The sequence below is a fragment of the Microcaecilia unicolor genome, chromosome 3, assembly GCF_901765095.1.
Source record: "Microcaecilia unicolor chromosome 3, aMicUni1.1, whole genome shotgun sequence".
Lineage (NCBI taxonomy): Eukaryota > Metazoa > Chordata > Amphibia > Gymnophiona > Siphonopidae > Microcaecilia > Microcaecilia unicolor.
The window spans coordinates 162920040-162992128 of record NC_044033.1 but is presented as its reverse complement, the minus strand read 5'-3'; positions in this window follow the sequence as shown (position 1 = coordinate 162992128).

Here is a 72089-nt window from a genome sequence, read left to right as displayed (position 1 = left end):
TTTGTACTTCTTCCATTTTCTTACTATGGCACCAACAGTTGTCTCCTTCTCGCCCAGCGTCTTACTGATGGTTTTGTAGCACATTCCAGCCTTGTGCAGGTGTATGATCTTGTCCCTGACATCCTTAGACAGCTCCTTGCTCTTGGCCATTTTGTAGAGGTTAGAGTCTGACTGATTCACTGAGTCTGTGGACAGGTGTCTTTCATACAGGTGACCATTGCCGACAGCTGTCTGTCATGCAGGTAACGAGTTGATTTGGAGCATCTACCTGGTCTGCAGGGGCCAGATCTCTTACTGGTTGGTGGGGGATCAAATACTTATTTCCCTCTGCAGAATGCAAATAAATTCATATACTTTCCACAATGTGATTTTCCGGATTTAATTTGTGATGTGCTATCTCTCACTGTTACCAATAACCTACCCTTCAATTATGGGCTGCTCATGTCTTTGTCAGTGGGCAAACTTACAAAATCAGCAAGGGATCAAATACTTATTTCCACCACTGTATGTCCAGAAACCCCCCTCCCCTGCCATCCACCCATGTCCGGTGCCCCCCCTGTCCTCCCTGCCTGCCCCTGCCATCCACCTATGTCCAGAAACCCCCTCCCCTGCCATCCACCCATGTCCAGCGACCCTCCTGTCCCCCCTGCCATCCATGTCCAGCAACCCCCCCTGTCCCCTATGCCCTCCCCTGCCATCCACCCATGTCCAGCGACCCACCTGTGCCCCCTGCCCTCCCCTGCCATCCACCTATGTCCAGAAACCCCCTCCCCTGCCATCCACCCATGTCCAGCAACCCTCCTGTCCCCCCTGCCATCCATGTCCAGCAACCCCCCTGTCCCCTATGCCCTCCCCTGCCATCCACCCATGTCCAGCGACCCACCTGTGCCCCCTGCCCTCCCCTGCCATCCACCTATGTCCAGAACCCCCCTCCCCTGCCATCCACCCATGTCCAGTGACCCTCCTGTCCCCCCTGCCATCCATGTCCAGCAACCCCCCCGTCCCCTATGCCCTCCCCTGCCATCCACCCATGTCCAGCGACCCTCCTGTGCCCCCTGCCCTCCCCTGCCATCCACCTATGTCCAGAACCCCCCTCCCCTGCCATCCACCCATGTCCGGTGCCCCTCCTGTCCTCCCTGCCTGCCCCTGCCATCCACCTATGTCCAGAAACCCCCTCCCCTGCCATCCACCCATGTCCAGCGACCCTCCTGTCCCCCCTGCCATCCATGTCCAGCAACCCCCCCTGTCCCCTATGCCCTCCCCTGCCATCCACCCATGTCCAGTGACCCACCTGTGCCCCCTGCCCTCCCCTGCCATCCACCTATGTCCAGAACCCCACTCCCCTGCCATCCACCCATGTCCGGTGCCCCTCCTGTCCTCCCTGCCTGCCCCTGCCATCCACCTATGTCCAGAAACCCCCTCCCCTGCCATCCACCCATGTCCAGCGACCCTCCTGTCCCCCCTGCCATCCATGTCCAGCAACCCCCCTGTCCCCTATGCCCTCCCCTGCCATCCACCCATGTCCAGCGACCCACCTGTGCCCCCTGCCCTCCCCTGCCATCCACCTATGTCCAGAAACCCCCTCCCCTGCCATCCACCCATGTCCAGCAACCCTCCTGTCCCCCCTGCCATCCATGTCCAGCAACCCCCCTGTCCCCTATGCCCTCCCCTGCCATCCACCCATGTCCAGCGACCCACCTGTGCCCCCTGCCCTCCCCTGCCATCCACCTATGTCCAGGACCCCCTCCCCTGCCATCCACCCATGTCCAGTGACCCTCCTGTCCCCCCTGCCATCCATGTCCAGCAACCCCCCCTGTCCCCTATGCCCTCCCCTGCCATCCACCCATGTCCAGCAACCCTCCTGTGCCCCCTGCCCTCCCCTGCCATCCACCTATGTCCAGAAGCCCCCCTCCATCCACCCCATGTCCAGCGACCCTCCTGTCCCCCTTTCCAACTGCCATTCACCTATGTCCAGTAACCCCTGCCCTCCACCCATGTCCCGCGACGCGAGTCTCCTCATTCCCCTGCTGCTCCCCCTCCCTCCAGCCACCTGAGACCCCTCCCGTCTGAGCCCCCCCTCCCTGACCCGCCCCGCCCCGCCAAACGACCCTCTTCTGCCGCCCGCACCTCACCTGACCCGACCCAGCATTTTAAAAAAACTTCCAAGTGGCGGTGCCGGTGCCTCGTGTCTGAGAGAAGAAAACTCGCTCGTCGTTGGCCGGCCTTCCCTCAAGTCCCGCCCTTGCGGAAGTTACATGAGAGGGCGGGACTTGAGGGAAGGCCGGCCAACGACAAAGCGAGTTTTCTTCTCTCAGACGCGAGGCACCGGCACCGCCGCTTGGAAGTTTTTTTTAAATGCTGGGTCGGGTCAGGTGAGGTGCGGGCGGCAGAAGAGGGTCGTTTGGCGAGTCGGGAAGGGGGGGCTCAGACGGGAGGGGTCTCAGGTGGCTGGAGGGAGGGGGAGCAGCAGGGGAACGAGGAGACTTGCGTCGCGGGACATGGGTGGAGGGCAGGCGAGCGTGGTCGGAGAGGCGAGGCAGAGGCGAGGCAGAGGCGAGGCGTGCCGCGCGGGGCCCCCTTAGGCGCGGGGCCCTATGCGGCCGCCTTGGTCGCCTCTGCCTAAGACCGGCCCTGGTAAGAACAGATCAAACATGAGCAATAGACAATTACAGCAGTAAAAATATTCAAAAACAATACAAAGTATGTCAACACAATACATAATAGAACATTATAATTGATAGTGAAGGGTAAAGCAAAGATGGAACATATAGATAGGTAAGAAAGTAGGAAGAGTTAGAAAGTAAGGTGATTGATTTAAAGAAAGTTGCACTTGAGGTCAGAGAAATGGTTAAATATTATCTCAGCTAGGGTAAGAGTGGATAAATATGTCCTACTGCAGTATATGAAGCCCGAGTCACTCCTTGTGTGTGTGAGTGAGACTAAAGAGTTAGTTACTTCTTCCATTAAAGACCTGGTTGAAGAGCCAAGCTTTTCACCTGCTTGGATTCTTTTGAGAAATGTTGGGGTAGTTTGCAAACCTATTTGAACTTTGTTCAGAAGTGAATTAGTGCTTTGTCTATACACAGTCTGGCCGATATTCAAAGCGTTAACCGGCCGGGAATGGCCACCGACCAATTAACTCACTTATCGGTGGCTATCCGGTCATTTTCAGCAGCACTTAACTGGTTATCTTCACTGAAAATGATCTGTTAGCATCGATGTGCAAGCTGGCTATGTTGGAGGCATTTCGTGGATAGAGTTTGGTTAGATCCCGATATTCAGAGCTAATCCGCCAGTGTTAGCGCATAAATAAGACCGCATAAATAGCAATCCTATCTTTATGTTCTAACAAATGACTGGTTAGCTCTGAATAATGAGTTAACTGGGCATGCTCTAGCCAGCTTAAAAACACATTGATATATTTAATGCTGGCAACCAGATATGGTCTAGCACTGAATATCCAGGTTCAATATCAGTGGCGGAGTGTGTCTTATGTTACTACTACTACTATAAATCACTTTTATAGCGCTACCAGTCGTATGCAGCGCTTTACAATTGAACATGAAGAAGAAAGACAGTCCCTGCTCAAAAGAGCTTACAATCTAAATCAGGACAAACAGACAGGATCAAAAAGGATAAGGGAAGGACAGACAGAAGGACACATAAGGATAAGATAAAAGTTACACGTCAGGAGTCGAAAGCAGCATCAAACAGATAGGCCTTTAGCCCGGATTTGAAGGCTGCGAGAAATGGAGCTAGACATAATGGCTCAGGAAGCCTATTCCAGGCATAAGGTGCGGCAAGATAGAAGGAGCAGAGTCTGGAGTTAGCGATGGAGGAGAAGGGTGCAATTAGGAAAGATTTGCTCAGTGAACAGAGTTTTAGGGAAGGAGTGTAGGGAGAGATGAGGGTGGAGAGGTAGTGTTATGTTCATTCAAGCATATGGACCATTGGTTTAATACATTATTGTATATTTTAAAGCTGTAGATAGATATAGTTTTGTATTAGTTTTATAATATGTATTTTTTGTCTTGTATTGTGATTTTTAAAAACTTTGTATATAATTTTGGTTCCCTGCTTAGAATGATTCAGATACACCAGGCTAGAAATAACATTTTATTATTATTATTATTATTATTATTATTATTATGTTGAGTAAACATAGGAAGGCATGGAGTGTATTATGGTTTTCTAATATTATTATTCACATGAGATGATATACATAGAGCTTTCTTTTTCCTATTTATATATGGTTTTAAGTTGATGTAAGATTTTCTACATTATAAAAAGTTTCAAGTTAAAAAACTTGGCTTCAGCTGATATCACAGCTTAAATGGTTTGATGATTACATCCCAGAAATACTGCTCATATGTGACCATGCATCCTCTATGGTCTTCAGTAAGCCCTCGGGTGCTCCCCCTCGAGGCAACTACCTCAACTATGGGGAAGGTGGAAACTTTTCTATACCTCTATATGTTCATTACAGTACCTCTCTCCTTTCCATTGTATCCCTTCCTCTACCTCTCCTCCCCTTCCCAGTGAATTGGATAATGGGAGCCAACAAGCTGAGTCTAGTAAGTTTATCGAGCAATGATATCTTTATTTTCAGTTATAAATTCACAAACAAAAAGCTCAGGATTTCTTTTCTCAAGGTCTTCTCCATGTTCCAATGGAGGTATGAGCCTGTGCCCTCCTTTGCTTTTACTCTCTCTTTCATTTAACATACTGTTTGGCTGAAGCCCAAACCTATCCCTCTCTCTTTGCCAGCTACTTGTTATTGGACTTAGTGAAATGCCATGTTTTTTTTAATCAGCTGTTCCATCTGTTTTCCAAAAAGTGATTTCCAAATTTACATCTTCATGGGACTCTTTTCTGTGTTCACAACCCATGGGAAGACTTGTGGGATCAGCCTGCTCATGATCACTTTCACATTTCTGTATTTATTTTAATAACTTACTTGCATGTACATGTGCTAGGGTTGTTGTTTTTTGTTTTGTTTTGTTTTTAAACCACTGAAGGAACTGATTTGTCAAAATGTTGGCAGTATGAATTAGCAAAGTTGGTCACCATGGTCATCGGTATTGCATAGGCAAAAGGGATGAACAAGAGGCACAGAATAACGTTTTTAAATAACAGATATTTAGTGAAAGGAAATAGAGATAATGGCTTCTAAAAGTAGAAAAGAGACATTTCCTTACAAGTCCAATCTTTTAACTGTTACACAAGTTTTAATCCCTGGTATAACCAAAAATTGAAATCTGACTTGCTTTAATCCTTATAACAATAAGGAAGTTGATATTCAAAGGGTTTAGGCTCCTAGATTGGCCTCTGAAAATTTACTAGCGCAGAATGCCTAAATCTAGGAACCTAAATAGTGGATGGCAACAGGGGTGGATTAAGTAGGGTGGGGGAAAGCAAGCTATGAGCTTTGCAGTGATTTTCAGCACTAGGCACCTAAGTCCTACAATTTTGGAGTATAACTGTTAGGATCCAATGTTCTTGCCTAGTTAAATTGCTCTGCCCAGCCCAGTAGCTTATATTCAGGGACCCCTAACTGGAGAAGACTGCTGAATATCAGTGCAGACCACCATGAAACTCTCTGCTTAGTGCTGGATCGGTCTGTGGGAGGAGTGGAGGAGGAGCTGGGACATACCTGGTTAGAAGAGATTTTAAGTCTGCTAATCGGGTAAGTTCCCAGATAAAGTTAGCATAGTAAAAAAAAACTGTCCCAGGCAGTTATCCAGTCACCAGTCTGAATACTGACCAGCACCCGGATAACTTCTGGCAGCCATCTCTGACCTGGTGCCTGGATCAGGCCCAGCATTGTATAGCCAGGTCAGATTGATCACATGGCACTCAGTGCCTTTAAATTCGCTGACCGCTGTGAGCTGAATATCGGAGGGCTAGTGTTTAAATTTCAGTAGCAGAATAAATTATGTTTATGTTTACTTAAGGCTTGATATACTACCTTTACTTCAATCAAGACCAAAGCAGTTAACAAATATCAAAGTAAAATCTGGGGGAAAAGGAACACCATAATTAATGGGAAAGAGTACATTTGTTCATTTACTATAGGATCAGAGATAGAGGGTATGGTGAAAGAAGAAAGAAAAAGGTATATGCCTTCCAGACTGATCACAGAACACACTCTCAGAACAGATTGGCCTTATACATCATCTGAAAGTAGTAGGTTTTCAGTTTCACCTTAAATTTAGTAATGGAAAGTTCATTTCTAATATTACTAAGAGAGCAGAAAGGAAAAAAAGTCTACATTCTTAAAGCCAACACATATTTACACAAAAGAAAAGAGGTAAAACCAACAAGCAAAATTCAAAAGATATAATTTGAATGTTTAGACTACTACTACTTAACATTTCTAGAGCGCTACTAGCTGTACAAATTAACAAATAAGGACAGTCCCTGCTCAGAAAGTCCTCAGTTTCCTCTCCTTATAACTGTAACCCATGGCTGACCGCCATCAGCACAGCGTCCTGGGGCACCAACTAGCTCTTAGGGTCGGGCTGCTCGGGCACCCCTGACCCGGACCACAAACACAAACCTTCCACTTCACACACACACACAATCAATTCTGCCTTCCTCTTCAAATGAAGTTAGACGCAGGCCAGGGCTGGATAGGAATCTGGAATTCCGTGGGATGTTAAGCTGAGGGTTTCACTGACCACTCCTTCAACAGTCCGAGAGCAATGTAACTCACTCTTTCTCCAAAGGAATACTCTCAGGCTCATTTTCGAAAGAGAAGGACACCCATCTTTCGACACAAATCGGAAGATGGACGTCCTTCTCCCAGGGTCGTCCAAATCGGTGTAATCGAAAGCCAATTTTGGACGTCTCCAACTGCTTTCCGTCGCAGGAATGGCCAAAGTTCAAGAGGGCATATCGGAGGCATATCGGAGTCATAGCAAAGGCGGGACTTGGGCTGTAGAGTTTCTAAACAGGTGAGTGGTCACTTAAGAATATCTCTAAAAATGCCTTGGTGTAAGCTGTGACTGCATTGCAGAGAGAAATAATAGTCAAGCATACATACTAACATAGTTAATGTCAGCAGATAAAGATAAACCTGCACAGACCACCAAGTCTGTCCAACAAGGAGGCCAGTGTTGAATCTGGCACTCTGTACAGGTTTCACCTCTTCATGATTTAACACTGGTATACCTAATCTCTGTCTCTCCCTGCCAATTTTGGGGCACAGACCATGGATGTCTTCCCAGCACTGGTCCTACTTCCCAATACTGGAGCTGCCATCGAAGCCCACTCCAACCTTGATCCTGATCTGTTTTTGCCATTTAAGGGACCCAGACCATAGAAGTTATAAGAGATGTAAGAGGTGTCCCCCAGGTCAGATGTCAGCCTGTGGCTTTGACTGGTTCTGAGCTCCTTTCCTTAGTCCCGGATTCACTTCTTAGGGGAAGGAGGGTTTGTAGCACAATAATACAACACACAAGTGTGGCATGGCAAAATGTATTTTATCTAGAAGTCAGATTACAGCGCTTAGGGTAGAAAGATAATACAACAGTGCTTAGGTGTGTCTCAGGGTCTGTGTGATGCCTTTCAGTGAATGAGAGTCCATGTGGAGGTGGAATGGATACAGATGGGAGGGGGGTATGGATGTATGTGTGTGAATGTATGTTTTTCTCTTTGTCCCTCTCTGGGGTTTAAATACTGAATTCTTTTCACACACACCGGGCTATGATTTGGTTTGCTTTGATCCTATGTCTCCTGATTCACCAAGGAAGTGTGAATTCCTGTGAACTAGCACAGTGGTATATTTTCATTGTTTTCCTGTGCAGATTCTAGTCTGTTTTATTGCTTAGAAGCACAGATGTTTGGAGAAATCCTGTCTTTCACTGACATTCCCAAAGGATCAGACTATGAGGGGAGGAGGGAATGTCACAGCTGCTGTCCCAGAGGTCTTAGGATGATACCAAGTAGGCCCTGAAGCCTCTCAGCCAGATGCACAAAGTGCAAATGAGCTGCTCGTTGCTTTTGCGACCCAGCTCATTTGCATGCGATATGAGGGAAGCCAGTCAGCAAGCTCAGCATGCGCAGAACAGTCAATCGCTATGATTGCAGTAAATGTAGCCCTCTTTTTTTTTTTTTGCAAGCACAAAAGCGCATTTTTTGGTGGGGGGAGTGGACAGACCTGTGTTGGGGCTCCCTGCCTCCCCGCTGCTGGGAATATGCTGCTGCTCTCAGCTCTGGGCTCTGAGGAATCAACATCAGGGCTTGGTTCCACCCCCAGCTGTTCCTGCTGATTCCTTCTATTGGCCGGCTGACATTCTGCAACGCCCAACCCCCTGAAGATGGACTCTCATTAGCTGGCTGCTGTCCCAATTCCTCCATACAGACCTTCCCTGATGACATCACTCTAGAGCTGTGAGCTGATTGGATCTGAACTTCCTGGTGTCCCCCTCCAGCAGTGAGTGGGCGGGACATCCCAGGCTGACACTGTCCAATTGGTTTAGCCCCTCTCTGTTGTGCTTCTAGCATGGGGGATGCTGTTTCCCGGCAGAGGTTGTTTGACCCTTGCATTTTTGGTAAGTACTATTACTTTTATGCTGCTCCCCCCCCCCCCCCCTCCATTTCTTGCCAGTAAAATGTCATTCGAGAAAAGAATCATGGCACGGCTTTCATACACGGATTTCATACATGCAAAGAAGCTGCATGTAAGCCGGTGTACTTTTTTTTTTGTGCTCCATCTTCCCTGCCTTGTTTCTCCCCTTCTCCTACTTGCGATAATGAAGAACCATCAGGTCCAGACCTCCCGTTAAAATTTCCACGGTAAAGGTATGGACTACTTTTGTGCATGGGGTCGGAAATGGTAGTGGATTGCATTGCATGCACATTATAATAGTAATTAGCTCATTATAATAGCTTTGCATTATGTTTTTGTTAGCTGCTACCGTGACTGGAAAATGGCTCTGCAAACCCTTTTGTGCATGTCCCGGTTTACTACTTGCGTGCTAAACTGGCTAGAACTAGTTTAAAAACCACGTTGCTGGCTCATTAAGTTTAGTGCATCTGGCCCTCTGTTAGGCTAACTCTTAGGGGCTTGCACAGCATAAGGTAATGCTGATAGAAGTATTCCCAGCATTGGTCATACTTCCCAACCTCTGAAACTGCCATCAAAGCTCACTGATGAGGTCATTTAAGTTTTGCTTTAATTGAATTCCATCCTTTTTCTATACAGTGTTTCTCTGGGTTTATCCCATGCATTCTTGAATTCCATCAACATTTTTGTCTTCACAGTCTCCTGCAGGAGGGCATTCCAGGCATCCACCACCCATTCTGTGAATTATTTCCTGACATTGTTCCTAAGTCTCTCACCCTGCAACCTCAACTCATGACTTCTAGATCTGCCACTTCCCCAGCTCTGAAAAAGATTAGTTTGCATATTAATATCTTTTAAATATTTAAAAGTTTGTATCATATACCCTCTATCCCTCCTTTACTCTAGGGTACAGATAATTGACACGCTTGCTTAAGAGTATCGAATGATTTCTATTGGCCAATATGACAAACTTGATGAACAGATTTTAATCCCAATTTATCCCAGGTTCTAGCTTTACAAATCCTGCTGTGTCATCTTTCTCTATGAGAGAGGAAATGGGGACAAGCCAAGAGCAATGAGATCCATTTCTGACCACTCTCCATGAATACTAACTCTGTCTACATTTTCATTATATGCTGCACAGAAGGGATAACAATTTGTACAGAACAATATGAAACCCACAATCCCATGGTAAGTCACTCATTGAGATAGTTGACATATAGAACTGTTCTATTTGGATATACAGTTTCCCTGGGCAACTAGGTTGCCAGTCCCAGATATGTCTAGGTTGCCAGTGTAAAAACGGTGCTGCGTGATCATATCTACTACCATTCAATACTAGTTTAGCAGACACATTCTGCAATACTTGCAATCTATGCGATTGCTTTGCAGAAATCTCTAATAAACAAACATTACAATAATCAGGAGTTGTGAGAATAACTGCCTAGATGATCACTTGAAAACAACATCTTTCCAAAAAAAATGTCTTAGCCTACGTAATAATTTCAACTTATACATAACCCTTTGAACCAAATGGGTAACGTGTTTCCATAGTCAAGTTAGTATCAAACCACACACCCAGAAGGTTGATTTCTGACTTAATAAGTATATCAGTGTTTTGAAGCCATTCAACCACTTCAGGCACAGGCAGCTCCTTGTGACTCTGGGCAAGTCACTTAACCCTCCATTGCCCCATGTAAGCCGCATTGAGCCTGCCATGAGTGGGAAAGTGTGGGGTACAAATGTAACAAAAAACAAAAAATAAAAAAGAATTATTCTTCTGATGCACAATATCTTGTACTTTAATTGCTTTATTAAAAAGGTATCTTTAAAACATTTGTTTTATCTGGATTAATCTTTTAAAAATCCAGTCACATTTTCCAGAAAAACATCATTCATCTCAATCTTCACTGTATTAATATCTGTCAGTGCTGTAAAGATCAAAATCACATCATCTGCATATGAGAGATATTCAATATTTTGCCTCAATAATAGACCCAATTCAATCATGTACACATTAAAAAGAATAGGGGACAAAGGAGATTCCTGAGGTACACCCTTGGTCATATGTCAAGGGTCAGAAAATTCATTCTGCCAACAAACCTTCAGATGTCTCTTTTTCAAGAAACCTTGGAACCATTTTAATACACTCCCACCTACTCCTCAACCTTTTTCATTTATTCAATAATTCATGATTTACCAGGTCAAATGCACTTCAACCCGCCTATCAAGAAAACCCTGAAGAGTGGACATTAAAGCCAAAATTACTGTCTCTGTACTATATAGTGGGCAAAAGCCTGACTGGCATGGATCTAGTAAGTCAAAATGGTCCAGATATTCCTGAAGTTGAGATGTAATAATAGTTTCAATCACTTTACTCAGCGTAGGAATATTTGCTACTGGGCAGTTATTGCAATCCTTGGGGTCCAAATCAACCCCTTTCAGAAAGGGTTTAAGAGTAATAACTACCATCTCATCTAAATAATTAAAGTCTGCAAGCACAGAATTAAATCCATATGCCAGTAATACAGTACATCAGAGAGTTCAACAGATCAGCTGCACAAGGATCCGCAATATAGTATCATTTTATCATTCCTACCTTAGTAATTCCTTTATCTCTTATTTGTCCTGCTTGTCTGTCCTAATTAGATTGTAAACTCTGTCGAGCAGGGACTGTCTCTTCATGTTCAAGTGTACAGTGCTGCGTACGTCTAGTAGTGCTTTAGAAATTATAAGTAGTATTAGTAGTAGTATCCTTTAGCAAATCCCTCCAAGCCTCCCCCCCCCCCCCCCCCTGGTTCTACAAACTGTTAGTAAAAGGTCAGAACTCCTTTATTCTGGTAGAGCAACTGAATGTTCCAGCAGAACCTTAGAGGTCTCTACAGTTAATTAATGAAGGAATTATTCAACATCAGAGCAAGAATTCCTGACCTTCAAGACGTCAATTTTCAAAGCATTGGAGTGTTATACTCTGACAAGCTGAAGGTGCTGTTTGTGTTCCTGGGACACACGCTATTCAGCCATTGCACAGTTCCGTATGTTTTATTTTGACACTCCAGAATTGGTTGTTTACCCTTGGCGCAGCCATGTCAGGGCGAAACATGGACGCAACAGGTTTTTTGTTTCATGCCTGTCAGTGGTTTATGTTGTAGTCTATACAATAAGCCAAGGGTTCCCAGACCTGTCCTGGGGAAATCTCAGCCAGTCAGGTTTTCAGGATGTCCAGGATATGTATGAGATAGATTTGAATACCAAGTAGGCAATGCATGCAAATCAATCTCATGTATATTCATTGTGGATATCCTGAAAACCTGACCAGCTGAGGTTCCCACAGGACAGGTTTGGGAGTCACTGCAATAAACTGTTGAGTTTATCAATTTTTTTATTTTTCTGTGATCTGCTCCATTTTTGCTGCTGTTGTCTGCAGATCCCTGCCTCTCCGGTTGTGTGTAAGATTGGAAACAGGCCTGTAATTATTTGGAACTGCAGCACCCAAAGAGGACTTTTTAAGAATTCTGGATAAGGCAGTCAGTGGAGGATTCATCCAGGTAGCGGCAATATTCAGTCTGCTTTCAGATAAGTCAGGATAGCCTTCTATCTGACCCTAGTTATGTAAGGTAAATTATCCAAATAGCAGACTTATCCCCCTGTTTACAAGGCCATGCTAGCAGCTGTCATGCATCATTGCCAACACAGCCCATTCAAAGTGAATGGGCTGTGTCGGCATTACCGCACTGCCAGCCACTAGCATGGCTTTGTAAACAGGGGGATTAATATTTCCACTATCTGGACAAGTTCTAAGACCACCCTGCCCTGGCACTGTCCACATAGTGCCGAAGCAGTCTATAAGGATATTCAGAGGCACTATCTATAGAGCAGATGCTATTATTTGAATATGTGCTTCTGAATATTGACCCTTATGTGTTTTTTTAGCTTTATCTTTACTGGATATTACATTTGTCCAACTCATAGACATAGATGCTTATTTTAGAAGTTCTATTCGTGTTTTGGATGTCTGAAAACTGGCATTTAGACAACTATATTGCATGCATGTCCAAATACCGATTTTATAAAACCAGAATATGGATGTATTGCACTGCAGTACATCCATATGGCAAGGGATAGTGATGTGATCATGTTTTGGGTGAGACTAGGGAGGGGCCAAAAGATAGACATCCAATTCCAATTGCAGAAGAGAAAGGGTCGTCAATATTCAAAAAGATGAATGTCAGTATTTAGATCTGGTACTTGGTACATCGAGGTTACAGAAAGGTGCTCTGATTGAGCAGTTCTTTACTGAATGGAGATAAAGGAAGGCACGGGAGGCATTTTTCTGTGCATGCAGTGTTCCCAATTAAAAATTTAAAAAAGAAACAAAACTAAAGGCTGCAGTAGTTGAAGCAGGAACCTTTGGATCCCTGCTCTGGCTCTCAGCTGGTTGCTTTAACCATTATGCTACCCCTCCCCATGGACATTTATGTGGTAGTAGAGGAACATCCATATTATAAAAAGGCCACACAGACGTCTGTGTCCCTTATTTTGCCCTGGTCATCCATGGACATTCATTTGTGACACACTGACTGGGACATCTAAATTCTCATTTGGACGTCCTTTCTGCCTCACATAATTATCAAGTACAACTCATACATATTTTGAACCATGAGAAAAAATATTTCTCCTGCAGGCTGTATGGCAGTTTGTTCAGATTCAGCTTCATACTAAAGCCAGTGTCCTAGTTGCTGAGTGCTGGGAGGTATGGATAAGTTTTGGCTGCCTCCTGTTTCAGCTTGTGACGAGATTTTTCTACATTTTCAGCTCTGAACAGTACATCCTTGATTGCTTCTGGACTGTTTTTACCATGCTTTCTCTGCTCTTTCAGTTATTTTTCTTTGATTCATAACAGTTTGATAGTCCATCTATGCCTGGTGCGCTGTTTCATTTGTTGAGTCTGATCTGAAGTATCATATACTTTCAATGCTTCTTCACAGAGGTGAGATTATATTTAGACTTCAGCTGGGGGCTTTTTTATGTCTGCTGAGTTGGGCCTGGAATTTCAGCATAAATTGTTTCAGAAATCAGATTGCATTTTGCAAAGGTAACAATTTGCCATTGTTCTGAAGTGTTTGTGATCTCACAGCAAAGCTAGAACTAGTCTCTGGTACATTAACTAGCTCTGTAGCTGAGGGTGGCAGGAGTTGGCCTGCTTAGGTCCTTAATCTTCATATAGCTTCTGTTCTGAAGTTCAGGCTTCTAATAGTTGATATCTATGTCCTGTTTTTAACTGGGAGCACAGAACTGTGACAGTTCTAGGCAATAATAGGTACTCGGGAACAGTGAGCAGGTGAGGTCCACAGACATGTTCACTGTAGGATGTGACACCCTGTGTCCAGGAGAAAATAGGGCAGGATCCACTGCCTGCAATAGCTATCTTCCCTTCAGGTTGTGCCTTCCGGTGCTGGTGGCCATCAAGTCTTACCAAACCAAATCCAGAGCTCAAGGTATACCACCAGATACCCACTTTCCAGCCCCAGACCCATTCTCCCCCCTGCCCCAGGCATGGCCTCAATTCCAGCTCCAGACTCCTTCTCCCATCTGAGCCCCCTCGACCCATTCCCCACCTGTCTACCCTCAGCTCCCTTGACAGCCCCCTTCTCTCTGTCACCTGGCCCCCCTGCAATGCATTTTAAAAACATCTGAATTGGTAGCGCAGCATCAGGTACAGTGCCTCGCGTCCGCCTGTGAAAGAAGCAGATCACCTCGGGCCTTCACTGTGTCCCACCCTCCTCTGATGTAACTTCCTATTTCCGTAAGGGCGGGACTCAGTGAGGGAAGGCCCGAGATGATTTGCTTCTTTCACAGGCATACGCGGGGTGCTGCACACTGATGCTGCGCTGTCGATTCAGATGTTTTCAGAGAGAAGGGGGCTGTCAAGGGAGCTGAGGGTAGGCAGGTGGAGACTGGGGACTGCAGCGCCAGCAGCATGAATAAAGAACAGTACGGGGTGGGAGCGGAGCACCCCCTTTTCTGCTTACACCCGGGGTGGACCACCCCCACCGCCCCACCCTTGGTACACTACTGCCCAGAGCCATAGTCCAAACAGAAAGCAAGAGCCCATTTATAGTCCAGAGTATAGAGGGTCATCTTTCACTTATATTTATGAGATTTATCACTGAAGGTAATTAGTTATAGTTCTCATTAATGTGAAAGGACATTTCTATCTTTGAGAGGTATTTAGCGTTCATCATAACCTTATGATGAGGTTGTGTATAATGCTCATAGATGATTAAGGCTTGAAAGTTCACCAAGTCTTCATACTGCAGTGACTGCCACTATGTAAGGTACTTTTCACGTTAGGTTTTCTAGTAATGAGCACCCCAGAAGCTCAAATAGCACCTTCACAAGAGATAAAAGAACCACATTCGGGTCCATGGAAATGGTGGTTTCTGGATTGATTTCACATGAAAAAGACCTCTCATGCATTTAGATACAATGAGACAACAGGAAGTCAGAGACAGCATGGAGATTTGGAAGACACCAAAAAAGAGCCCTGCAAGCACACGAGCATCTTAAGGAAAGTTTTCTTGCTGACACCACCAATTCAAAGCATTTTAGTAGCACTCCCAAGGCATTACTCAACTTCAATGCCATCAGAGCCAGGGACTTACATAGTAACATAGTAGATAACGGCAGATAAAGACCTGTACGGTCCATCCAGTCTGCCCAACAAGAAAAATTCATTACATAAGGTATGATGCGATACTTCATATGTATATCTGATCTTGATTTGTCCTTGTCATTTTCCGGGCATAGACTGTAGAAGTCTGCCTGACACTGGCCTTGTTCTTCAGCTTCTGAAACTGAATTTGTCCAGCCACGATCAGGACATAGACCATAGAAGTCTGCCCAGCACTGGCTTTGCTTCCCAATTACTAGTGTTGCCACCTAATCACCACTAAGCTTCTTTGGATCCATTCCTTCTAAACAGGATTCCTTTGTGTTTATCCCATGCATTTTTCAATTCCGTTACCATTTTCATCTCCAAAACCTCTCACGGGAGGGCATTCAAGATATCTACCATCCTCTCGGTGAAAAAATACTTCCTGACATTATTCCTGAGTCAGCCCCCATTCAACCTCAATTCATGTCCCCTAGTTCTACTGCCTTCTTGTCTCTGAAAAAGGTTTGTTTGTAGATGAATAACTTTCAAATATTTGAATGTCTATCATATCGCCCCTATTTCTGCTTTCCTCCAGGGCATACATGCTCAGGTCATCAAGTCTTTCCTCATACATCTTGCTACGCAAACTGCATACTATTTGTGTTACTTTTCTCTGAACTGCTTCCAGTCTTTTTATATCCTTAGCAAGATATGGCCTGCAAAACTAAACACAATACTCCAAATGGGACCTCACTAACGACTTGTCATAGAGGCATCAGCACCTTCTTTCTTCTGCTAGTTGTACCCCTCTCTGTGCAGCCTAGCATTCTTCTGGCCATGGCCATCACCTTGTTGCATTGTTTCTTCATCTTGAGATACTCAGACACCAACACCCCAAGGTCCCTCTCCTGAGCTGAGCTTATCACTCTCTCTCCTTCTATCTGGTATTCCACTTTTGGACTTCTGAATCCCAAATACGTCACTTTGCAGTTCTGTGCATTAACTTTTAACTGCCAGACCCTTGACCATTCTTGTAATGTTTGGATAATCTCTTCTCATGGTTTTTACTCCATTCGGGGTATCCATTCTATTGGCTATCTTTGTGTCATCCACAAAAAGGCAAACTTTTCCTTCTAACCCTTCTGCGATATCTCTCACAAATATATTAAACAGAAATGGCCCTAGTATTGACCCCTGAGGCACTCCACTGCTCACCTTCCTTTCCTTCGAACAGATTCCATTTTCTACCACCCTATCCAGCTTATAATTGAAAAAGAAAAACGCCTATATTGCGACCCAAATCGGGAGATAGACGTTTGTCTCACAAAAACGAATAAAGCGGTATAATCGAAAGCCGAATTTGGACGTTTTCAACTGCACTCCGTCGCGGATGCGGACAAAGTTGATGGGGGCGTGTCAAAGGCATGGTGAAGGCGTAACTGGGTCGTGGTTATCGGCCGATCAGAGATAGGCGCCTTTCGCCGATAATGGAAAAAAAATATGCGTTTTTAGCGAGAATTTAGGGCACTTTTCCTGGACCCTGTTTTTCCACGAATAGGGCCCCAAAAAGTGCCCTAAATGACCAGATGACCACTGGAGGGAGTCGGGGATGACCTCCCCTGACTCCCCCAGTGGTCACAAACCCCCTCCCACCACAAAAATATGCCGTTTCACAACTTTTTATGTTCACCCTCAAATGTCATACTCACCTCCCTGGCAGCAGTATGCAGGTCACTGGAGCAGTTATTAGGGGGTGCAGTGGACGTCAGGCAGGTAGACCCAGGCCCATCCCCCCCCCCCCACCTGTTACACTTGTGCTGGTAAATGGGAGCCCTCCACACCGCCCCCCAAACCCACTGTACCCACATGTAGGTGCCCCCCTTCACCCCTTAGAGCTATAGTAATGGTGTAGACTTGTGGGCAGTGGGTTTTGAGGGGGATTTGGGGGGCTCAACACCCAAGGGAAGGGTGCTATGCACCTGGGAGCTCTTTTACCTTTTTTTTTTTGTAAAAGTGCCCCCTAGGGTGCCCGGTTGGTGTCATGGCATGTGAGGGGGACCAGTGCACTACGACTCCTGGCCCTTCCCACGAACAAATGCCTTGGATTTATTCGTTTTTGAGCTGGGCGCTTTCATTTTCCATTATCACTGAAAAACAAAAACGCCCAGCTCACAAATTGTCGAATAAAACATGGACGTCTATTTTTTTTTTTTAAATATGGTTCGGTCCACCCCTTCACGGACCCGTTCTCGGAGATAAACGCCCATGGAGATAGACGTTTCCGTTCGATTATGCCCCTCCATGTCATGTCAGTCAACCAGTTTCCAATCCAGTTCACCACTTTGGGTCCTACGTTCAGCCCTGTCAGCTTATTCAAGTCTTCTGTGAGGGACTGTATTAAAGGCTTTGCTGAAATCCAAGTAGATTACATCTAGCGCATGTCTTTTATCCAGTTTTTTGGTCACCCAGTCAAAGAAGTCAATCAGATTCACTTGGCAGAATTTTCCTTTGGTAAAGACATGTTCCTTGGATCCTGTAACCTGTTGGCTTCTAGAAAGTTAACTATCTTTTCCTTCAGTAGTGACTTCATTATTTTTCCTACCACTGACATGAGGCTTACCGGCCTGTAGTTTCCCACTTCTTCCCTGTGTATGCTTTTGTGAAAAGGGACCACATCAGCTCAACTCCAATCCTGAGGAACCTCTTCTGTGTGTAAAGATCTATTAAATAAATCCTTAAGAGGTCCCCGCTAGGACTTCTCTGAGCTCCCTGAATATATTGGGACATATCCCATCCAGCCCCATAGCTTTCTTCACTTTCACATTTTCAGGCCACCCATATTATCGAAAAAGATGGCCGGCCATCTTTTGTTTCGATAATACGGTCGGGGCCAGCCAAATCTCAACATTTAGGTCAAATGTTGAGATCACCGGGTTTAGAGATGGCTGGCCTCGGATTTCAGCCATAATGGAAACCGGGCCCGGCCATCTCAGATCCGGCCAAATCCAAGGCATTTGGTCATGGGAGGAGCCAGCATTTGTAGTGCACTGGCCCCCCTGACATGTCAGGACACCAACTGGGCACCCTAGGGGGCACTGCAGTGGACTTCAAAAATTGTTCCCAGGTGCATAGCTCCCTTACCTTGTGTGATGAGCCCCCCAAATCCCCCCAAAACCCACTACCCACAACTGTACAACACTACCATAGCCCTTAGGGATGAAGGGGGGCACCTACATGTGGGTACAGTGGGTTTTGGGGGGGTTGGAGGGCTCAACATTTACCACCACAAGTGTAACAGGTGGGGACGGGAATGGGCCTGGGTCCACCTGCCTGAAGTGAACTGCACCCACTAAATACTGCTCCAGGGACCTGCATACTGCTATCAGGGAGCTGGGTATGACATTTGAGGCTGACATACAGGCTGGCCAAAAAATGTTTTTAAAATATTTTTTTTGGGTGGGAGGGGGTTGGTGACCACTGGGGGAGTAAGGGGAGGTGATCCCCGATTCCCTCCGGTGGTCATTTGGTCAGTTGGGGCACCTTTTTGAAGCTTGGTCCAGAAAAAACAAGGGACCAAGTGAAGCTGGCCAGATGGTCGTCGGGGCCGGCTTTCTTTTTTCAATTATCAGGCAAAGCCAGCCATCTCGTAACCACGCCCCCATCCTGCCTTTGCTACTGTACCGACACGAACCCTTTAACTTCAGCCGGCTCCGCGACGGAAAGCAGTTGGCTCTGGCGAAAATCGGCGTTCAATTATACCGATTTGGCCAGGTTCAGGAGATGGCTAGCCATCTCCCAATTTGTGTCGGAAGATGGCCGGCGATCTCCTTCAAAAATAAGCTGGTTAGTACCCATCCATGTTAACTTTGGGCTCCCCAAAATATCAGGTCTGGCAACAGCAGTGGAGTGATTAATCAGTGATCAAGTGGAGAAGTAGCCTAATGGTTAGTGCAGTAGCCTGAGAACCAGGAGAACATGGTTCACTTTCTGTTGCGTCTCCTTGTGACTCTGAATATCCAGGTCAAAATCCTCCCTTGGCAGCTAGTGTTTAAAAAAGCACTACCCACCATGAGCTGAATATTGCTCAGTAAATGTCTCTGCTTAGTTCTATGTATTTGGAATCTGATTTGAATTATAGATTGCAGGACTATATTCCCTGCCTGTGCATCGAGATCCAGTCAACAATTGTTGCTTGTTAGTTTCCCTAATTTCAATAGTAAAAAAAATTGAAAAACCACAATCAATCTGGCAGATATTTAGCACTATTTAACCAACTGGGAACGGCTCTTGGCCGGTTAAATAGCACAAGTGGCTAAGAGCTAATGTTCAGCATTTTGCTGCTAAGTTTAGCGGCCAAATCAGACCACCTAAATAGCAGTCGTATCTTTGGCCGCTATAAACTTAACTGGCCAGTGCTGAATATTAACTTGACCAGTTACATTTAAGCCGGCCAAGAAAACCCAGATATTCAATATTGGTCTCCGGAAACAGCTCAGCATTGAATATACAGGCTCAGTGCCAATCGCTGCACATAGCCAGCTTAGCATTTGTGGGCTGAATATTGCCTGGAATGAATTTACATGCTTTTTCCGTAGCTAGAATTCCTTACCTGAAGACATTAGGTTGGAGAAAGATTATTTATGCTTTAAGTGTTACTACTACTACTACTACTCTTTAGCATTTCTAGTGTTACAAACTTCTTTTAATATTTTGTGAGTTGTTCACTCTGTAAATTGTATTTAAGCCTTTTTGTGAAGTTTCTGTTCTATTTTGTTATTGTTTTTATAATTGTCATCATTTTGTTACATTATTGTCTAATATTATGAATGTTTCAATTCTAATCCATTCAGAATTGCATAAAATGTAAGGACTATAAATGTTTAATAAATAAAATTAAAATGAAAAATGCAAGATTTTAGAAATGCAAAATAATGTGTGGAGTAGTACTTCTTCCACTGGGCAGGAATCGTGTATTCATGGGATGGAGTCCATGTACCTTTTTTTTTTTTTTTTTTTTTTTGCTAAATATTGAACTTGACTACATTGAAATTCACAAATACCTAAAAGAGTAAATAATCCTAAGGAATAATAAATACAAGGTTTAAAATATTTCAGCAACATTGGCTGAATCAAGATATACAATGAATGTATAGAATACTAAAATAAATGTCCCAATGTAATTTGTATGGGGCTGAATATAATAATTACAAACAGTATTACTGTAAAGGTTTTATAATATAAAGGCCAATATATTGACTTGATATCTAGGGGTTTTTTTTAATCCAAATGGATATTATCTAATGCATATAATCATTTCAGTGTCACATTCTTTCTCATTTCTCATTATCTGTGTGCAAAGTCTGCTGTGCAGTAGATGCATTATCTTGATTAAGGGACACTAAATTGTATTAAAAAGTGAGCTATAACTATCTTAAAGTGGGCGATGGCCCCACTGTGTGTACTCACTGGATTCCATATTGCACGCTGTGGCAATGCTATTAGAAGGCAAACTGGACAATTATAGCCAGGTCTGGGCTTCTCAAGCCTGTCCTGAGGATGCCAAAGCCAATCAGGTTTTTACCCACAATGAATATGCATGAGATCAATTCGCATACATTGAAGATGTGGTCCTTGTAAATTGATCTCATGCATATTTATTGGGGGTATCCTGAAAACCTGATTGGCTATGGGGTCCCCAGGACATGTTTGAGAAGCCTTAAGTAGGTGATTTTATTGAGAGATGCAGGAAAGAATATTCCTTCCCAAATTCTGACCTCTCGCCACTGAAAAGGAGTCATTGTAGCAGCAGAGAGAACTCATTCCATCATTATCAAATGCACAGGTACAGATAGCAAGCACAAAGCTTGGGAAGTGCCAGAGATCAGCAGTACAAGGTCCATAGGTTCAAAAGCCCACTGAGTGCTTAAGATAACCGGCTAATTTTAGCTTATCTTCATGCAACTATTCAACTGAGCCAAACCAGTTAAGTTTCAGCTACATATTAGCCAAAATCTAGATAGACAAAAATCTAGCCAGCTACATTTACTGCAGTTGGGGTTTCTCCGAGGACAAGCAAGTCATTGTATTCTCACAGCTGTGTTATGTCATCTAACTGAGCCCAGTGCAGATGCTCACTAACGAGATTAGGTTAGAACTTTCTAGCAGTGTCCCACCACGCATACACTGATGCCTTCCCGCCTGACACTTGCGCATGGGTTCCTCAGTCTTCATGTTTCCATGGAACAGGGAGGACCCGTCTTTGTGTTATCCTAACAGTGCATACATCTTTCTCTTTTGCAGTGCCTTCCTGTGCAGGTATTTTTCCTCCTTATTTGAATTGTTTTTCATGTTTTTTATTATATTTTAATTCCCTTTAATTTTAGTAGTTTTTTTGGCTCTTCAGTTTCTTCTTTTTTCGCGAGTTGCTAGGTTCATTTAGGCCGAAGAACCAACCCCAGTTTGAACGCTGCCCCTTTTTCTGTTCACAATTAAGGAGTTTATTTTGGCTGCAATTCTTTTCTCGATGTCCCAGAAGACCCCCAGTGGCTTCAAAAGGTGCACCCAATGTAATCGGGTGATTTTTGTTATGGACTCACACTCTTGCTGCATCAGGTGCCTTGGGCCTGACCATAAGCCTAACTCTTGTTCTCTCTGTTTAAAAATGCAGTTGAGGACACAGAGGATGCGGCAGGTCTAATAGGAGAGACTTTTTGGCTCCTCGAAGGCCGGTACATCATCATCGGCACCAGAAGCATTAACTTTGATGGCTGCAAATGCTTCGACATCCACTGGGAGTGCAGTGGCACCAAGAAGGTCTCCACCTCTCTCGACATTGGGCACTGAGAGTAGGCCCCGGGACCAGTCAGCATCGGACCTGATACCGAGGGTATGTACAGGTTCAACATTGTCCTCGTCAGCACCAAAGGACCACGATGCTGAGCATTAGAAGAAGACAAAAAAGTATAAGCATCGGTCCGCATCAGTGCACAGTGCCGAGAGCCCTGGAGCACTGGCATTGCTGGTACCTAAGAAGTGCAGACACCAGGAAAAGTGTTCACCCTCTTTGAAAGAGGTACCAGTGCGCAAGACTATGAGCAGCCAGGTCCCCACTACTGGTTCAGCACCAACACCTTCTCAGGCTGCCTCTCTCCCAGCACCCTGCCTTTGCTGATGTACAGGTTCAACATTGTCCTCGTCAGCACCAAAGGACCACGATGCTGAGCATTAGAAGAAGACAAAAAAAGTGTAAGCATCGGTCCGCATCAGTGCACAGTGCCGAGAGCCCTGGAGCACTGGCATTGCTGGTACCTAAGAAGTGCAGACACCAGGAAAAGTGTTCACCCTCTTTGAAAGAGGTACCAGTGCGCAAGACTATGAGCAGCCAGGTCCCCACTACTCGTTCAGCACCAACACCTTCTCAGGCTGCCTCTCTCCCAGCACCCTGCCTTTGCTGATGTACAGGTTCAACATTGTCCTCGTCAGCACCAAAGGACCACGATGCTGAGCATTAGAAGAAGACAAAAAAAGTGTAAGCATCGGTCCGCATCAGTGCACAGTGCCGAGAGCCCTGGAGCACTGGCATTGCTGGTACCTAAGAAGTGCAGACACCAGGAAAAGTGTTCACCCTCTTTGAAAGAGGTACCAGTGCGCAAGACTATGAGCAGCCAGGTCCCCACTACTGGTTCAGCACCAACACCTTCTCAGGCTGCCTCTCTCCCAGCACCCTGCCTTTGCTGATGTCTTCCTTCACTTAGCGGTTTCAAGCCATGATCATGGAAGAGCTGAGGCAGATGCTGCAGCTGCAAACTGCTCAGGTATCGAGGGCACATGTCTGTGGATCAGCCCCAGATTCATCCTGAGGCTCCATCCATGCCTGTACGGAAATCCTCAAAGCTGGCATCGACACATACCTCTTGACATTGGGGGAGGTCTGTACCTCAGCATTCTTTGAGGCATGGACAGGGTTCCACAGAGCCGAGGCAGGCACAGACTCACTCAGCCCAGTCCGAATGGGATCGTTCATAGGACTCAGAAGAAGACTCTCATTACTTGTTGGAGGAGGAGTCTTATGGGGTACCTTCTGATCTCTCTCCACCTCAAAAGAGACATAAATCTCCTCCTGAGGGTTCTCTCTTTCACTATTTTTGTCACAAAGATGGCTTCTGCCATCCCATTTAAGTTAGAGATGGAAGAAGAGCTCTGAGCAGAGATGTTAACTGTCCTGGACTGTGAGTCTCCTCCTAAGGAAGAGATCACAGTACCATTGCACCCTATCCTTAAGGATGCACTGACAAAGAACTGGGAATCTCCCCTCTCAGTACAGGTCGCATCTGAGAAGGTGGATACACAGTATAGTATCTAGAAGGTTCCCAGATTCAAGTGGGCTCAACTGCCTCATCACTGTCTGGTGGTCAAATCTGTCTTCTAATGAGCTAGGAGCTCCAGGACTCATGCCTCAGTACCCCCAGGTAGAAAGACTCAGACACTAGACTCATTTGGGAGGAAATGTTTTCAGGGCTTGATGCTTATTGCCTGCATCCAGTCCTATCAGTTCTACATGAGTCTTTACTTGCAGTCTTTGGTCCGCAGTACACTCAGTCTTGCGGATTCTTTACCAAAGGAGCAGGCCACAGATATTTTAAAGTTGGCTAGTAAGCAGCTGGAGTGCATTTTGCCTCGGATCCTGTAATCAATTGGATTCTAAAAACTTCACTATTTTCTGTTTTAAAAGCATTTCAATTAATTTACTCACCTCAGAAGTCAGACTTACTGGTCTGTAGTTCCCAACCTCTTCCTTACTTTCGCTTTTGTGGAGAGGGAATACATTGCAAACATTGTTCTTCTCCAGTCCTCCAGAACCACTCCAGACTAAATAAGCATTGAAAAGGTCATCAGGTAGAGCTGCTGGAACTTCCCTAAGTTCCTTCAGTACCATCGGATATATACTATCCGGCCCCACTGCTTTGTCCACCTTTAGTTTAGCCAGCTTCTCAGAAACACAGTCCTTTGAAAATCGTTCAGGGACTGCCACACCTCTATTCTTATTTGTGTTTGTCTTCTGTGATTCTGCTCCCAGCCCTTCAGCTGTGAACACAGAACAGAAATATTTGTTAAGAAATTCTGCCTTATCTTTATCAGCTTCTACATATTCCTCTCCTTCACCTTTGAGTCTCACAATGCCACTTTTGCACTTCCCACTTGGCCAGGGGTGCATATGATTCTTTTGATATAGCGTCCAGACTCTCTACCATGAGTGTGGGGATACGCAGACACACATGACTGAGTGTCTCTGACCTGGAACCAGCAGTTCAGGAGAGGTTGGCGGATGTTCCATGCTAAGGTGACAATCTGTTTGGAGATAAGGTGCAAGAGGTCCCTGACCTCAATAAGAAACATACTGATACCACCCAAACCTTGTCTCAGCACCCTCCAGCTGCAACTCTTCCTCATGGAGCTTTTCAAGTGGGCCTAGGCAGCGTTCCTACTACTGTCAAAGGCGTAGGGTTTTGCCATCTTCCCACTCTGCCCAGCATTCTTGGCTTCATCAGTCCATCCACAGAAGCCCCAGCCAGTTCCCCAGTTGAAGCAAGGGACGAGCTTTTGACTAGCTCTAGTAGAGCACAGACACACTCAAAGTAACTTCCCCAGATGGCTTACCAGTAGGGGTGAGGCTGAATTTTTACCATCAAAGGTGGCCCCTTGCAACCTCTGACCTGTGGGCTCTTCAAATAGTCCATCTCGATTACGCCCTGCATTAGCATCAAAGACCACCAAATTGCCCACCAAGAGTATCATTCATCAGATCTCAGCACAAGCAGGTGCTTCCCAACAGGGGAAGAAAGGAAGGGATTCTATTCCAGGTACTTCCTTTGCCCAAAAAGATGAGGGGATTTCGTCCCATCCTAGATCTAAGGGTCCTGAACAAATTCCTGGACCAGGAAAAGTTCAGGGTGATTTCCCTGGGCACACTTCTCTCCATGATTCAGGAAATCAATTGGACTTAAGGATGCCTAAACCCACATCATGATACTTCCCAGTTAAAGGAAGTATTTCAGATTCCATATAGTAGTGGGAAACACCACTACCAGTACCGAATTCTGCCATTGGCCTCACATCAGTTCCCAGGTTAATCACCAAGTGTCTAGTGGTAGTTGCAGATTATTTGCACAGACTGGGAGTATACAGTGGTGGAAATAAGTATTTGATCCCTTGCTGATTTTGTAAGTTTGCCCACTGACAAAGACATGAGCAGCCCATAATTGAAGGGTAGGTTATTGGTAACAGTGAGAGATAGCACATCACAAATTAAATCCGGAAAATCACATTGTGGAAAGTATATGAATTTATTTGCATTCTGCAGAGGGAAATAAGTATTTGATCCCCCACCAACCAGTAAGAGATCTGGCCCCTACAGACCAGGTAGATGCTCCAAATCAACTCGTTACCTGCATGACAGACAGCTGTCGGCAATGGTCACCTGTATGAAAGACACCTGTCCACAGACTCAGTGAATCAGTCAGACTCTAACCTCTACAAAATGGCCAAGAGCAAGGAGCTGTCTAAGGATGTCAGGGACAAGATCATACACCTGCACAAGGCTGGAATGGGCTACAAAACCATCAGTAAGACGCTGGGCGAGAAGGAGACAACTGTTGGTGCCATAGTAAGAAAATGGAAGAAGTACAAAATGACTGTCAATCGACAAAGATCTGGGGCTCCACGCAAAATCTCACCTCGTGGGGTATCCTTGATCATGAGGAAGGTTAGAAATCAGCCTACAACTACAAGGGGGGAACTTGTCAATGATCTCAAGGCAGCTGGGACCACTGTCACCACGAAAACCATTGGTAACACATTACGACATAACGGATTGCAATCCTGCAGTGCCCGCAAGGTCCCCCTGCTCCGGAAGGCACATGTGACGGCCCGTCTGAAGTTTGCCAGTGAACACCTGGATGATGCCGAGAGTGATTGGGAGAAGGTGCTGTGGTCAGATGAGACAAAAATTGAGCTCTTTGGCATGAACTCAACTCGCCGTGTTTGGAGGAAGAGAAATGCTGCCTATGACCCAAAGAACACCGTCCCCACTGTCAAGCATGGAGGTGGAAATGTTATGTTTTGGGGGTGTTTCTCTGCTAAGGGCACAGGACTACTTCACCGCATCAATGGGAGAATGGATGGGGCCATGTACCGTACAATTCTGAGTGACAACCTCCTTCCCTCCGCCAGGGCCTTAAAAATGGGTCGTGGCTGGGTCTTCCAGCACGACAATGACCCAAAACATACAGCCAAGGCAACAAAGGAGTGGCTCAGGAAGAAGCACATTAGGGTCATGGAGTGGCCTAGCCAGTCACCAGACCTTAATCCCATTGAAAACTTATGGAGGGAGCTGAAGATGCGAGTTGCCAAGCGACAGCCCAGAACTCTTAATGATTTAGAGATGATCTGCAAAGAGGAGTGGACCAAAATTCCTCCTGACATGTGTGCAAACCTCATCATCAACTACAGAAGACGTCTGACCGCTGTGCTTGCCAACAAGGGTTTTGCCACCAAGTATTAGGTCTTGTTTGCCAGAGGGATTAAATACTTATTTCCCTCTGCAGAATGCAAATAAATTCATATACTTTCCACAATGTGATTTTCCGGATTTAATTTGTGATGTGCTATCTCTCACTGTTACTAATAACCTACCCTTCAATTATGGGCTGCTCATGTCTTTGTCAGTGGGCAAACTTACAAAATCAGCAAGGGATCAAATACTTATTTCCACCACTGTATGTGTTTCCCTATCTGGATGACTGCCCCATCGAAGGAGGGGGCATCAGAATCAATGTATCTAACTGTTTGGGTGTTGGAGGTACTAGGATTCATCATATACTACCCCATCGACCTTCTTTTGGTCCAGCAATTAGAGAACATAGGAGCCCTGCTCGATACATTGCAGGCTCAGACTTTTCTTCCACAAGCAAGAGCAGAGACCTCATCAACACTCACCTCAAAAGTCCAAAGCAGGTCTAAGCTCAGCAAATGTTGAGACTGATGGGCCACATGGTCTCAACAGTGCATGTCTCTCCCATGGCACGTCTCCACTTGAGAAGAGACTCAGTGGACCCTAGCTTGTCAGTGGTCACAGGCAGCTGGGAATCTAGCAGACATCATCCAGGTTCATCCAGATTTGGCTCATATCTAACAATTCGGATGTATTTGACTGTGGGACTACCATTTCAAATTTCACCTCAGAAGGTGCTAACAATGAATGCATACAACCTGGGATGGAGAGCTCATATGGATGGGCTTCACACCCAGGGAACTTGGTCTGCTTATGAAACAGATCTTCATATCAACCTCCTCGAGCTAAGGCCATGTGGAAAAATCTAAAGGCTTTCAGGGATCAGCTACAGAATGAAATCATTCTCATTCAAACAGATGAGGTTGCATTGTTTTATGTAAACAAGCAGAGGAGTATAGGATCCTACCCCTTGTGTCAAGAAGCAGTGGGAATGTGGCAGTGGGCCCTCCTTCATGGAATGGTCCTCTGAATCACATACCTACCAGGAAAGGACAACTGCCTGGTGGACAGACTGAGCAGGGTTTTGCAACCACACAAGTGGTATAGCCCATAAGATCTTCTGAGAATGGGGCACCCCCTCTGTGGATCTTTTTGCCACTCAACTCAAGAACAAGGTCGTCCAGTTCTGTTCTAGGCTCAGATCACATTGCAGACTAGCGTCAGATTCCTTTCTCATGCATCGGGGGGAGGGAGTTCTGTATGAATACCCTCTAATACCTCTCATAGAGAAGATTTTACTGAAACTCAAGCAGGACCAGAGGACTATGATCCCAATCGCTCCTTACTGGCCAAGGCAGATCTGGTTTCCTCTTCTTCTGGAGTTGTTCTTCAAAGATCTGTGGAGATTGGAGAATGAGGGATCTCTTCTACATCCCAACCTCCAATCTCTGGCCCTCACAACTTGGATGTTGAGAGAATAGAATTTAAATCCTTAAATTTGCCAGAGGGCATCTCCCGCATCTTGGTGGCCTCCAGAAAAGACTACACTAAGAGGTGTTACTCATTTAAGTGGAGGAGGTTTGTTGTCTGGTATGAGGACAAGGCCTTAGATCCCCTCACCTGTCCTACACAAAAACTGCTTGAATACTACTACTACTACGACTACTTATCATTTCTAAAGCGCTACACCATGTTTTTCAGGTTGGCTTTACCTCTTATGTACCTGTTTAGTACCCTGTTTTTAATCATTCCCATTCTTGAATTTCTTTATTTGGATTATGCTCACACATTTTTCACTAGTAGCTCAAGGTGAGTTACATTCAGGTACACTAGATGTTTCCCTGTCTCTGGAGGGCTCACAATCTATGTTTGTATCGGAGGCAATGGAGAGTTAAGTGACTTGCCCAAGATCACAAGAAGCAGCAGTGGGATTTGGGCCAGGCACCCATGGATATTAAAGCTGGTGTTTTAACCACTAGGCTAACTCCTCCACTCAGGAATCCAATAGATTATAAGTTCTGTAAAGCAGAAACTGTCTCTTATGTATTTGTGTACACGGTGTATATCTAGTAGTGCTATAGGAATGAAAAGTAGTAGTAGTAATAGTAGTAGAATATATATCATGGCTTGGTTAAAATGTTTTGAATACTTGTTGCCTTTCCTTACATTTTCCCTTTTTCTTCCTTCCCTGTCTAATAATGTCACAAATTGTGTCAATGAGAGTTGAATCCCTTTTGTTTTAAATGTTTTGTCATTGCTGTGCTTATTGGTTTACTTTTGGTAAATCTTTGAAAATGATATATTCAGTAATAAACAAACTACATGGTCAGTTTTCAATTTTCCCAAGGAGCTTGCCCAGGGAGTCCAGCCAGGCTCACTGAGTGGGTAGGAGCGGGTATGCCACACCCCATTCTGCTGCAGCCGTTCAGACCTCCTGCCCCAGCCAGGACAGCATATAGAAGCTGGTGTCTGTATTAGTAAAGGACAGAGCTGGTAGGGAAGAGAAAAAGAACTAATTTCCGCTTCCAGGAGAGAGGCTGAATTTAAAATGACTGTTCCCTGTAAGTGGAGCAAGAGTTGGTGAAGTTCAGGAGGAGTCTGGCAATCAGACAAGACCAGCATTTACATTGGTTGGGTTTTTGTCTTGCAGGTCAGTAGCCTCTTTTTCTAAAAAATGGCCAGACTGGCCAAATACCAGCCAGGGGGCTAGTCTACTCAAGAATAAAGTTTCAACTCAACACAAATTTGGTAGATGAAGCCGAGGCTAACTGAGGAGGACACAGGAAGACAGGCTTGTACTGGCCGATATTCAGCACTATTTAACTGGCCAGGAACGGCTAAGTGCTAAGCATTAACATTCAGTGTGAGACAGCTGCTTAGTGCACAGTAACTAACTGGCTATATCTCATGATATAACTGGCTAGCTGCGAATATCCAGCGCTTTGCCAGCTAATTTTGGCAGCCAAATCAGACTGCGTAAATAGCAGTCCTATCTTTGGCCATTATAAACTTAACCGGCCAGCGCTGAATATTAACTTGGCCGGTTAAGTTTAAGCCATCCAAAAAAAAAAAAAATGGATATTCAATGTCAGTCACCAGAAATGGCCTGGCATTGAATATCTGGGCGCACACTGATCGCAGCACTTAGCCGGCCTGCCTTCCAGGGGCTGAATATCGGCCGTGTAGTGGTTTATAAAGTCCATTTCTCAAATGTTGGTAAAGTTTCAGAATTAGCAGACAAACATCAAGCACTGTGAAATAATAGACCCAAGGTTTGTGCCTCACTACTAGAATTAACAGCAGAAGCATTACTCATGTTCAAAAGGCTAAATCAACATATAGAAAGCCTTTTGTTATTTATGTAATGCTCATAATATATTCCGGTATTCCTCTTAATCTGAGTACTGAAGTTCATAAGTCTTAGTTAAATTATGGTAGGTGTCTGATTTTTTTAGAACATGATTTTAGCAAAGAGCTTTTCACTTTTAGTGGTACATAATTAAAATACATGCATAAATCCCACTCTATTGCTCCAATGTAATTAAGGATCTTTCTTCAAGAGGAAAATTATGAGCCTGCTTGAATTTTTTTTTTTTAACAGAGCTGCTGAGACAAGAAATCCTTGACTAACTTCATTTTCATGCATGAATCAATCTATGAAAATGTTTTTGAAAACAATTTAATGATGGATAGTTATGAAAAAACCCTGTTTATTTTGGCAGGGCTTCAATACCATCTGAAGAAGATTATTTGTGAGAGTCACTCTGCAGAGTTTGCTATTGGCAGAGCAGAAGCATTTGAACGTCTGCTGATGACAATGTTCCCAAATATCCAGAAGATAAGAGACCCATTATATACACATTTTTCTCTTGCATATTCACTGTGGTTTCTGGACAAACGGGCAGATTGGCAAAACCTGCCCGGTTGCCCGGACATGTCCTCAAAAAGATGTCCGGATAAATCCGGACATATGGTAACCCTACCCGTATCATGTGTGCCAGTCAACACCCACATTCAACCCACCTACCCCACTGCTCAGCCAATAAAGTGCATATACAACCTGCATCAACTGTGCACTTAGACTGAAGGTAGCTTTCTGCATCATCCTCATAGAAAGCTTCTGGTAGCTCACCTGACCCACCTGATCTGATTTGCAGCTAAGTTTATGGTGCCTGAGTGGTGCAGCAGTACAGCCTTCAAACATTTAAGTTAATCATTTTTGAGAGGAGATAATTGTAACTGTATTGTAGCTCTCTGTAATTGGATTGCTTAGGAACATTTCCTATCTTTAATCCTAGTTAAAAGTAAATCACTGGTGGCCAGGGTTCTTTACTACTTGAGATAGATTTAGCAGTTGACAGCAGTCACTGCCTATAATAATGGTAATGTTTATTGTGCTAAGATGTCTCTTAATCCCTGGGACTGTGTCCAGGCTCAGGCCCTTCTACTGAATGAATAGTCTGCTTTCCTTCTGAGGCCTTCCTGTTTAGTGAGATTGCATTAGAAGAGAATGCCTCTGCAGCAACAGTTCAGTCAAAATTCAAACAAGCTAAGCAATGTTGATCTGCAGCTATCAGAGATCCTGAGTAGAGAGTTGCATGGGGACAGAAATCTAACCCGTCCCCGCTGGAATCTCACCCTTTCCCACTCATCCTCACAAGAATTTAGTAATACCTAAAAAAATTCCGCTCGGCTCACAGCACTGTAGACAAGGAAGGAACGGAAGTTCGAACTTGGAACATTCTGGTGCACATATGTAAGCCTCGTCTCTGATCCGCTGGCACTGTGTACTGAGAGGTTGCCACATGCAGATGCCAGTAGGTCAGGTGACCTCTGATGCTCGTGCCTATGTCAGAACTGAAGCCCGCGCATCAGCCAGGGAGCAGAGAGGTTTAATGGAAGACTTTCTGCATCTGCACTGTTAAAGCAAGGAGGAGGTGGCACTAGAACTTGGTAGGTGAGAGGCTGGCACAGGTGCAACTTGCACTTCCATAGGAACCTCACAGGAATTGCCTCCATCCCCAGGGAATCCCACAGCCCCGGAGGGATTCCTGCAAACCCCATTCCAGTGCAGGTCTCTAATTCTACCTCGGCCTTTGAAATTCTGCCTCTGTGATCCAGCAGTTTTGCAGTCACAGGTGTGGGACCAAAACTGCCACAAAGTATTATTCCAACAGAATAGACCCAAAACCTTTATCCTTGGAGTGATGCTATTTCACAGATGTTGCAGCAAAAAAGTGATTCCTGATATTTTAAGAGCCAATATCGTGTTCACTTTTTTGCTCTGCCTTCTCTTGAGGTTTTGTTGGGAGATTTGTTCTTACCATACTTGCGAGTTTGATGTTCTAAGTTTATAGTTAGTTACTGTATTACCCCCACCCCCTCCTTTTACAAAGCTGTGCTAGCAGCTGCCGGTGCAATAATGCCGACCCAGCCCATTCAAAGTGAATGGGCTGTGTCGGCATTGCTGTGCAACTTTGTAAAAGGAGAGGTCAGTTACATTTTTCTAAATACAATTATAATTCTGTGTTTTAGTGAATGTTTTGTAATTTGATAAAATTTCCTCAATAAACATAGATTTTAAAATAATTCCTTTAAATAATCTCAATAATAGTTTTAAAATGAATATATATATATATATATATATACAGTATATATATATATATATATATATATATATATATATATATATATATATATAATTTTATTTTTATTTTAAAGAAGGAAAACCTAATTTCAAAGTTCTCACAAAACCCAATTTTCTACTGGCAGATGAAACAGCAAGGAATTCTCCCAACTCCTCTGAATTTGAACCATAAACTGATTGAAAAACTGAACAACTTATCTTAAAATTAATGTGTTGACATATTGATAACCAGGGAAGATTGTGCATGGATGAAGACGCACTATCAAAACAACTCAGCCCACAAACCAGCCTAACAGCAGTATTCTGCATCAGCTGCAAACAATTTTATAAATTTCTCATAATCAGAAGATACTAGTAAATAAGGCCCGTTTCTGACACAAATGAAACGGGCGCTAGCAAGGTTTTCCTCAGAGTGTGTATGTTTCAGAGAGTGTGTGTGAGAGTGAGTGTGTGAGAGAGAGTGAATGTGCGAGTGTGTGTGTGTGCGAGAGAGAGTGAGTGAGTCTGTGTGCGAGTATGTCTGTGAGAGAGAGAGTGTGTGTGTCAGAATGAGAGTGTATGTGTTTGAATGAGAGTGTGTGTCAGTGCATATGAGACACAGTGAGTGTGAGAGTGTGTTTCACACAGATACAGTGTGTGTGAGAGAGAGAGTGTGTGTGTGTGAGAGAGTATGTGTAAGACAGAGTGTGAGAGAGTATGTGTGCGATACACAGACACTCTGTGAGACCGAGTGTGTGAGTGACTCTGTGACACATAGTGAATGTGATACAGTGTGAGACATAGTGTGAGAGACTGTGTGAGAGTGTGAGACTGAAAGACAGTGACTGTGAGATAGTGAGTGTGTGTGTGTGACAGAGATACCTCCCCCCTCCCCTCTGGTCTGAGGATCCCCTCCCCTCTGGTCTGAGGATCCCCTCTCCCCTTGTCATGTCTCAGGACCCCTCCCCCCTCTGCATTCCCCTCCCCTCTGGTCTCAGGACCCCCTGCCCCTCGCCCCTCTACATGGTTGGCAGCACCGTGCAAGTGTATGTGTGTGAGAGAGAGTGAGGCTGGTTGGGAGTGTGTGTGAGAGAGTGTGTGTGATTGCCTTCTCTCCCCTGCCCCCCTCCACTGTGTTCCTCTCCCCTCCCCTCTGGTCTCTGGACCCCCTGGCCCTCCCCCCCTGTGCATGGTTCGAGTGTGTGTGTATGAGAGAGGGTGTGTCTGATTGTCCTCTCTCCCCTGCCCCCCTCCAGGCACCCAGAAAATTGTCCCCTGGCCCCCCTGCAGCCACCCAGCGATTATGCTGTGTCCCCTGCCCCCCTTCAGCCATCCAGTGATTCTCCTCTGTCCCCTGCCCCCCCCTGCAGCCACCCTGCGATTCTCCCTGTGCGCTGCCCCCCCCTCGAGCCATCCTGCGATTGTCTATACCCTGCCCCCCTCCAGCCACCCAGCGATTATCCTGTGTCCCCTGCCCCCCCTTCAGCCACCCAGCGATTATGTTCTCTCCCCTGCCCTCCCTACAGCCACCCAGCGATGAACACATAGAAAAAATGTTCTTCTCATTCCAGCAATGTTCCTCTCCTCCGTGCTGCACTGAAAATCAATGACCCCTGCTGCCTTCTCCTCCTGATCCCTCATGCATCTGCCTGTGCCTGGCAACAGTGCAGCGATCATTCCTGACGCTCCTCCCTTCTTAGCATACACTTCCCTATGATAGGTGTTCCGCCCTTGACGTCATCCACATTCTCATTGTCCGTGGTAGTCGCATGAGCTGAATGCCGAGGCAAGGAGGGAGGGAGAGAGAAGGGGAACGGTGGCTGACTGTCAACAGCAGAGAGGTTAAAATTTGTAAAGGAAAAGCCGAATTTGCTGGGGAAAACCGCTCTTGTTTTAACGCTGGTGTGCCCTCACTCCTCCTCTGTGGCAGAAAGCATGGTAGGTCCTTGCCCGGTTGATCCGCCCCCTTCTGACGCTTATGGACTCTTGCGCTGTGCTGTGATTGGGTGAGGAGATGGATACAGAAGAAGCACGAATGCTTCAAGTTTTTTGTCCACGTTGCCAGCTTCAGAACGTAGGATAGCAAATTACAGTAATCCAGTTGGGGCAACAAAACTACCTGGGCTAAAACCCTAAAGTCCTCCTGTTGCAAATTTGATTTTATTGTCCTTAATTGCTTAAGCTTATAAAAAAAGTTTTTACTAAGGGCATTTATTTGGCTGTCAAACCGTAAACCCAAATCTAAAATTATATCCAATGCTCTTGAATGTTCTTCTATTTGTAAAGTTTCACCTTTGTTCAATATTATTGACCTCAGTGAAACTCTATTTACATCTCCAAACCAAGGTATCTTCGATTTTTGCTTATTTAATTAAAAAAATATTTGGTGGCCCAACCTTCTATAACAGACATATAATGTCTATTAGACTCTAAAGTATCAACAAAACTTTCCAGCACTGAACATATAAGAAAAATATCAGCTGCATAAGAAAACACAGACATCTCGCTAGTTGAAAAATAATCATCCAAAGAACTCAAATGGATATTAAACAAAGAAGTTGAAAGTGGAGAGCCCTGAGGTACTCCTCATCCAGGGTTCCAACTAGATGATTTACCAGTTTTCCCTTTGACACAATAAGCCTGAATCTTCAAAAATGATTCAAACCAACTCAATACTTTCCCATTAACACCCATCTCACTTAACTGAGTTATAGCGTCAAATGCAGCTGATATATCAAACCGCAATAATATGGCTTCTTGACCTCTGCTCAAAAACTGTCTTACTTTAGTAGTAAGAACAAGAAGCAGTGTCTCTGTACTATGTTGGGACCTGAAACTATGCTGTGTCCTATATAGTATGTCAAAGGATTCTAAAAATTCTGAAGCTGTTCATTCACTAAACATTCCAAAAGCTTGGCCATCCATGGTATACTTGCAACTGGACAATATTTTTTTTTTTACTTTAGTTAAATCAGCACCAATGGATTTTGGCAATGGTATTAAAATTATTTCAGACAGTCTCAGGGTAGCAGCCAGATTGCAATGCCACATTAACAAATTCAGTCAGTCACTGCAAAATTTGTAATGGAACCTCACTTAATAGATATGGTAGACATACATCTAGAAAGCATGACTTTTTGAAAGTCTAATAAGAGTCTTCAGAACAGTAGTACAAGACACTACCTCAAAATGTTCCCATATTCTATTTGCAGGTATACCATTTTTAAATAGTGTGGAGCTGACCTAATCAAATTATCTAGGTTAGCCTCTGCAAAATAACCCTTAATTTTATTCACCTTATCCTGAAAGTATTGCACCAAATCATCAACACTTGGTTGCAGCACTTCAGGAATTGAATTTGTGTTTGTTAAATCTTCAAATACTTTAAAAAGCATTTTTGAAGAATTGCCAGATTTCCAAATTTCTTGACTAAAAAAAATCCTTTTTAGCCTTAGCTACCTGTCACTTATAATTTTAACTTTAAATGGTCTAGGCCAATAGAACTAGTAGTTTTAGAATAGGCCTCAAAATCCAGCTTATGACCTTTTTGATGTGTAGGTAAGAGAGTCTAAAACCAGGTTTAATGATTCCAAAAATAGTAGAAAAAATTTTGTCACTGCTGGGTTAGAAAAATCCTCTAAATGTAAATTTAAATCCCCAAGTAGTATCAATTCAGTAAAGTGTGTAGAACAATATATAATTCTTTAAAATCACTTTTGTTGAGAAATTTGCCAGTTTTTAGGTAGTCTATAAATGTGCATTAACCCTAACGTACCTTTTTTGCACACATTCATAAACTGGCAAAAATCATAATTTCTAAATAATCACCACAATACTTGTCAACGAACGATGTCAAACATCTCTATAAACTAGTGCAAGCCCCCCTCCCTTCCTATCCTTTCTTGGACAATTTATAGCCTTACAACCAACAGATGGACAAGATGTAGAATGAATTGAGGTCAGGGATCCATGTCTCTGTTATAAAAAGTAAACCAGGGAATCGATCCTCTATAAAATCTCTGACTATATTAGCCTTCCCACATACTGACCTAGCATTAAAATATAAACATTCAGGGACCCTTTTACCAAGCTATGGGGAAAAGGGCCCTGCGCTGACAGTGGGGGCTGTTTTTCCTGTGCACCAGGGCCCTTTTTACCGCAGTAGGTAAAAAAGCCCCCAGCCTTTACCGCCATCCACTGAGGAGGCAGTAAGGGCTCCAGCGCTAACCTGGTGGTAACCATGCAGCACGCGATGATGCCAGATTACGCTGGGTTACCGCCGCGCAAGCCATTTCTGTGGTTTTTCTTTTCCCCCTGGAAATGGCATGTGCTCGGGGCGGAACTATTGCCAGCAACCGCATTGGGCCAGCAGCAGTCCTGAAAGAGCGAGCAGTAAGCCCGCATTGGGCTTACCGCCGCTCTGTAAAAGGGCTCCTAAGTAACCTCATAATCCATAAAAACATCATCAGTTAGCTTACAAAGAATCATAACAAGAGTTTTAAAACTAGTCCGATCCCTAGTCTGTCAAAATTTCTTTCTTCTAACCCCTGTACATACTAGTATAGCCCTAGAGCATAGAAGCAAACAAGCTATTAAATTTTCTGGCCTTCACAATTGTACATTAGATGACTTAAACTGCTGTGGCCAGTTAGCAATTATCAGAATAGAAGATAAATTATCAGAACTAACCTCCTCCTTAGATAACCCTCCCAAACCACCCAAGCCCAAACATAAAATCAAAAGCATATAAAACCAACACAATCTAAATGCCCAATTCCTCTGAATGGAGTTAAAATGTTACCCAAAGCCACTGCACAAAAGCGCTCAACATGGCGCCACAGTAGAGTTCCCAAAGTATCTGATGTCAGAATCTGAACGGAGCTTCCTTACACTCCTCCGATTTAGATGACACTAGCAGCAGGGAACCAGTCTTCACTGAAGCAGCTCAAAAGGGGAAAGTATGTGTATATGTTCAGTTTGAACATTGTTCAAAAAAAAAAAGCATCCACACACATTTATACTTTTTAACTTGTGCAGATACTTTCTCTGAGTTAAAATATGTGCATACTTCTGAAAATGTAAGTGTGTGTTTATAGTTGCAAACACTGGGGCCCTTTTACTAAGACACTAGTAAAAGAAGCCCGTTTCAGAGCAAATGAAACAGGCGCTAGCAAGGTTTTCTTAGCCAACACCCCCCCTCCCTTGCCAACCCCTTCGTTGTTCTGGCATTGCTCCGCCCCCAACGTCATAACGTTTGACGCGAGGGGGGGGCCCGGAGCGATTTCCCCCCCGCCTCCCTGCCTCCCTCCCTGCCAACCCCTTCTTTGTTCTGCCATTGCTCCGCCCTCGAGGGCGGGGCCCGGAGTGATTTTGGTGGCTTCACCACCACGAACCTTTGAACCTTTTTGAAGGAAGTCAGAGCTTGGCTTCACTGACGTCAGTGTCCTCAGAACGTTGAGGGTAAGTTTTATTATAGTAGATGGTAGACCTAATGCAGGCCTATCACGCAGTGAAAGAGCACTAGAAGGGGACAAGCTGAGGCATCCCATGGTAGTTTCCTGCTCAACACACACTAATCCCATGCTAAAAAATGTATTAATTTTATATTACCGCAAGGCTTATATCTGGACACAATAGCAAGAATAGTACTAACTCCTATATCAAAGTCAGCTGGAGCAGATCTTACAGTACTTAATTATATACCAGTGACTGGTATTCCTTGGCTAGCCAAGTTACTGGAATTTGTGGTTTACCAATAACTTTCAGACTTTATATTTTTTAATGATTTTTGACATTTTTCACAACATGGCTTTCTTCCAATACACGGCACTGAATAGTTGTTACTGACATTATCATCAGAAGGCAAGGAGATTTTCAGTAGTGGGAAACAGGTAGTCTTTCTTCAGTTTGATATGGTCTGAAACTGTGATCAGCTTTCTATCCTTCACCCCTGTCAAACTGGGTCGCTCATCTCATAGTACAGAAACTACAATCACAGCTCTACTAAGCAAGCTTCATGCTATTTTGGATCAGGGAAAAATTGCTCTTATTGTATCTCTGGATCTTTCCACTGCATTTGATTTGGTCTGTCATTCCACTTTACTTGCTCATCTTCATGAAATCGGTACTATTCTGAATTGGTTTACTTTATTTCTCACTGATCATTTCTTCACTGTTTCAACACCTTTTTCTACTTCCAGTCTGCAACCACTGACCTATAATAGTGTTCCCCGAAGTTTAATCTTGTCTCCTTTACTTTTTAATATCTATCTATGTCCTCTGGCCACATTAATATAAGATCACAACATCAGATTTTTCATCTACAAGATGATATTCTATTGGTTTTTCCCACATCTCATATTGCCCTGGATTTCATTCTGTTGCAAACCGGTCTCGATGCCATCCCTGATTGATTGGCAAGTCATAAGATGGTATTTAATCCATCTAAAATGATAACCTCCTGGATCATTGGATTTCATCTTACTCCCACTGTTACCTCCATTCTATTGTGACTTCCTTTCGCTATCTTGGAATCATTTTCAACTCTAATTTGACTTTTGCTCCCCAGATAGCTTTGCTTGTAAAAACTGGAATTCTTATCCTTTCAAAGTTAAATCAATCTCAAAACCTTACAGATATTGGTTCATGCTTTTTTGATATCAAGGATAGATTATTGCAATATTATCTAGACTCTTCAATAGGTGGGAAAATGTGGGATACAAATGCAGAAATAAATAAACAAATAAATGAAATTCAGCTGTCAGACTGTTGTGCAGGGCCCGTAAGTTCGACCATGCTACCCAGCTCCTCACAAAATTAAATTGGTTGCCAACTTATCAGCTGATTTTCAAATCCATAAAGCCCTTCACTTAGGTCTGTCATTCCTCCCTTGTTATTCCTTACACTCCGAGCCGCAACCTAATATCATTGGATGCTAATCGTCTAGCCCTACCCTCGCTCCGAATGGCTCATTACAAATCCACACATTCCTCTGTTTTGTTTTTGTGGCCCCAAAAATTAGAGCAGATCCCTAATTTAAGCAACTTCTAAAAACTGCCTTTGGACAATGCTTCAGCTACCTGAGAAAGAAGCCTTTTTCTGTGATTGTTGAAGAGCCAAGACCTGATCTTGCAGAAGCCGACACCCCATATTCCCTACCCCCATCTGCCTTCCATTGAATGAATAATTATTGTCCTATATGTAATGAGTTTATCTTATTGGGCAGACTGAATGGATCATACAGGTCTTTACCTGCCATCATCTACTATGCATGTTATGTTATGTTTATATTGGTGTTCCTTTCATTTTCTTTTATTCTTTGAGTATTTTATTTTTTAAACTGCTTTGGCCAACTCTATTATATTAGCAGTATATCAAATATATCTCTACTCCATTTGATGTGCTAGACCCCTGATTGCGAACCTATGACACGCGTGTCAGTACTGACACGCGTAGCCATTTTCGATGACACACGGCTGCATGTGGCCGCATACAGAGAAGCAGCGGCGTTCCTTGCTGACACCCGGGCAGATCACCGATGCACCCCCCCCCCCCAAGGTGCAGCACGACCTCCCCCCCCCCCCCCCCCCCCCCGGTGCATGTTTACCCGTGTGCGCTCCTATTGGCTCCCTCCGAGTCCTCCGCTCGTTCCCTCCCTGCTGCTCCCTCTGCCCCGGCTCCTGCACGGCCATTTGACCTCACTTCCGGCCGGCGGAGCAGAGAGCAGCGGAATGCCGTGGGGGACGCATCTCTGAGGGCCCTGTGATCGCCATTACCATCAACCACATAACCACAGCAACCATCATCCAATCTACTGTCCTGGGGTGTCGTGGATTTCTAATTGACCATCATTACTGAGATAGGTGAGGGGGAAGCTGGGAGAGGCGAGGGCATGTGCTATGGGTGCCGTTTCCCGCCATTAGAAATAGCGGCAGCCATCTTAATTTACATAAGGTGGTCAGTTAGGCTAGTTAACCCCTAATTGCCTGCAGGGCTAACAGGCTATCTATAATTCTATCTTCTGTCACTGCCCCCCTGATGGAGAACCCAAAAAATAAAAAAACAAGGTTAAGTAAAGGAAGTGGTAGTAACAGTAGCCGACCCTTTCAAGAGACATGGACCGAGATGTATGGCATTATAGAAAAAAATGGCAGATCATTTTGCGTTCTATGTACTGAAACGGTAATAAGCAGAACATGGAATATAAATAGACATTTTGAAACTAATCATTCCCAGCTCTTGAAAAAAAGTAAGGATGAAAGGAAGGAATACATTTCCAGGCAGCTACACTTTTATAAGAGCCAATCTAATTCCATCCTTACATTTGTAAAAGGTTCTACAAATTTAACATCTGCAAGTTGAGCATTGCTCACTCCATAGCTCAGCATGGAAAAGCACTCAGTGAGGGAGGATTTATTAAAGAAACTCTCCTAAGATGTGCACTAGTTCTATTTCATGATATGCAGAATAAAGATGCAATTATTAAGAGAATATCTGAGTTACCAGGAAATTTGGAGTGCCTGGATCCGATTACCAGACACTTTTAGCACCCTGAAAAATATAGCAATGGCTTTACTCACAATTTTTCCCTCTACGTACTTTTGTGAAACCTTATTCTCAGCGTTAAATAATATCAAAACCAACAAAAGAAACAGATTGAAAGATGAAGTTAGTAGCGCTTGCTTGGGCTTGAAGTGTACAAAATACCAACCTTCAACTGAAGATTTAGCCAATGAAATTCAGCAACAAAAAAGTCACTAATAGGCAGATTAGTTAAAGAATTCCCCCTCCCCCTCACTTATCTTAGTTCACAGCACCCCACACAAGTTAAATAATATCAAGACCAACAAAAGAAACCAACTGACAGATGAACAAAGAAGTCACTAAGCAGGTAAGTTAAATAATTAGGTTTTGGTTTATTAAATACAGTTATATATTACAATTATACATTTTTGTTATTTAAACTATAAATATCGTGAAATTATGGTTTTTTTCTCGAAGTGACACACCACCCGAGTTATGCTTGGTTTTTTGGCGAATTTTGACACACCAAGCTCAAAAGGTTGCCCATCACTGTGCTAGACCATTCTTTGATATTGTACAGACTTAGGGCCCTGTTTACTAAGGTGCACTAGAGTTTTTAGTACATGCTAAATATTAGCGCACGCTAATGCTAGAGACATCCATAGGAATATATGGGTGTCTCTAGCATTAGCGCGCGCTAAAAATGCTAGCACGCCTATGGCACTGCTTAGTAAACAGGGCCCTTAGTGAGTTGGGTATTACAGGAACATTTATTAAATGGTTTAAGGAATTTGGGGGGAAGATCATACAAGGTACAAAAGAATGGGTTTATTTCAATCCCCTGGCATTCTTCAAGTGGAAATCTGCAAGGTTCACCACTCTCCCCTTTGTTTTAATATCTATATGAAATCTTTGGGAAAGTTATTGGCCAAACTTGGGCTCCTTTTACAAAGCCATTCTAGTGATTAGCAGCATGCCTGTTCTGCCCCCACATTCATGGAGGCAAAGTTTTTTGTGATGTATATTTAATGTGAGTTTTATCTATATTCAATTGTTATAGATAGCATATGTATTAGGACTGCTTTTCCTATAGTTTGCAGTCTGCCCCTGCGGGCTGTGTGAGACAGCCCAGTCTTCATAGCCTTGGTAATCAGCAGTTGTTCTAGGGGCTGATCCCTCCTTAATCTGCTGTAATTCTATCATTTTTCAGCCATCTCCCTGAGTCATTTTCAATTTATTTTCCCAGAGTTTCTCCCCCTTATTCTTAAGTGTTACAGCTTTCCTCTCAGCTGGGTTGAGGTTCTGGCCATCTCCTTGTCTCTGAGGCAGTGGCATACCAAGGGGGGGAGCGGTGGGGGCGGTCCGCCCCGGGTGCACGCCACTGGGGGGTGCCGCGGCGCGCGCCTGTGGGCTCCGAGTTCGCTACACTAACTTCGCTGGTTCGCTGCAGCTCCCTCCCTCTGCCCCAGAACAGGTTACTTCCTGTTCCGGGGCAGAGGAAGCTGCAGCAAACCAGCGAAGTTAGCGTAACAAACTCGGAGCCCACAGGCGCGCGCTGTGGCACCCCCCTAGCGGCGTGCACCCGGTGGGGTGTCATTCCGCGGGGGGGGGGGGGGCGCGCTGCACCCAGGGGGGCGCATCGGCAATCCACCCCGGGTGTCATCGAGGCTAGGAACGCCACTGCTCTGAGGTGGCTAAATACAGACTCTATATACAGAAGGCAACAATTCTCTTTTAAACAACTGAACTGTAAATTGGATTTTCTTTGTTTGTTCTGAGTACTACAATAAAGAAGATTTGCTACTGATAAAGCTTCTACTTGGGGGATGGTTTAACTGGCTGTTTAAGCTACACTATACTTTGCCTAGAACAGTACAGTGCCAAATGTGGCAAAGCCCATTCAGTTCCTATGGGCTTTGTCACATCTGGCACACAGTAATCACTACCAGGACTTTGTAAAAGGAACCCTTGGTATTAGTGCTATCATATGCAGACAATATTTTTCTTCTGTGCCCAGCACTAGAAACGTTTCATAAAACCACAGAACTATTAAACAAATGTTGTTTTAGTAGAATCATGGACTAAGAATAATTTTTTAAAACTGAATAGACAGATAACAAAAGGTGTTTGGTTTGGTGATTTGAGTCAGTTCCACAGAAGAATTTTATACTGGATACAGTAGAAATTTCACAGATTGAAAATTAAAAGTTTTAGGTGTGATTCTTGATTCTAGCATGACATTACAGGATCCAAGTTAATGTTCTGACAAAAAAAAATTTCCAGTTACAAAAATTGAGGGCTGTTCGATGTTCTTTAAGCCCTCAAGGTTTTAGAAGTGTCGCTCAAGCAGTACTATTGCCTTATTTGGATTACTGTAATTCATTATATGGGGGGGGGGGGGGGGGGGATTTCTGTAAAATTGTTAAACTTACTCCAAAATACTGCTGCCAGATTGATTTTTAGGGTGATTAAGTTTGAGAAAGCTTCTCCTTTATTAAGGAGTCTTCATTGGCTGCCAATAAATTCCGGAATAGAATTCAAGATATGTCGAATGGTTTATAAATCATGACAGGCAATAATTTGGACAGATTGGCAAACCGTTGTGTACTTCTTAATAACTGCATTGATTCCCGTTCTGCACAAACTTTAACTTTGGCTTTTCCAAGTTTTAGAGGGCTTAGATAGACAAAATATCTGGAACATTCTTTTAAATATTTAAGTACAAAAATTTGGAATAGTTTTACCATCCAGATTAAAAGATCTAGCTTTTACCTGCTGTTTCATAAAAATTTAGGGCCCTGTTTACTAAGCTGTGCTATAGGTGTACTAGAGTATTTAGTGTGCGCTAATGTTAGAGACACCCATAGGAATATATGGGCGTCTCTGGCATTAGCACGCATTAAAAATGCTAGCACACCATAGTAAACAGGGCCTTAAAATCTTATTTATTTTCCATAAATGATATGGAGTAGTTTAACGTATATCTTTTTGGTGTAAGTTGTAATTCACTCCATTTGTGGGAGATTTGTTTTTATTGTAATCCGTGTTGAATCTTAATAGAAAAATGCGGATTATAAGATATTTTATAGTATAGTACAGTGTATGTGCAACGCTGACACTGCCAAGAACCAATAGAAGACCACCTTTAAGGTAGACCGGCAAGGGTTGGTGATGTTGAATCATTTGTGGGTGGAAAGATGTTGGATCATACTGAGGACATGGGTTGGGAGTGGAAGAGAGCAGAAGGGATTTATGGAGGAGACAGGAGACACTGCAATGCGATAAATGTTTTAATCACGATTAATAATTAACACATTACTCACACAGGGGCCCTTTTACTAAGCTACGTAAGCATCTACACGTGCCCAATGTGCGCCAAAATGGAGTTACTGCCCGACTACCGCGTCTGAAAAATATTTTTTTATTTTCGGGCATGCGTAACGGATGCATGTAGGTCATTACCGCCCAGTTACCATGTTACCGCTAGGACAATGGCTAGTGGTAAAGTCTTGGACTCAAAATGGAAGAGCAGCAATTTTCATTTTGCCGCACGTCCATTTTCGGCAAAAATTTTAAAAAGGCCTTTTTTACAGGCGCGCTAAAAAATGAATTGGCTCATGCCCAAAACCCGTGCCTACACTACCACAAGCCATTTTTCAATGCACCTTTGTAAAAGAACCCCAGAATTAACTGCGATCAACTTGCAGCCCTATTTAAAATATTTTTACTACATTTTTATTGATTTTATTTTTAGTTGTATATTGTTTTATTTACTAGCTGTATATCTTCTTAAAAAGCTTAGGTCTCTTTTATTAAAATGCATTAAACAATAGGTTTAGCATATTTTAACACAGGACTTTCCCACATGCTAAGCCCATTTTTAATACACTAACCCCCCTCCCCCCCCCCCCCCCCCCCCCCGTTTACTATCGGGCTTATTTTCGAAAGTGATCGCCAGCCATCTTCCGACATAAATCGGGAGATGGCCGATGATCTCTCAAAAGTGGAGAAATCGGTATAATCGAAAGCTGCTTTTTTGACACCATCGCCACTTTTCCATCGCCGAGCCGGTGAAAGTTCAAGGGGGGAAAGTCGGCGGCGTAGCAAAGGCGGGACATGGGCGGGCATTTTTTTCCATTATCGCTGAAAAACAAAACCGGCCATCTCAAACCCAGCAAACTCTGGCATTTGGCCGGGCCAAACCGTATTATCGAAAGAAAAGATGGCCGGCCATCTTTTTCGATAATGCGGTTCGGCCAGCTGTTTGCGGCGCCACCAAAATAGATCACCGGCAATCTATTTTGCCGACACCATTCGATTATTCCCCTCTATGCCAAGCATGCAATGCCAAATGAATGGGCTGTGTCGGCATTAGCGCACTGGCAGCAGCTAGCATGGCTTAGTAAACAGGGGGGGCAAGTCCAGTGGCGTTCCGACGCTGGCTGACACCTGGGGTGGATCGCCGATGCGCCCCCCCCCGGGTGCAGCGTGGCCCCCCCCCCCCCCCCCCCCGGCGAAATGGCACCTCCCCCCGGCAAAATGACCCCCCCCCCGGGTGCACGCCGCTGGGGGGGTTGCCGCTGCGCGCGCCTGTCGCCCTGTCAGCTCCGAGTTCACATGTGTTCACTGCTCCCTCTGCCCCGGAACAGGAAGTAACCTGTTCCGGGGCAGAGGGAGCAGTGAACACATGCGAACTTGGAGACAGGGCGACAGGTGCGCGCCACTGCACCCCCCAGCGGCGTGCACCCGGGGCGGAATGCCCCCACTGCCCCCCCCCCCGGCACGCCACTGGGCAAGTCCATACAGGGCTTTTTCTCTTTTTCTTGTATTTATTTATTTATGACATTTATACCCCACATTATCCCAGCAACCTGAGTTCAATGTGGCTAGCAATATGGTGAATCAAGGCTAAAGTACACAAAGCAAAGATAATAAATTACTACATCATGTATAATAAAAATAACTACAAAGTGTGTAACTGCTCCTAGAAATCTGCTAAAGAGAAAGGTCTTTAGCATTTTTCGAAATGACATGTAATCGCATTGGCCATGGATAGATTTTGGTAAGGAGTTCCAACATTTTGAGCCCTGATAAGCAAATCTCGCTTCAAGAACTGATTTGTAAACAATTCTTACTACACAGATAGTGTAATTGTAAATATTTCCTAGCCCCTAGAACAGCATTATGGGGTGGAAGGTCAATTAAAGGTTGCCTATAGTCAGGGGTCATATCAACAATATCTGGTAGATAAGTACACAAATGAGCTCATTTTCGAAAGGGAAGGACATCCATCTTTCGACATACATTGGAAGATGGACGTCCTTCTCCCAGGGATGTCCAAATCGGAATATTCGAAAGCCGATTTTGGACGTCCCCAACTGCACTCCGTCGCAGGTATGGCCAAAGTTCAAGGGGGCGTGTCGGAGGCGTAGCGAAGGCAGGACTTGGGCGTGCCTAACACTTGGACATCCTTGACCCCTAATCGAAAAAAAGAAGCACGTCCCTGACAAACACTTGGATGTTTTCACCTGGACCTGTTTTTATTACGACTAAGGCATGAAAAGGTGCCCGAACTAATCAGATGACCACCGGAGAGAATCGGGGATTACCTCCCGTTACTTCCCCAGTGATCACTAACCCCCTCCCACCCTCAAAAAACATCTTTCAAAATATGTCTTGCCAGCCTCAGATGTCATACTCAGGTCTGTGATAGCAGTATGCAGGTCCCTGGAGCAGTTTTAGTAGGTGAGTGCACTTCAGACAGGGGGATCCAGCACCACCCCCCTCCCTACTGTTTGTGGAGGAAACAGTGAGTCCTCCAAAACCCACCACAAACCCACTGTACCCACATCTAGGTGCCCCCTTCACCCATAAAGGCTATGGTAGTGGTGTACAGTTGGGGGTAGTGGGGTTTGGGGGAGGTTTGGGGGGCTCAGCTCACAAGGTAAGGGAGCTATGTACCTGGGAGCAATTTATGAAGTCCACTGCAATGCCCCCTAGCATGCCCGGTTGGTGTCCTGGCATGCAGGGGGACCAGTGCACTACAAGTGCTGGCTCCTCCCACGACCAAATGGCTTGCATTTGGTCGTTTCTGACATGGATTTTGGTTTCGAAAATCGCTGAAAATCAGAAATGTCCATCTCTAAGGATGACCTCCAGGTCTCTCTCAGCCAATCACAGTGCATTTAGCTATAAACGCACTGTGATTGGCTGAGAGAGACCTGGAGGAGGGGCATCGGACGTGCTGCTAACACCCCGGGGCTAGGTGGCCATAGCAGAAGCCGCCAATAGCTGCCAGGTATGAGTTTGATGACACGATGTGGAGGGGCTTGAGAGAGAGGTTCTGAACTGCGGACAAGGAGGAAAGTAGAAGACTGAAGATCGGTTCCCCGATCCCCGGCTCGCAGATGCAGTTTGCCACCTGCGGGATGCCTTATAGGGAGAGAAGGTGTGCCTCGGTAGAGACGTCCTTTTTTTTTGGTTTGTTTGTTTTTTAGTGAAGGACGTCCATAAAGGATGTCCTTGGCATGTGCACAGCAGTCAGCATAACGCTTGGCTGCTCTACGCATGCTCGACCGGCCGACTGGCTTCCGAGGGAATAGAGAATGCAAGTGAACTACAACGAGCAGCTCATTTGCATTCCGTTTCCTTGATGCATGGCCGTTCCCTACCAATTCGCTATGGAATAGGTAAGGGAAGGGCTCTTCCAAGGACCTTAGTGCATCTGGCCCAGAATTAGTTAAAGAAACAGTCTAATAAAAGCATCTCAATAAAATGCCTCCCATTCCATGGGACCATTTAAACCATTAGGAATTACAGTTTGTAGTTGGAAAATCCATCTCTGCTCATGCTGATGCAAATTCTGTGAGATATCACCTCTGCAACCATTATCTCTAATTTGATTTATAGCCATACTTTGTAGTTGTTCAAAAGTATGCTGAAATTCTTAGCAATGCTTCATCAAAGGCATCTCTGTTTTCCTAGCAGATATATATAGTGTTTATGCTCAATCAATCTAGTTTTTAGCATGCACTTTGTTTGTCCAATATATCTCAGTTTACAAGGACAGGTAATCATATATACCACAACTTTGGAAACACATGAAGTGGAACACTGCAGTTTAATAATTCTCTTGCTCCTATCATCTCATAACTGAGTGACTTCCTTAGTAACTGCACAGTGGTACACAATATAGTACTGTATGACTGTTATTCTGTATTCCTTCTAGGATGATCTCAGATCTATAGTTCCATAAATCTTCTGAAAAGAAAACCTCAAAAAACTTTGTTTTTGTTTTTTTCTAGATTTGAAATATTTCAAGATTCACAAAAAAACGGGAAATCTTTGCTTTGCGCGGGAAAATGCCTCTGTACGTCAGCGGACTGAATCACTCTCAATTCTGACAGACTCGCTGAACTGACTCTTCATTGGCAAAAAAAAACCGATTTGATTTTTTTACTTTATTTTAATTTTTTTTTAATTTCTGATCTTTTAATATTGGAAGCAAATCAACTAAAAACAAAAGAAGCCCAAAATTTACTTATCTTCAGGTCTCAACCAGTTGTCAGGGAAAAACTTCGTTATTCAGACTGTACTGCCAACCTTTTTTATCAGCATCCTTGCTTGTCTTCCAGCATTTCTTGTCAGCGTCCTTACTTGTCTCCGTTATCGTTTCAATGTGTCACAATATTAAAAGATCAGAAATTCAAAAAATTAAAATAAAGCAAAAAAATCAAATCGGGTTTTTTGCCAATGAAGAGTCAGTTCAGTGAGTCTGTCAGAATTGAGAGTGATTCAGCCCGCTGACGTACAGAGGCATTTTCCCACACAAAGCAAAGATTTCCCGTCTTTTGTGAATCTTGACATATTTCAAATCTAGAAAAAAAAACTAAGTTTTTGGGGGGGTTTCTTGTCAAAAGATTTGTGGAACTACAGATCTGAGATCATCTCAGAAGGAATACAGAATAACAGTCATACACTACTATATTGTGTATCACTGTGTACTTGGATGAGAATTTATGTGTGAAGTGGGAGGAGTTCTACTATTTTGAAAGTTGTTCCTTAGTAACTGCACAAATGACACATCTCCCGCATTTCTGATGTCCAGTATAACCTTCATTATGTTTAGTCCACACATCAGAATGACAATGCACATCAGACAAATTAATGTTGCGGGAATAGGCTTCATTAAAAGTCTCATGAACAGAAAGAACATGCCAGTGCTTCCTATTCGCCTTGGCGATCCTAGGTGATACATTAGTATATTTAAGGACACAGGAAATTACTGAAGCTTGGGATGACTGTTTATTAGTCTTCTGTAATAGGAGGTCCCGATTATTAAACAAGACCCATTTATAAGCCTGTTTGATAGTTCTTTTAGGGTAACCCCTATTCAGCAATTTAGACTTCAACTGCTCCGAAGCCTCCTTATATTTTGCTGGGGTATCACAAATACATCTGTATTGTAGAAACTGAGCAAAGGGTAACCTATTTTTAGTATAAGGATGCATACTCCTGTAAGCCAATAATGTATTTTGAACGGTCGGTTTAGAGTAAATATTAGTTTCCAATTGACCATCGTTCACTGTAATAACATCCAAAAAACAGATTTCAGATTTATGATGGACAAACTGAAATTTAACTGTAGGATGACACATATTCAAATTATTGATGAACTGTTGAAGCGTTTCTTCAGTGTCTGACCTGCTAACAAAAATATTGTCAATGAAACGCCGACAGCGAAGGACAACTTATATAGATGCATGGTGTATATTCTCTCTTTCTCCAAATTTGCCATAAAGAGATTCAATATAGAGGGAGCAAATATTGTTCCCATTGCAATTCCAGAAAGTTGTAAATAGATTTTTTTGTTTGCCCCCTCTATAGTGTTGTACCAGTGGAGCTTGCATCTCTGATCATGTTATTTATATACAACATTGTAGTTGTAATAAACTATCCTCCAAATTCTATATATCTCACCTTAATTTCCGCATGGCAATCGAAGTGTATTCTATAACAATGGAATGGAGGGGGAGCCTCTAAGCAGAACTAATCAGGGGGAGGAGGATCAACTGGAGAATGGGTGGGGTGAGGAGCCCATGGAATGGAAGGGGGAAGAAAAGGAGGAGGAAGTGAGGCAAGAGGGGCCGAAGGAAATTGCAGCTCTGACAAGAACCAAAGGTAAAAGGTTCAGACAGCAGGTAACTGCTTGGTGCAAGATCTTGGTAAACAAGGGAAGGCAGTAGCTATCGTGGAGGAGCCAGGAAGCAACAGAGTCAAATGGGAGTATGCCAGGAGATAGAGCTAGCCAGAAGAGGGAGGGGACCCCTGGGAGCTCTCTGCCTCTGAACTGCTGATGGGATTTCTAAACTGCTTGTTTGAACTGCCTGTTTGGAAGTGCTTGTTTTCTTTGAACTGCTTGTTTTTCTTTGTGTAACGGTTTTTGCTTTTGGAATTACTTATTTTGAATTGCATCATTGGGACTGCTGAGATTCATGTCCTGTTGGTTTATGAACTGCATTTTTGAAGCTGTGGAGATTCCTGAACTGCTTTGCTTTTGGAACTGCATTATTAAAAACTACTTTTTCTAAACTGTTGGTTTTTGGGATTGCATTCTTGAAACCGCTGGGATAATTTCCCTGGCGGATATCTCGGGAGCTGTGCTGGAATAGTACCGCTGACATACCTCAGGTCGGAGGAAACACCTGGAGGATTACAGGGAGTTGTACCTAAGTGGAATATCATATAGAAAACTTGGGCCGGAGGCCAGAGTTTTCCTGAGAGGAGCGGAGGGATCCTTCCCAATGGATGCGACCAAATTTGGTCGCATGGAGATGCGCTTGGCATATTGTATATACAACACAGAAATTTAAGCCTATGCTATAAAATTTAGATGTACTTTAGAGAATACGCCTAGGTATAATTTTTTTCTGCACAGATCTTTCAGGCGCCATATATAGAATCCATCCCAATATGTAGGGAAAACTACAAGACCACTATACAATACAATGAATGAGCACCGGTACAGTATCTCTAATCAGAAACCAGAAGCTCTACTGGTACAATACTGCGCTATTTTTGCACACAAATTTGAAGATTTTGTTTGTTTTGTGATAGATAAAGTGTTTCCATCTAAACGCAGGGACAATATAGACAGAATGCTCTTATAACGTGAGCATCAGTAGATTTTTTGCCTCAACACTCTTGAACCAGGAGGTCTAAGTACAAATATATATTGGAGTTGTTATCTGTAATTTTCCTCTGTTCTGCCTCACTTTGGCATCATAACCGGTAAGTGATTTATAATCGAAGGATTGTTTAAAACGCTGCCACCATCTTGGTTTCAGTTTCAAGTAGGCAGGCAGCAAACTTCAGAGAGTGTACTCGAAGTATGTTAGAGCACACAGGATGTGAGAATGCTTCAAGGATTCGTTTCATGATGCAGGATAATAAGTTTGTTCTTTTCAGATGATATGCTGATTTTAATCCCCTGACGAAGCCAATGTGAAACAGGTGCCTGTCAAGATTCAGCTGCTAAAGATAAGTGTTCACTCTTCAGGCTGCTTAAATGTATTTTGAAATGAGTCACTTAGAATCAAATATAAGCAGTATTTATGATTGCCTGCATGGACTGAAGAGTTAACACATTGTTTTACACAAGTAAAAATTTGCTTCAAAAATATAGTCAGGAAGGAGGTTTTTGACCAGTGATTATATTAGTCACTGTAAGATCGTTATCCTGCCTTGTTAACTACAGGGCAGGTGAAACATTCTTGCCAACTTCTGAGGTCTTTTCCTCCTGTTTTAAATAGCATATGAATCCTTAGTGTCCACTTTTTGTTGATAGAAGTTAATATTTGTGTGGCCTTTACAGCCATTTTTTTTATTATTATTAAGTGTTCTTATAAATAACTTTACAACTGGACACACTACCAGAAATATATCCACATTTTCTTCAGATGGTTGAAAGGAATAGAAGGGTAAATGTAATTTTTTTATAACAAAGTTGAGTGAGTAATTAGCTGTTTGCAAGCACAAATGTAGTCATTTTTAGAAAGCATCAATGTATTTGCTTTTAATTTTCTGGTTCACTTGATGTTGGAAATATTATCTAAGTCTAGAGAGTGCATAAGAAATATAAACCTAACTACTGCTTGCTGCATTTCCCTTTTATAATGCTTCAAATATGGATTAATTAATCTTTACAAGTAGCAACCATGTAAGTGATTTTATTTATTCAGAAGTATGTGCTAGTCTTTTTTTTCTTCCTTGAGGTAAAAAACCATGTACAATGTTCAGAATTTTCTTTGCATTTCTAAAGGGCACCAGACGAGAAATGCAAGGCGAAAGAAAGAGCTTACCCGCCAAACTGTTCATCAGGTGACTTCCATGCCTTTATAAGGTTGATTCATTATGAGATCTTCTTGGACCATGACTGTCAGACTGCCATGTGAAATTATGCTTCAAAATTAATATGAAAGGCTGAACCCTAGCTGTGGTACCATGATATTACCACTAGGGGTCATTGTAACCATTTTGTACCCAGAGCCTGATGGGGTGGGAATGGAGGGAGGCTGCTTCCACCCCGTAACCCTAGATCACCAGGGATTGTCCCCACCTACTCAGCATTGTTCCCTCTAAGCTGAGCGGGAGTCCTCCAACTGCACTACTGCCAGTGGGGAATGGCACTGCAATATTGCGTTTTCCATCACTAGGGACAGGCAAGTTCCATGGAGTTCTACAGAGCTTACCTGTCCCTCATTATTAAAAATGTGGTAGTGAAACAGCACCACACACTAGCAGGACTATAGGTGGAGGACTCCCGCTCTGCTTAGAGGGAACATTGCTACTCAGGAGGGTCAGGAGGATGGAGAAAGAGTTCAGGTGGTATGAGTGGGAGGAGAATTGCTAAGGGGACAATGCTTCCATTCTTCTATAGTGATTTTAAGTGGGGCGTTCTATCAGATCATGGGCGATCAGATTGGGAGGACAGCATGGAGGTACTATCAGAGGAATGGAAGGGAGAAGCAGCTGCCACAGCAGTCTCATTCACTACACTGGGGCAGGCACCCTACCGGACTGCTGGTAGCATGACTGCACGTAAGGACTAAAAGAAAAAAAGCATGTGGGCTTCAGGAATGAGTGTGAAAAGCTATCTTTATTGAAAGACCTGACACGGGCCATATTTCAGCATATACCAGCTTCAGGGGTCGGCTGTAATTATAATCTGAGTGTCAGTAAGTCACAGTCCAAGGATAAGAACATAAGAATAACCATACTGGGTCAAACCAACGGTCCATCTAGCCCAGTATCCTGCTTCCAACAGTGGCCAATTCAGGTTAGAATCTTGTTTGTTTTTTATTGCCACTATCAGCTGATTCCTTCTTCATCCAAGGATACACATACCCATCCTTATAATCTCTCTCGTCTCATTGGAATTTCTTTATTTTCTGCGTGCGCAAATCTTTTTGAAATTTATCAATTTTAAATCTCAAATCTTTAACCTCTTCCTCGTAATTCACTACTCCTTCTTGAGCCTTCAATATATCCTCACAATGTTTTCTTGGGCTTCTTTTTCATTCCCTTCTCTCACTCATTTCACTGCTCTGCTTTCATCAATGCGGCTTACCACCTGTTTGTTGGATCCTCTGCCTTTCCACTGGCTTAACTTCTCTTGTCACGGTTTACTACCTTTAGCTTTTCATCTTGACTCTCAAAGCCTTTCTTTAGGGCTTGTTCCTCATATATGGAAGAAACAGGTGGTTCACTCATTGCTTAAAAAACCTTCACTTGACTCCTCCTCTCCAGATAGTTATCACCCAGACTCGAACTTATGCATTCTTTCCAAAATCATGGAGCATGTTCTCTTTGACCAATTGTTTTCTAGAGTCAATGTTCCATCTATCCTTCATCCCCATCAAGCAGGGTTTTGCAATTTCACAGCACCGAAACCATCATAGCAGCTCTTCTAAGTGAACTTCATTCCACCTTGGATGCTTGTCAGATTACTTTCTTGGTTTCTCTGGATCTGTCATCTGCTTTCGAGCTTGTTGGCCATTCACTGTCCCGTCTTGCCTCAGTTGGTCTTTCTGGTACAGTCCTGTCATGGTTTGCCTCATTTTTATCTTCTCACTCATTTTCTGTAATCACAGCCTCCTCTGAGTCAGCCCATTTTCCTCTGTCATGGGGGTGCTTCAAAGTTCTGTACTCTCATCATTGCTCTTTAACATTTTTCTTAGCCCACTTGCTACTCTGATTCACAATTTCAATGTACAGTTTTTTTTTATCTATGCTGACGATATTCTCTTGCTCTTTCTGGTTTCTTCATCTAATCCAGATCTTAGCCATTTGCAAACTTGCCTTAATGCAGTCTCTGACTGGCTTTCTGCTCGCCGTTTGGTACTTAACACTTCTAAAACTGTTGCTTGTAGGATCTCAGGTCCTTTTTCTCCTTCTTTGCTTATGCTGGTTCTATTTAATGCCCATGTTCCCACTATTGATTCTTTCAAATATCTTGGTGTTTTCTTTGATTTACCCCTCACTTTCTCATCCCAGGTCTCTTCTGTTCTCCAGCGTGGTTTCTTCTCCCTTAGATGCCTCCGCTCTATCTCTAAATTCCTTGAGTTTTCTGATCTTCACACTCTGTTATACGCATTTGTAATTTCTCTCTTGGACTACACTAATGTTGTTACTCAGGAATCTCTAGTTTCCAACTTTGCTGACTTCAAACCTTGCAAAATGCAGCAGCCCGATTTCTCTGTAAAGCTCAAAGGTTTGATTCTATTACACCCCTTCTATCCTCACTTCATTGGCTGCCAATCAAATACTGCTTTAACTCATAAAACACTCCACTGTGATTTTTCTGTCTCTCCTCTCTTATTATTCTTTACACTCCTTGTTCTCTCCAGTCTGAATTCTCATCATTGGCTCTTCCTTCACCAAAACAAGCTCACTACAAATCCACTCATCACTCTACATTTTTCTTTCTGGCACCTAAACTTTGGAATGATCTCTTCCTGCTCTGCATTCTGAATTGTTTTTTACCCACCCCCTCCCCTGCTAGTTCCAGTTGATTTTGGGTTGCGGGATATCAGTTGCCTGTTCAGATGCTTACTCCCCTGTGTGTTTGATCTTGTGTGATGTTCTGTCCTATCACTGATGGAGTTCCTATTTTACTATGATTTGATTTTTTTTTTTTTTTTTACTGTAAACCACTGAAATCTTTGTTAGAAGTGACGGTATATAAAAATTGTAAATGAACATAAATACTGTTTTCAACAAATTCAGAAGACGATGGTTGGATGTGAACCAAATATCAATGCTATCCAAGCAAGACTGGAAAGTATTAAAGACAGGGTTGTAAGGGTCCTGTACAGATCTGCTACACTCTAGATAATTCCTCAGTTTTTACTAGATCCCTTATCAAGATTTTTAGACCTTTCTGGATATTTACTCTATTAGAGATTTTAGTATCACCCTAAAAAAGTCAAACCTTTCCCAACAGCTCTTCTGCAATATTGTTCCCCTTTATTTCTGTTTTTGTGAAAAGAAAGCCACAACACATCTGCTTATCTCTAGTCCCCCAGAATCACTAAAAGAGATCAGGTAGCATTACTGCCAGAATTTTCCCTAAGTCCCTTAATAGCCTTAGATGTATCCTGTCCAGTGCCATCATGTTGTCCACTTTATAGAGTACTATAAGCTACCTGCATATCTCAGCACTTAGGCACACTCACACTCTATAGCTGGCATAGAAAATCAGATCTGGTCTTTTTTTCTAAATGGTCAGTTTGTGAGAAGAAGTTCTAACTTCCTGCTTCCTCCTCTACCTGTTTGGTTTCATACTGAATCCAGGTTTATGGAACTCACTATCTATCAAGAGCAGATTAGACCAAATCCATATGAAATTTCAAAAGTCTTTGAAACCTTGATTGTTTATTAAGCATCTACAATAGATCTGTTCTTACATTAAGAAGGTCCAGGACCATATCACACCTCTTTTGAAAGAGCTGTATTGGATCACTGAAGTATCATGCTAATTTTAAAAATTTGAGTTTGAAGGTCTATCTTCTTTGCGTGAATATTTGGAGGTGTATATACCATCCAAAAACTTATGTTCTGGTTGTCAGGAATTGCTGAAGGTATCGCAGAGAATAACGCTGAAGGTGCAGACATGGGTGCCTTCACTGTAAGAAAACTAAGTTGTGGAATCAAATTCTTTGGGAATTGCAACAGTTAAGTTGTTATCGAACATTTAAGAAACAGATTAAAACTTGGATTTTCATGACTAGTTAGTAATTGGGATTAGGGTGGGGTAATTTTTCAGAATGGTGGGTTTGTTGTAATCTATAATTTTTTATTTACTGTACCTCGGTTTGAGTGCTGTAGGGTAAGGTGAGTAATCAAATGTTTTGAATATTTGTAAAATTACAGTGGTTTTGGTTGTTATAAATTAAAAATTGAGTTGCCAAATGGTTTCTTTTGCTATACACTATCCTGAGCTAAGGGTTGAGACAGTATTCAAAAATCCTGTTCGTTATGAGTATTATTATTATGATTATTATTATTATTACTCGGTGTCCACTGGGCACCTATTTATAAGCATCCAGTTATAGAATTGCCCTGTTATGTCTTACATGAAAGTTGTTAATGGGTGGATGTCTCTAATCTTCAACTGATTCTACAGAAAAGAAAGCTAAAAGTAATTACGCAGAAAGATAGACCTAAGGTACCCAATCAAATTAAAATAGATGGTCAGGATTTAGTAGTCTTGTCAGAGGTTTAGAATTTAGTTGTTGTTTATGACACATTCCTGCTGTTTAAATCATACATCAAGTCTGTCATGCAAGTTGCATTTTTTAAAATTATAGCTGTTAAATTTCAATCTCCGTTTCTTATTGCCTGATAATTTGTGAAGTGTGCTGGGCTACTGTAATTCACTGTTCAATGGTTTGCCTGCTCTTTATTTGAAAGCACTGTAGCTCATACAGAAGGCTTCAGCATGCATTTTGGTAGGATGTCCAGTCTGGAGCATGTCGCTCCCAGTTTTTATGCGCTGCACTGGCTCCTCATCACTTGTTTCAGATTCAAAATAGTTATTTTAATTTTAAAAATTTTGAGAGACCCTGCTGTAGTATATTTTTAAAAGGGGTAACTTATTTGATTGTCCATTTAGGGTCAGACCATCAAAGCGGATTACATACATTAATAATAAATGGGGGGGGGGGAAGAAAAAAGTTACAATCTAATAGGAGTAGCAGAAAATAAAAAACAACATAAAACAGCACAAAACTGCTGCATTCAATAGGCCCTGGTATCCGAAGCAGTCCACTTCCCTAGTTAGACCTTACTCATATAGTAAAAGTTGAGCGAAATAGATGAGTCTTCAATGTAGCTTTGAATCGAGAAAGAGTATCCCCAGTACATAACGAAAGAGGGAAGGCATTCCATAGTGTAGGTCCCACTACACTGAACGTTGATGTGCATATGTAAAAAGGGTTTGTATAAAATTATGCCAGGGGTAACACATGTAAACATATGTACAATGTCGAAAAAGCACATACTTTTATGTAAGTTGAACATACATAAGTAATGTCATACTGGGAAAAGACTAAAGGTCCATCGAGCCCAGCATCCTGTCCACGACAGCGGCCAATCCAGGTCAAGGGCACCTGGCAAGCTACCCAAACGTACAAACATTTTATACGTTATTCCCGAAATTGTGGATTTTTTCCAAGTCCATTTAGTAGTTGTCTATGGACTTGTCCTTTAGGAAACCGTCCAACCCATTTTTAAACTCTGCCAAACTAACCGCCTTCACTACGTTCTCCGGTAACGAATTCCAGAGTTTAATTACGCATTGGGTGAAGAAACATTTTCTCCTATTTGTTTTAAATTTACTACACTGTAGTTTCATCGCATGCCCCCTAATCCTAGTATTTTTTGAAAGTGTGAACAGACGTTTCACATCCACCTGTTCCACTCCACTCATTATTTTATCTACCTCTATCATGTCTCCCCTCAGCCGTCTCTTCTCCAAGCTGAAAAGCCCTAGCCTCCTTAATCTTTCTTCATAGGGAAGTCGTCCCATCCCCGCTATCATTTTTGTTGCCTTTCGCTGCACCTTTTCCAATTCTACTAAATCTTTCTTGAAATGCTGCGACCAGAATTGAACACAATACTCAAGATGTGGTAAGAGTGTTCAGGGGCCAAATTTGGGCAGAATGCAGGTAGAGCCACAATTTACTCACACCCTGTCATTCTCTAACAGGTCACTCAATGTTAGGAACCATTTTGCATGCTTAATTATAGAATAGTAGCACTTACACATTGGTGTGTTAAAGTTATGTGAATAAGTGCTAGTTGAGTGCTTACTGGTATTTTATGGCACCAATATTCAAAAGAATTAAGCCCTTAACTTTGAGAGTTATACTGATAAACTGGCCTCTTTCAAAATTTACCAGGGCTGAGTGCAAAATTTCACTAAACTTACATTTAGGAGCATTAAAGTGGGTAGCAACAGGGGCAGATTTAGGGCAGGGAAAATATGTTAGGAGCTTAGCACTGATTTTCAGCTTATTATCACACCTAAAAACTTGAAATATGCATAAGCATCTCTCTATATAAAACGCACCTCCAACATTCTAATGAAGCCAGAAGCCAGAAGCCGGAAGTAGTGTTAGTTGTGTAGATCACTGTTTGCCATTGAGTGTCTGCCCCACCCTCGCGTCACAACGTGATGACTTCGAGGGCAGAGCAATGACACTCACCGAATCGCATCGCTCACCCTACGCATGTCACACGCAACAGCTGACCAACCACAGGTGGGAGGGCAGGTGCACAGCGGCGAATCAATGGGGCAGGGGAGACAGGAGATTCACCAGGTGCCTGGAAGGGGGGGGTACGGCCCAGGGAGAGAAGGGCATCGGTGGGGGCAAGGGAAAACGGAGAATCGCTGGGTGGCTGCAGGGGAGAGAGGAGAATCACTGGGTGGCTGCAGGGGGGGCAGGGGACAGAGCAGACACACTCGCACCCAGCAGTCTCACTCTGTCACAAACACATTCACTCTCTCTCTCTCTCACACAGTCACTCTCACGCACACTCTCAAACATACACACTCCAACAAAAACCTTGCTAGCGCCCGTTTCATTTGTGTCAGAAATGGGCCTCATTTACTAGTATTCTATAAATTACACCTTAATTTAGGCATACTTTATAGAATAAGCCTAAATTTCCTCAAAATGTATAGAATATGAAGCAGTACAAACTAAAGTCCAAACAAAAAATCAGCACCACAGGCCTTTAAAAATGGAACACAGTTCTTTAATGAATGAGCCTTGACAAAAAGACCCGACACGGGCCGTGTTTCGGTGACTAGCACCTGCGTCAGGGGTCACAGTGATGACGTGGAACACTTGGGGAATACAGAAAGTGGATACAGAAAGTGAAAGTGCCTTGTTGCTTTGTAGCTTTTACTCTATGAGACGTGGGGTAAGGAATAATATATTGTAGAGGCATATATTTGAGTTATTCCCCAAGTTTTCCACGTCATCACTGTGACCCCTGACGCAGGTGCTAGTTGTTGGATTATTTGTAGTAAATAATTAGCAGATTTTAGTACACACAGCTTCAGCTTTAGAAATGTTAATTTCTTTCTTCATCTCTCTCTCATTCACCCCTGAATAATTCACTGCTGAGTCACTTTAAAGTTGAAGTAACAAAACATCTGTTTACTCACAGTTTGTAGTTAGATTATAATCAGACAGGCTTATATATACATATTACTATACATTTGTATTATCAGCTCCTTCCATGTGCTTAGATGGTAATGGATGCTCACACCACCATAGATTCTCTCAGGTTAGGAGAGAACATGAGCTCCATGTGCTCCATGTGCTGCATCTGCTGCATCTATCCCCCACAGGAAGTTGCATAGCTGTGTGACCTCTCTAAGTAATTCACATCAGAGGTCACAGAGTAATCACAGAGAAATAATAGGTGACAGGCAATGCATGTAAAATACAATTACATTCCAACAAACCCCTTCTCATGCATAACTGTCATGCAATTATTTATTCATACAAAGTCCAAGCTTTATACGCAGATTCACAAAATGTTCTCTGGGTAACGGTTTGGTCATGATGTCAGCTGTCATCTCACTGGTGTGACAATAGTGTAGACTGATGTCGCGCCTCACGCGCTCGGTGCGCTCTCGAGGACCTTGGCATACCTTCAGGCTTCGTCCCCGGGAGCGCGGGGTTTGTGAGTCCTTAAGGCAAAATCACCCTCCAGGTAGAAAGCAGGAAAGACTGAACCGGAACTCCGGACTGGAGTTGTACACCGGAACACTCGGAACTGGAACGCACCGGACTGGTGCGCACTGGAGTGGGGCCCACTGGACTGGACACACTGGAGTGGCCCCACTGGACTGGAACATACAGGAGTGAAACCCGCTGGACTGGAACACACTGGAGCGGAACCCACGGAACTGGAACACCCTGGACCTAGGCTTCACCTACACTTGACTGCCTTCCCCCTCGGGTTGAGCCCTCAGGTTCTTGCAGCCGGTAGGACTTACAGGAACAGCAGGAATGAAGATCCAGGAGTGCCCCCTGGCACCTAGGCGAAGGCAAGGCAGACAATCAGGAACTATCCGGGTTCTGGTAGTCAGCAGGAATCAACACAATGACAAGTAAGCTGGACCCAGGCGCATAGAGACGCTGTACCCGGGCAACCCAGTCATACACAAGAACATACACAGAGCAGACTCAAGAGGCTTGGAAGGCTATACACCAGCTAACAACTAAGCTGTGCCCCAGCTAACAAGTCATACCCTGAACCCAAACACAGGAGACTAGCAAGGCTTGACACAGGCTACAGCCAGCGGGGCCTAAGCTGGCTAGTCTCACTCTAGGAACAAACACAATCTTGGAATAGTGGCTAGCAAAGGCGGCTAGTCTAACACTAGAAACAAACACAGACTTGGAAATGGCTAGCAGGACGGCTAGCTGACACGAGGAACAAACATGGTCTTGGAAACAGCTTAGCAGGACGGCTAGCTGACACGAGGAACAAACATGGAACACTAGTAAAGCTATGCACAGGCAACAAGCCAGACGGTGCCTAAGCTAACTAGTCATACCTTGGAAACAAACATAGAGCACTAGTAAAGCTATGCACAGGCAACAAGCCAGACGGTGCCTAAGCTAACTAGTCATACCTTGGAAACAAACATAGAGCACTAGTAAAGCTATGCACAGGCAACAAGCCAGACGGTGCCTAAGCTAACTAGTCATACCTTGGAAACAAACATAGAGCACTAGTAAAGCTATGCACAGGCAACAAGCCAGACGGTGCCTAAGCTAACTAGTCATACCTTGGAAACAAACATAGAGCACTAGTAAAGCTATGCACAGGCAACAAGCCAGACGGTGCCTTAGCTAACTAGTCATACCTTGGAAACAAACACATAGAACTAGTAGAGCTATGCACAGGCAACAAGCCAGACGGTGCCTAAGCTAACTAGTCTGAACAAACATAAAACACTAGCAAAGCTATACACAGGCTATAAGCTACACGGTGCCTAAGCTAGCTAGTATACACAGGAAACAAACACAGAGAACTAGCAGAGCTGTGCACAGGCTTACAAGCCACACGGTGCCTAAGCTAGCTAGTATACACAAACATAGAAACTCACTCAGAGCAAACGCTGACACCGGGTACAGAGCACTCTATACACCAGGACCTTTAGATGAGATGTGATTAGGTGAGTAGAGGTTAGTAGATACAAAGGCCAGGACTGTAGTCTTCAGGTGACTAATAAAGCCCAGCAACACCAGAGCCACAGGTGCAGCAATCACCTTGCAACCAAACAGAGGCTTGACACTCAGAGCAGGCATCCCATAGAAAGTAACAGCGGGAGCCATCTTGGATACTGGCAGAGACGAAGAGGCGGCAGCCATCTTGGAAGAGGCATAGCCCACACAGGTGAGGTTCAGTAGGGCAATCAGCACACAGAGCCAGAGAGAACCTAAGACAAACACAGACACAGAGACAAGCAGAAGCCAGCACAGACACTGACTCCCAGAAACAGGGTAAGTCTGAAGGGTGGCACGGCCACAAACGGGACAGTATCCCTTCCTCAAGACCCCCCTCTCGGTCTCCCGGAGGCGGTCGGGTATCCAGGGGTAACTATGATGAAACTTCCTGATAGGTCTCAAAAGCCAGACATAGATCACTGGGCTGGAAGTCACAAGGAAGATCAAAACTGGCAAACAAAAATAGAACTTGGGACCAGGAAGCTCCTTCGAGTCACCATGGGGCAACCTCAGGAACATGGATACATCAAGAGGAACACAATTCAAAAGTAACCCTCTCCTGAGGGAACCCCCAATGTCCTGAACCTCTTGGCAAGTCCATGAAATGACAGGAACAGGACTGGAGTCACTACTCCAGCTGACATTAGAAGCTGGGCTGAGGCTCAAGGTGGCATTCCCATCTTGGCAGGAGCTAGAAGTCTGAACAGAAATGGATCTGGAACTAGCACCCGGGTTGGCCTCAACCCCTTGACTGGAACTGGATTCAGGGGCTTGACTGGAACGGGAACTCAACAGAAAGTCAGCCTCCTGACAGACACTGGAACTTAGGACGACCTCAACATCTTGGTCGGACTTGGAACTAGACATGGACTCAGCCTCCTGGCTGGAACTAGAACTCGGAACAGGCTTAGCATCATGGTTAGAACTGGAACTTGGAAGAGATTCAGCTGCAGGGCTGGACGCCCCTCTCTGGCCGGACTGGGACCTCTCTCTAACCTTAGCTTCGGGCGGCCTCTGCCGAGCAGGGTTCAAGAGGAGACGGCCCTGGTATCCCCAGAGCATGCTAGCAGGCTGAAATGCAGAAAATGGGTTTCTCCGGGCTCCAAGCCGTTGAACACCCCTTCTCTCAACTATTGCTTCGGAGATCTTCTCCCAGGCTGAATCAACACAAGGTCTATCACAGTCCTCTGGGAACATCATCTCTTCCTCAATAGCAGACTCAATATCGTGGCTGACCTCTGCACTCGGTGCAGATTCAGCATCTTGACTGGACTTGCAACTCAATCCAGGCTCAGCATCTTGACTGGACTTGCCACTCGATCCAGACTCAGCATCTTGACTGGACTTGCAACTCGAGACGCCCTCTGCCTCCTGGCAGGGACGGAACTTTAACTGAGGCTCGGCCGAACACACCCTTAGGGCAGGGATCGGCGGCTCAATCTGAAGCGCCCCTTGAACTGGGGTTCGGAGCTTGCTTGGAGGTGCCCTCAAGACTGGAAGCGGTGGTGCCACCTGAACCACCCTGTGGACTGGCACCGGAGGCTTGGTTAGAAGCCCCCCTCGAACTGGACTCAGTGGCTTGACTGGACGGGTCACTTGAACAAGAACCGGAGACTTGACCCGAAGCGCCACTTGCACAGGAATCTGAGGCTCCATCGAAGGCTTCCCTCGGACTGGACTCGGAAGCTTCCAAGGACGTGCCACTTGAATGAAGACTGGAGGCTCGACCTGGAGCGCCATTTGCATAGAAATCTGAGGCTCCATCGAAGGCCTCCCTCGGACTGGACTCGGAGACTTCAAAGGGCGTGCCATTTGAAGAAGGACTGGAGGCTCGACCTGGAGCGCCACTTGCACAGGAACCTGAGGCTCCATCGAATACCTTCCTTGGACTGGCCTCGGAGCCTTAAACTTCCTCGTTACTTGGACTGGAATGGGAGGTTCAGTATGAAGCATCCCCTGAACTGGACTCAAGCGCCTAGGAGGCCGCGCTACTTGAACTGAGGTCCGGGGCTTGGTCTGACGCTTCCCTCGGCCCGACCTCAGTGGCTTGGCTAGAGGCTTCACTGGAACCCCTCTTCGAACTGGACTCAGCATCTGTGGACTATGATCCCGACGAGAAGTTACCCCTCCATGGTACAGCCAGCTACTCGGCTGAGGAGGGCGAAAAGACCTGGGCGGAGAACGTTCCCAGCGTCCTCTTTCGAGTTCAGACTCCAGAGTATCCCACAGAGCAGGGTCTTCCCGAAGTCTGCGGCGGTACTCACGGAGCGTGATGTCCGGATCCATGTCAAAAACTGGGTCATCGTCGTACAGCCTCCATTCGATACGCTCCTTCTCCGCTGCTGCTTCAAGAGTATCCGCAAAGGCTGGATTCCACAGAAGTTCGTCTCGGTATTCCTCCAGGCTTATATCGGGATCAAAACTAGAAACTAGACTGTCCTTGGAATCAAAAAAAATTTCAGAAGTTCCCCTCGGATTGTCCGTAGAGCACGAACTTATGGGCATGAAGCCCACCTGGACTGATGATCTCGCCGAACTCATGGCCTTTGTATTCTGTCGCGCCTCACGCGCTCGGTGCGCTCTCGAGGACCTTGGCATACCTTCAGGCTTCGTCCCCGGGAGCGCGGGGTTTGTGAGTCCTTAAGGCAAAATCACCCTCCAGGTAGAAAGCAGGAAAGACTGAACCGGAACTCCGGACTGGAGTTGTACACCGGAACACTCGGAACTGGAACGCACCGGACTGGTGCGCACTGGAGTGGGGCCCACTGGACTGGACACACTGGAGTGGCCCCACTGGACTGGAACATACAGGAGTGAAACCCGCTGGACTGGAACACACTGGAGCGGAACCCACGGAACTGGAACACCCTGGACCTAGGCTTCACCTACACTTGACTGCCTTCCCCCTCGGGTGGAGCCCTCAGGTTCTTGCAGCCGGTAGGACTTACAGGAACAGCAGGAATGAAGATCCAGGAGTGCCCCCTGGCACCTAGGCGAAGGCAAGGCAGACAATCAGGAACTATCCGGGTTCTGGTAGTCAGCAGGAATCAACACAATGACAAGTAAGCTGGACCCAGGCGCATAGAGACGCTGTACCCGGGCAACCCAGTCATACACAAGAACATACACAGAGCAGACTCAAGAGGCTTGGAAGGCTATACACCAGCTAACAACTAAGCTGTGCCCCAGCTAACAAGTCATACCCTGAACCCAAACACAGGAGACTAGCAAGGCTTGACACAGGCTACAGCCAGCGGGGCCTAAGCTGGCTAGTCTCACTCTAGGAACAAACACAATCTTGGAATAGTGGCTAGCAAAGGCGGCTAGTCTAACACTAGAAACAAACACAGACTTGGAAATGGCTAGCAGGACGGCTAGCTGACACGAGGAACAAACATGGTCTTGGAAACAGCTTAGCAGGACGGCTAGCTGACACGAGGAACAAACATGGAACACTAGTAAAGCTATGCACAGGCAACAAGCCAGACGGTGCCTAAGCTAACTAGTCATACCTTGGAAACAAACATAGAGCACTAGTAAAGCTATGCACAGGCAACAAGCCAGACGGTGCCTAAGCTAACTAGTCATACCTTGGAAACAAACATAGAGCACTAGTAAAGCTATGCACAGGCAACAAGCCAGACGGTGCCTAAGCTAACTAGTCATACCTTGGAAACAAACACAGAGCACTAGTAAAGCTATGCACAGGCAACAAGCCAGACGGTGCCTAAGCTAACTAGTCATACCTTGGAAACAAACATAGAGCACTAGTAAAGCTATGCACAGGCAACAAGCCAGACGGTGCCTTAGCTAACTAGTCATACCTTGGAAACAAACACATAGAACTAGTAGAGCTATGCACAGGCAACAAGCCAGACGGTGCCTAAGCTAACTAGTCTGAACAAACATAAAACACTAGCAAAGCTATACACAGGCTATAAGCTACACGGTGCCTAAGCTAGCTAGTATGCACAGGAAACAAACACAGAGAACTAGCAGAGCTGTGCACAGGCTTACAAGCCACACGGTGCCTAAGCTAGCTAGTATACACAAACATAGAAACTCACTCAGAGCAAACGCTGACACCGGGTACAGAGCACTCTATACACCAGGACCTTTAGATGAGATGTGATTAGGTGAGTAGAGGTTAGTAGATACAAAGGCCAGGACTGTAGTCTTCAGGTGACTAATAAAGCCCAGCAACACCAGAGCCACAGGTGCAGCAATCACCTTGCAACCAAACAGAGGCTTGACACTCAGAGCAGGCATCCCATAGAAAGTAACAGCGGGAGCCATCTTGGATACTGGCAGAGACGAAGAGGCGGCAGCCATCTTGGAAGAGGCATAGCCCACACAGGTGAGGTTCAGTAGGGCAATCAGCACACAGAGCCAGAGAGAACCTAAGACAAACACAGACACAGAGACAAGCAGAAGCCAGCACAGACACTGACTCCCAGAAACAGGGTAAGTCTGAAGGGTGGCACGGCCACAAACGGGACAACTGATGACCCCTTCTTTCGCCAACTCTCGCACGTTGTGGTATTTCGTTGCGATGTGCTTGGTGCGTGACTGAACCTTGTCATTCTGTGACAGTCGGATGCAGCTCTGATTATCTTCCATTATCTGGATTGGTCTCTTTTTAGCTATTCCGAAATCCAGCAAAAGTTTTTCAATCCACATCAGTTCTCTGCACGCTTCCGATACGGCCACATATTCAGCTTCTGTAGAAGACAGACTCACAATACTTTGTTTATGACTGGCCCATGAAATTTGTACATTTCCATACATAAACACATATCCACTTGTGGATTTATAATCAGAATGATCCCCTGCCCAATCTGAATCACAGTAACATATTAGTTTTGGATTACTATTGGCTGAAATCTTTAATTTACAATCAATGGTACCCTTTAAATACCTTACCATCCTTTTAACTGCAGTCCAATCTGATTTGGTAGGTGAGCTGACCCTTCTGCTCAAAATTCCTACTGCATTTGCTATATCAGCCCTGTATGTGGTAGCTAGATATAAAAGCTTACCTATGGCTGATCTATATTGGATGTTATCTGGTAAAGGTTCTCTTACTGTTTCATCCTTCAGAAAATCAGTGATCATGGGAGTGCTTACAACTTGGGCATCTTGCATACCTAAACTTTCAATAAGCTCATTTATTTTCTGCTTCTGGCTTAGAAGATAAGAACCATCATTTTGTTTCTCAATTTCTATACCAAGATAGTATGACACATTACCCAGTTCTTTTATCTCAACATTCTGGTTTAAACACTTTACAATGTCCTTGTACTCTTGCTCACTTTTGCTTGCAATGAGCAGATCATCAACAAAAGCTAAAATGTATGCATATTGTCCATTTGTGCACCTAGTGTACAAGCATTTATCTGCTTCACCTTGCTTAAATCCTAAATTTGTCAATATTTCATGCAATTTATCATTCCAACATTTTTCACTTTGCTTTAATCCATAAAGACCTTTGTTTAATTTACACACTAGCTGTCTTTGTTTTGTATTTATGAAACCTGTTGGTTGTTCCATGTACAAGTCTTCAGTTATATCTCCGTGAAGAAATGCTGTTTTCACATCAATGTGTTTGACTTGCAGCCTTTTGAGACTGCAATGCTCAGAAGTGTTCTGATTGTCGTGTGTTTCACTACAGGTGCAAACACTTCATCAAAATCTTCTCCATATTTTTGAAGATATCCCTTTGCCACTAATCTGGCTTTATACCTTTCCACTTTTCCTTGTGCATTCCTTTTTAACTTGAATACCCATTTGCATCCTATAGCTTTCTTGCCAGGAGGTAATTTTGTAAGAATCCAAGTATTATTTTTATCCAATGCATCAATTTCTTCTTGTGCAGCTTTATGCCATTCAGCAGCTTCTTCTGCTGGCATTTTCTCAATCTCATCCCATGTTAAGGGCTCTTGAGCTTCTGCTGACTTTGTTAGGTAAGACAGTCTTGGGGGTGGAACACCTTTGTTTTCCCTGGATGAGCGTCTGACAACAGGTTGGTCCGACCTTTCCGCATCCTCTAAATCTGAGAGTCCTTCTCCAATTGATTCCCCTTCTCCAACTGTACTGTCTTCTTCAATGATCCTTTCTGTGTCTGCTTCCTCTGCCTGTTCCTCGTTAGATACAGGTGAGTTGCTTTCAGACATCTGCCTTGGTATGGCATTTATATACACTGGCATGTCTATTATGGTTCTAGTTTCATATTCTGGATGATAAGGCTCATCTGGGATAATCCAGCCTTTATCAACCCTTTTGTTTTCATCAAAATATGTAACATGTCTTATGCCAACAATGCCAGTTTTCAGATTCAAAATTCTATATCCTTTGTGTCCTGGAGCATAGCCAACTAAAATGCCCCTTTCTGTTGTGGAATCCAGCTTATGCCTTCTTTGCTTTGGTACATGAGCATATGCTGTACTTCCAAATGTTCTTATGTGTGACAGGTTTGGCTTCCTACCATGCCATGTCTCATGTGGTGTGCGCTCCGCGCCTTTAGTTGGCATTCTGTTTTGTAGGTACACTGCTGTGAGAATGGCTTCCCCCCATAGTCTTTTAGGGAGATTGCTATCTGACAGCATACATCTGGTCATTTCCACAAGTGACCTAAATTTTCTCTCTGCAACAGAATTTTGCTCTGGTGTATAAGCTACTGTTGTGATATGTTGAATGCCTTCCTGTTCTAGAAATGTGCGCATGCTTTGTGAAGTGAACTCACCACCATTGTCGGTCTGAAGAACCTTTGGTTTTCTTTCAAATTTATTGCTCACCATGGCTACGTATTTCTTCAGCATGTCTGTGACTTGACTTTTTTCTTTCAGCAAATAGGCCACACAATATCTAGAGAAATCATCCAAGAATATTAGCACAAATCTGTTATTTCCCAATGATGGGATATTAAACGGTCCACATAAGTCACTGTGTATTAAGTCCAGCACTTTATTACTCCTATTTCCTGTGTATGCAGGAAATGAGGGTCTCACACCTTTTTGAGTAACACAGTCTATGCATTTCTCCATTTTACCAGCATCTGCACTTATCTGAATGCCAGTGGCTAGTTGCTTACTGTGAAGATCCTGGATCACCTTAAAATCACGATGTCCCAGGCGGCGGTGCCAGATTTCCAGACTACATTTACCATCATTCTTCCTTACTTGCGCCAGATGTGAGGCTTCACCTGAAATGCTCAGTTTATAAACATCATTATGCATAAAAGCTTCAGCATACACTTCATCATTTTTAGAGATTGTGCACTTACTGTTTTCAAAATGAATCGCAAATCCCTTCTTATCTAATGTAGATACACTAAGCATATTGCAAACTGCTTGGGGAATATACAAGACATCACTTACAGGAATTTCTTTAACTTCATTAGACACTTTGCATTTTAAGAATCCAATACCTTTTGCTTGGATCTTAGCAGTCCCTGCGTTTGCAGTTTTAAGAATACCTTCCTCTGGACACATTTCCTGAAAGAAATCCTTAGAATTGGTTAAATGGCATGTGCTCCCCGAATCCAAAATCCAAGTACTTTCATTTGAATTATTATTTACCATAGTCAAAGATTTTTCTGCCATTAGAAAGCCCTTATGTTTATTATTGTCCTTCATACATTTCCTGGTTTGAAAATTCTTTAGTTCCATTGGCTTAGGTGAGCTAGAGGGAGTGTTTTGTGTTTCCTTACACCATTTAGATACATGTCCCTCCTTTCCACATGAGTAGCAAATCAGCTTGCCCTTGGGTGGAGTTTTCCCATAGCTCCGCCTTCCTCTGTTCTTTGCCAAGAAATTTGTTTCATTTCTCTCTGACTGACTTTGAGAACACATCTCCTCAGAATCATTTATTATGCATTCCTGCCTTAGTTTTGATGTTGTCTGTTCAAAAGATTGCCCTTCAATGGCCTCATTTACAGACCTAAAAACATCAAACTTCTTTGATAGTGAGGTAAAAAGAAATGCTCTTTTCAATGCATCACACATGGGAATTCCAGAAAGTTCTAGCTTTTGAAATGAAGACATAAGATGCATAATGTGATCATTACATTTACTTTTATCCCTTAATTTGGTTTCATTCAACTCTGCCAGCCAAATTGGTTGCTGCTTTGCATATGTAGTTGCATACATAGTTCTCAGTTTATATAAAATGTCCTTTGGTGTATCTTTTCCCTCCACTAATATGGCTTGTTTCTCTGAGAGAGCTTCCAAAAGCATGCACTTCACATAATAGTTTGCATTGTCCCATTCAGCCATATTTTCAGCTGTTCTGTCTTGGTCTAAGCATATATTTAATCTTTTTGCTCGAAGGAGACATATGAATCTTAGTTCCCACTGCCGATAATTAAACTCAGTTAATTTAGGCACCTTGAGAGAATAGAACAATGGTGAATTTCTTCCCTCAGCCATTTTCTTAGCCTTCTGTCTGCTGTGTGGGGGGAGAGAGAGACAGACTGAATCTTTCCTTTAAAACTTAAGAGAAAAATGTGGCCTTTTTTTCTGCCTGGTAATATTTCTCTTCTTTTTCAATTCTTGAGCCCTGGGCCCATAACCCTTTTGTTGGATTATTTGTAGTAAATAATTAGCAGATTTTAGTACACACAGCTTCAGCTTTAGAAATGTTAATTTCTTTCTTCATCTCTCTCTCATTCACCCCTGAATAATTCACTGCTGAGTCACTTTAAAGTTGAAGTAACAAAACATCTGTTTACTCACAGTTTGTAGTTAGATTATAATCAGACAGGCTTATATATACATATTACTATACATTTGTATTATCAGCTCCTTCCATGTGCTTAGATGGTAATGGATGCTCACACCACCATAGATTCTCTCAGGTTAGGAGAGAACATGAGCTCCATGTGCTCCATGTGCTGCATCTGCTGCATCTATCCCCCACAGGAAGTTGCATAGCTGTGTGACCTCTCTAAGTAATTCACATCAGAGGTCACAGAGTAATCACAGAGAAATAATAGGTGACAGGCAATGCATGTAAAATACAATTACATTCCAACACTAGTCACCGAAACACAGCCCGTGTCGGGTCTTTTTGACAAGGCTCATTCATTAAAGAACTGTGTTCCATTTTTAAAGGCCCGTGGTGCTGTTTTTTTGTTTAGAATATGAAGCACCCATCTGCGTGACTAAATTTAGTTACAGGCAGTTACGCCAAGTAACATGTGATGTAAATCCAGACACCTAAATTAGGAGTGCACCGGGTGTATTCTATAACAATGCGCATAGATTTTCGAAATGCCCATGACCTGCCCATTCTACGTCCATGGCCATGCCACCTTTTCAACTGTGCAACTTAGCATTTATGCACATCACGTTACAGAATACACAGACTATTCTGCGCATAAATTCTAATTAATGCCAATTAGTATCAATAATTGCTTAAGTGGCAATTATCAACACTGATTGACTTGTTAACTAATTAAGTTGCACACAGAACTTTAGTCGCACTATATAGAATCCAGTAAGCTCATAAAATCTAACAACTGGCAGGCCTAAATTTATGAGCATAATTTTGAGCTCCTAAATTAGGATGAATTTTCAGCTGAAAGGTTATGCTCCTAAGTCTGGCTAAAAATAGAGTACAAATTTGGGAGGCTAACTTAGGAGCAATAATTTAAGAGCTCAGCATTTTCTGAATATTTGGCTCTATAACTTTAGCATGCACCTCACTTCGCATGTAAATGTAAGAGGACATTCACACCTAGGCCTAGATTTTGAGCTGGAGTTCCAGGGATTTTGTTAATTTTCGGGGGGGGGGGGGTTGATTTTAGCTCCATTTTTGGTTGGAGAGGGTCGGGACTGGATCCAATGGTGGTCATCACATAAGGGGAAAATCCAGATTCAGGTAAGGGTTTTTTAGCCCAAAATTTTAATTGGGTTTTTTTTTAAGTGTGAAAATTGGGAGTTTGATTTTTAAAAATTAAGGAGTTAATGGGATTTGAATTTTGTTTGGGGATTTGGGTTCAGGGGATTTTATTGAATTTTTCTAGTGGATTATATTTGAAGTTAGAATATGTTAAGTGGGAGTTTTAGAAGGGGGGTTAAATAGGGGTCTAAATTGGGGATTAAAAATTTAAATTCGATGGGGTAGGTTCAGGAAGGGTTAATTTAATTTTTGATGTTCAGTTTAATTTAATTCAGATTTTTAAAATGGGTTTCGTGTAGGAAAATTGTGGGCGGGCATTTAAAATAATTGGATTTTAAAAATGAAACCATAGTATAGTGGGCATGGTGATATATGTTGGTTTTAGTACATTTGTGGGAGTTTACTGTAATTTGTGTTATCAATTTTTAATGGATTATATTTTCCTATTAATTCCTATGGGAAATTATTAATCAAAATGGAGTTACAGT